At 37.7% G+C, this 68,106-nt stretch overlaps 1 protein-coding gene across 4 annotated transcripts; it reads left to right on the top strand.

Annotated features, from left to right (window-relative positions):
• Window positions 1-9,604: 9,604 nt before the first annotated feature.
• Window positions 9,605-59,127, top strand: SPATA6 (spermatogenesis associated 6). Of its 4 annotated transcripts, none has more exons than XM_070405079.1 (13): window positions 9,605-9,787; window positions 17,274-17,411; window positions 19,179-19,227; window positions 27,335-27,376; window positions 28,413-28,537; window positions 33,653-33,733; window positions 38,716-39,009; window positions 42,949-43,036; window positions 46,002-46,042; window positions 48,094-48,278; window positions 51,893-51,944; window positions 55,916-56,007; window positions 58,826-59,127. In XM_070405079.1, the coding sequence occupies exons 1-13, from the start codon at window positions 9,737-9,739 to the stop codon at window positions 59,004-59,006; spliced, it is 1,419 nt and encodes a 472-aa protein (XP_070261180.1). In that variant the 5' UTR covers window positions 9,605-9,736; the 3' UTR covers window positions 59,007-59,127. The 4 variants fall into 4 exon arrangements, with proteins under 4 accessions (XP_070261180.1, XP_070261178.1, XP_070261179.1 ...); XM_070405077.1 differs by having other exon boundaries at window positions 51,893-51,992; XM_070405078.1 differs by having other exon boundaries at window positions 48,091-48,278.
• The last annotated feature ends 8,979 nt before the right edge of the window (window positions 59,128-68,106 follow it).

Below are 68,106 nucleotides of genomic sequence, written 5' to 3'. Positions count from 1 at the left end.
AAAAAGATATAATGAAGTAGTACAGGCTTTCATCTCTTCAGAAAATTACCTGAAAAGAACTGCAAATGCAAGCTCACTCAGTCAGGCATGCTGAATTGGTGATTCAAATACTGCCACTAGCTGAGAGCTATGTGTTTTTCTAAACTCTTATAGAGTCCTGAACAAAATAAAACTGCTCTGTACTAAAATTAGGCAAAAGTGGCTTTGAGTTTCCATGCAAAATGAAGTTAGGCTGTAAATTCAGATATTTATAAATACGTTTTTCACCTTAAGAATATGTGGAAGGGTAGGGTTTGGGGATGCTGAATGCTTCATTATGTATTTCTGAATATTTCCCACTAAGTGCCAGGACAGTCATTTTTAAAAGATCCGCATTTTTTCTGAAACATAAGGTGATGGCATTCTCATGGAGAACCATTTATCTACAGCAATGCAGATTTATGCCTCAGTTTCCCTTCCTTTCAAATCCAATTTCTTTTGGAAATTAGATTTCTGTCTGAAACCCCAGCTCCTGGCCTTCCTCTTGTCAATGCCCAGCAGTCCAGGGATGTAGGCCTGGTCCAGTTCCTACATCCCAGCTGTTCCTTGCTGGTTAGATCACTCAGGGCTTCCATGCAGAGCATCACCACACTCTGAAGTTCACACAAGCTACTTTTGCTTGGTTGTGGCCCTCTTTATGGATCATGAGAGGGTCCTGCTTATCCACCTTGGGAACAACAGCCTCTCATGACAGTGTCCACCCCTGTTATCTCAGATGCACCGGTTGGTGCTCACTGACCACACTTCCCTCTGCCAGCGCCTGTGATTTTCTGCTTTCTGCAGCTGCTGGAGCCCACTCTGCCCACATGGCAGGTCAGAGAGGACTGGAATTAATACTCTCACACAATGGCTGATGGGAATGCATGGATAAAGACATCAGATTTCTCGCCCTTTGGATGGAATGACTCTCAGGTATATATTCTGCACGGGCTCTCAGTGGGATTAGGCTCCAGTTCCCCACAATGGTGATCTGCATGGCCTCCTCCCTTATCTGATTAGTTTCCTGGGATCACCATCTCAATAAACTACTTGTACTGGCACTCAGATAATTGTCTGAGGGTCCTGGGGAATCCAAACTGAGACAGGGAAAGCAAAGATTCCAGGAATCCTGTTTGCATAAGGCCTCCTGGGGAGAAATAGTGTCAGGACTTGAACCTGATGGTTGAGCCCAAATTTCAGGCATTTGAATCCTCAAGCGAATTGGATCTCACAGGATGCTTTCAGCAGGATGCACAGGTTTTCAAGGAGTTCGTCCTACAGGCGGGGCCTATAACTCCTGTCAGGATTTTGTTGGTTTGTGGGTTAACAGGAAAGAATCATGTGTTGCACTTGATACTGGATGCTACCATTCAACTGTCTTCCATCTTGGCCCTGGATAGCATGATCCACACTTGTCAAGAATGAATATGAAAACTGGAAAGGGCGTTGACCTTTGGTAAGCTTTGTAAATAACTGTTTTCAGTAGGTTACCTGTCCTCTGAAGTCTGACTGAGGGGCATGTCTGCACTGCCTGGAGAGACTCCCCCTTCAAGGCCCCCGATAGGGAAAGCAGAGAAGCCAGGGTGCAAGTGTAGAAACAACTAAAGAATGACAGTAACTCAGAGGAGGTTTGGGTCTCCATTCTTCTGTCATCGTAGTTGCACCCATCAACAAACAAAGCCACTAAGAGGTGAAGTGGAGAATGACTGTGGCACCATGGCTGGCCAGCTTCAGTGGTTCCTGAGGACACCCTCTCCCCCACCCCATGGGGAAGAGAGGGATCGGGGGTTTTGTTGAGTGGGGGCTGGGTCAGAGGCCTGCGCACTGCCAACTACACTGTGTTCATAGCAGGGCTGGGACACTCTAATCGGATGGAGCTAGGGGCACACTGTGCTTTGGTCAGCACATTCCAAAGCTGCTCTGTAACTTCAAACTAGACAGGGGCCTTCTTTTCCTCTTTACAGTTATTGGCAAAGTATCAAATGTTTTATAGGGCAAATGCTGCCATCCACCCAGCTGTGCTCAGCAGTTCCTGCCAGCGAGGATGTTTCAGTGGGGACTCACACTAGGCTAACTTCAGGCTTAAAAGGCTGCATCTCAGTGCAGCTCTTCATGCCCTTTAAATGTTGCAAATCAAAGAGGCACACAGGGAGGGTTGGTAATGGGCAAACTTCCTGCCACAGCGATGAGAATATAGCCCTTTGTGTGGTAGAACAGCTGGGGTGAAGAGGAAGGAGAACACAGGCAGCTCACCCAGGAGGTTGGAAGCCCCAGTGGACAAGCAAAGGTAGTTTCCCTGGTTCAGGTCAGGCTGGGGTGCTGATGATACCGCATCAACAACCAGCAGTACCTGGCATCTCTTTCTCAGGTATCAGCACCGTTCCTCCTGCTTCCTCCTCTTCTTCCTCCTTTACCTCCCTTCCACATCTATTCATTCTTTGAGTGTCTGCTATGTGACAGACCAACAAATTTATTGTCTATTCAAGAGGCGTCAGGGTCCCTGACTTGCATTAGCTCCTTCCTCAGTACTGTGTTTGTCTATCACATTTTTCTGTTCATTGCCCAAGGAATATTTTCATAGCAATCTTCCAATTTCTGTCACTGGAAGCATTCAACCAATGACTCGATGATCTCTTTGGGTTGTGTGGGGGAACACTTCTTATAATTCAGCTTACAGTGATCTAACCCTGATTATAAAGATGTGTTAGAGATAGGGAGAGGGAGATGAAGAGAAAACATGGAGTGCGAGGAGAGATGGAGTAAAGGAAAATAGAAGGGGAGAGAAATAAAAGGGAAGGGAGATGGAGGAGAAAGGGAGAGAACAAAGAGATTGATCAATCCTTTCAATCTTGTATGCAAATATGCCCAAATCCAGTTGCATTGTTCTTGTTTTATGAGCAAATAATTACTGTGTCTGCCACAAGATATTAATCCCTATCCTACTGTTTTTCTCCCCTGCTTGCTGAGTCCCAGGTATTGTTCCAGGTGGTGCCATGGATGTACCATAATTGGTCCACACACCAATGGCTTTCAACCTGGTTACACAATGGAATCACCTGTAGAGTTTACAATATATAATCTGCAACCGTAGGAATGAAGCCCAGGTAGCTATAGTTTGTAAATTTCTCCAGGTGATTCCAGTGAGGATTAAGAACACTAGTTCTCGGTCAGGAATACTCTTTTCTCATTTGTGAGATATTCCACTTCTGGCCTCCCCTACAGCTGCAGGAGGCCCTGTGACCTAGCAAATGAGGTCTGTTGGGATGCTTCTAAAACAGCTTTTATTTCCCTATGAAAAGGTACAGGCATGACTTTCTCGTTTGTTGGTACTTCCCTTTGTCCCTTTTCCTGGTGAGAATTTGGACAACCAGCCTGAAGACAACCACCATGAAGACAAACAAAAACATCTTTAAATCAACAACATGCTAAACACAGTGAAGTGGAAAGATGGAAAGACCTGGGCTTGCAAACCAGGTGAGCTCCAGCTGCATCCTCCTCCTGACCACCTCCAGACTTCTTGTTATGAGAGATAATTAAATGTCTTTATTTCTTAAGCCATTGGTAATTGAGTTTTCTGTATTTTGCAAGTAAAAGCAATTTGCCTAAGTATTTGGTATTTTCCTATGGTGAAAGCTATTATGATTGAAAAAAGAAAGCACAGCCCATGCTAATGGTCAGAGCTCAGAAAATGAGTGTTCCTAAGATGAAAATGGATTTGAAATCAAGGGTTGTTTTTGTTTTGTTTTGTTTTGTTTTGTTACTAGTTGTGTTAGGTTGTTAGTGCTGCCATAACTAATGACAACAGTTTCTGGCTTAAACAACAGAAATTTATTTTCCCACAGTTCTGGAGGCTCAAAGTTCAGGATCAAGAGGTTGGCAGGATTGGTTTCTCCTGTGGCCTCTCTCCTTAGCTTGCTGATGGCCATGTTCTCTCTATTTCTTTGCATGTGAGTCTGTGTCCTAATCTCCTCTTCTTATAAGAACACCATTGGATATAGGGCCCACCCCAATAACCACATTTAACCTTAATTACCTCTTTAAACACCCTATTTCCAAATAGTCACATTTTGAGATAAATAGGGGTCAAGACTTCAACTTAAGAATCTTAGGGGAACACATTTCAGCTCATAATCCTTGGGATTAAAATTTGGCCAGGAATAGGATGTTCATGATTGGCTGAGACCGGTTCATTCCCAATCCTGACTATAATTACCTAAAGAAATTTTAAAAATATAGTTGCCTGGGCCTCTCTCCCAAAGATACTGATTTCATTTATCTCAGTAGGACCAGATATGTAATTTTAGGTATTGTCAACCATCATTTATCTGAGAATCCTTTACACCCATCACAGAACATCTTTTTACTTTATTAAGAGAAAAAAATCCCAGAACTTTGAGGGAGAGATGAGAAGCCAATCTTGTTACGATGAATAGGCGCTGAGAGAGGAGCAATGTAAAGGGGGGTCTTCAGTGGAGGCATCTGGCTGCATATCTATCTTAAAGTCGGAAGAGACCCAGCTCATTACCGCTCTTCTTTCCTGTAAGAACAAGGGGAAATGAAGACTCTCAGTGGCATCAGTGACCATGTCCATTTGAGGGAGATTACTCAGAGGAACATGCAGGGGACACCCAGGGAAGGGCAGTCACTGGGTTCCAATGCGGCCTTATGTGGTTTTGGTCACACCCTCACTTAGTAGGCCTGAGTCAGTTTCAGGGACTGTTATTACAATTTAATTTTGTTGAAACTGGCAGGTGGCATAGGAAGGACTGCCTGGGGCTGTTTATCACCTACGGTGCTAAGAGACCAGCCCCTGCAGACAATGCAGAGGTCCAAGCGTTTCTGACAGTGGGACTTAAAAAGTCCTCTGAGGCCACTATTTGTGTCATGATTTTTAAACTTTCCATTTCTGTTGGAAAATTAATTCTGGACTGGTTTAAGAAATGTGCCGTCAGCCTGTTTAACTTCTAACCCACCTGCAGTATTGACCGAATCAAGTACGGTAAGTTTCCTGTGGCCGCTGTAACAAGCGACCACAAACTCAGTGGCTTAAAACAACACAAATGTATTCTCTTACATTTCTGGAGGTCCGGAGTCTGAAATGAGTGTTAGAGGCTAAACCCAAAGTGTTGACAGGGCTGGTTCCTCTGCAGTCTCTGGGGGAAGAATCCATTCCTCGCTTTGTCCAGTTTCTAAAGGCTGCCCTAGTCTCTCAGCTCACGGCCCGGATCACATCACCTCTGCTCCCTCTGCCTCCAGGATCACATCACCCTCTTTCTGACTCTGGCTCCCTCTGGCCCCCTTGTGATTACTAAGACCCACCTGGATAAAGCAGGATGCTCTCTCCATCTCAAGATCATTAGGTTGTTCACATCTGCAAAGTCCTTTTTGCCATAGAAAGTAACATTCACAGATTTTGGGGATTAGAATGTACTCATCTTTTCAAGGCTATTACTCAGTTTACCACAAATACTCAGTGGCCCAGGTGCTTACAGCTGGGTAGTTGTAGATCAAATAAGCGGTATTTACATCAGAAACCTCCTCCTTCCCCAACAGCTCCCTAGTTCCAACACTAGAGGACCCTTCTGCGCTCAGAAATTCTTCCCTGGGTGGGTGTGGCTTACAGTCAATGCAATGCTGTTGGCTGGTGCCCAGGCCCTTTCTTTTCTGAAAAGAGGCAGTAGTGTGGCCTCTCAGGAGGCCATCCACTGGGATGGCAGTGATGCCCAATTCCAGCAGATCCAGTTTGTAACTAGGGCTCAGAACTTTCATACTCTCTTCCCATGCTCACCTCTTGTTTTTCAGAAGCAAACTCATCTATTACAAGTTCATTTTCCATGAGGCAGATATATGAGAAATTGGAAGTGATTCCTCATTGGGTTATTACTTCCTAAAACTCAGTCAGCAGAAAGGCAATCTCATTAGTATTGATTGAGCTAGCAAAGCTTGTGTAGGGAGACAATATTAATAAAACAAAACATTCTCCTGCGTATTTATTATTATAGTTGCATAATACATTTTAAGCCAAACACTTTTTTCCTCCAAGGGGTACAATTCATATTGTACTATATAAGAAAACTCTTACAATACCTTTTCATGCCAAACTATATCAGAAATTTTACAAGTCTTGCTTTTCTTAAACCTTTCACACCTTTCTACAGTCTAGTGTTAGAGGTTTAGAAATAGTTCTACTTTAAAATATGCAGAATCATTCTGAGAATCAAGTTAAGTGACAAACATGCTTTCAGAAACAAATTTCTATTCAAATGCAAGATCATAATGACATATATATAATATCTATTACTATATAATTACTGTTGTCATCATGATTATTTGGTTGCATTGTATCTTAAATTCATTAGTATGTTTGTGAGCCATATTATTTAAAGAATAAATAATGAGTGACAGCATTTTATAGTGGAAAGAAGGCTGCCTTTGGAGTAGGGCAGACTTGGTTCACATTCCTGCTGTGCCAGGGCTCTGAGAGCTGGGCAAGTTCATTTACTCCAAGCTCACTTCCTCGCTTGTTAAATGGGGATATAAATATTTACCTTGTAGAGATGTGTGAGGTATATAATTATGTACATAAAGTACATTATACAACCCCTGATATATAATGTACCATCACTGAATGGAATGGTTATTATTATGTTAATCGCCTTATAACTAATGATGATACTGACTGTCAGAAATCAATTCTTTTATGGAGATTGAACATGCATGAGGAAGCATAGAGGTCTTTAGAAAGGCCTCTGACCAGCTGACTGTTTGCCTGGAGTCTGAGTTCCCATCCTTACTTCATAAATGCAAAGTAGACTGTATAAAAGAATAAAAAAATTCTCTAATTTATTCCTTTAAAATATTCATCAAATGAGGTAGGATTTCTGGGAAAGATTAAGAGCTTACATTTTTTATTAGACTTATGTCCCATAAAATTTTACAGAGGATAAAAGGAGAGGAAGTGCAGAAGCAGTACTATTTCTGTCTTATCTGCTACCTGTGATGATAAAGCTTCCTGAGCTATCATTAATTATAGTGGTGCCATTCACAATGCTGCAACTCATGCATGTTAGAATTTTTACCAAAATTCTATGTCTGGGCTTGGAAATCGGCAGCTGAATTTTTGTATGACACTGAAACTTGAAGGCTATGACAGAAGGAACACCTTCAAATTGTTTGCTATGGATCAAATGTGCTCCCTGAATTCATATGTTGAAACCCTGACCTCCAATGCAATGGTATTTCTAGGTGGGGCCTTTGAGAGGTAATTAGGTCATTAGGATGGAGCCTTCACAAATGGGATTGTGCTTTTATAAAATAGACCCCAAGCGCTCCGTGTCCACTTCTCCACATGAAGACACAAAGGGAAAATGGCCATTCAAAACCCAGAAGAGGGCGCTCACCAGAATCCAACATGCTGTCACCCTGATCTCGACTTCTAGCCTCCAGAAGTGTGAGAAATTAATTTCTGCTGTTAGTAAGCTACCTGGTTAATGCTATTCTGGCATAATAGCCACCCAAACTGACTAGGACAGGAGCTATGCAGAGAGAGTCCAGAAACCTATGAGGGGTTTCCCCAAAAGTTCAAGGCTGAGGGATGAGCTTCATGCACACAGGGTGAGACCACCTGAGGCTTTCCAGTTAGCAGCTGCTACAGGGTTGGGAACAGAACAGAATTTCTTGAGATCAAATGCTGATGGGGAACATCGAAGTTATGAACCTTCCATTGTGGAGATGTATTTTTTTTAGCACTTTGTTAATACTCCTGGATTCCAAGTGATATACCAGAAAGGCTGCACCTTACCAGAAAGAACCATGCCCTATACTAAAGTCTGCATTAGACGTGCCTTAACAAAGTCTATAACCAAGCATAACAAAACCTATAGGGGAAACAGAGTTTGGAAGTTGAGTCCTATCAAGTTAGAGGGGCTTTAAAAACATCTTAGGTTTCCCAGCCAGTGGTGGCTCAGTGATTGAGCATCAATCTATGAACTAGGACAGTGATGGCGAACCTATGACACGCGTGTCAGAGGTGTCACGTAAACTCATTTTTTTGGTTGATTTTTCTTTGTTAAATGGCATTTAAATATATAAAATAAATATCAAAAATATAAGTCTTTGTTTTAATATGGTTGCATATATAAAAAAATTTCCATATGTTACATGGCACCAGAGTTAAGTTAGGGTTTTTCAAAATGCTGACACACCGAGCTCAAAAGGTTCGCCATCACTGAACTAGGAGGTCATGGTTCCATTCTGAGTCAGAGCACATGCCCAGGTTGTGGGCTTGAACCCAGTAGAGGGCATGCAGGAGGCAGTCAATCAATGATTCTCTCTCTTCCTCTCTGAAATCAATCAAAATATATTTTAAAAAAACATCTTGGGTTTTATACATATCTGCACTAACAAATGTTATCACTGTCTGCACAAGTGTAAGGTAATCATCCAGTAATTAAACTGCCTGCCAAAACATTATTCAGTTGTAATAACAAACTAGTAAATATAATAAAAATAAGAAACTATTTTTCAATAGTATAAAGAAAAACTATAATTAAATACCTAGGAATTAAGTAGAATCTTTATGCAAGAAACTTGAAACCTCTAGTAAAGAGCTTAGAATATGAGCTAATAAATGGATAAACATTTTATGTTCTTGGATAGGATGATGTAATATTCCTAAGATGTCAATTTCCCAAATTAGTCCATAAATTTAATGCATCATAAAAATTCCAGTTGGACTGTTTGAGGAACCTGATGAAGGTACTCTAAAATAAAATGAAGCAATAAAGGATCACAAATAGCTAAATCAATCTCATTAAGAAGAGTCTTGCCGAACAGGATATTAAGAAGTCATAGTAATAAAGCAGTGTGATACTGTTGCAAGCATGACAGATAGAAGACTGGAACAGAATAGAAAACTTGAAGGCAGAACTTCAGGTAATTAATATATGACACAGGTGGTGCCACAAAGCACTAAGGGGAAGTTTAGAAAGTTTAGGAGATAGTGTTGGGAAATCTAGCTCACTCCGTAGAGGTAAAACAAGCCAGAATCCCATATTCCTATCAACATCATGTACAAAGACTGAGTTTTGACGGATTTAACATCAAATGTGAAAGGTAAAACTATGATTCCGCCAAGTCTCTTCTAATCCTGTTTCCTTAAGATGTCTTTGTAAAGTGGATAGTGAAATTCACATGAGAACAGTTATCCTTTGACACTTGGGGAAATTGATGCCGTAGGGGACGCCACTAGCCCACGGTGCTTCGCCACGTTAGAACTCAGGACTCAGGAGTCCCACTGTCTCCCTGCACCCGGTCCCATTACACTCGTACTCTCTCCTTTGTCTGCTTTTGGGCTCACAGTTTGATGTCACAGAAGCTGACCCGACCTCACTGTGCCCCTTGAAGCCCCGCCCCCTTGCGCGTCCCCGCCCCGCCCGCCGAGCCCCGCCCCCAGCCGCCCGCCCTGGCGTGGTGGCTCCGGCGCGTCCCCGCCCCGCTGTCCCCCGGCCACGCCCCTCCCGGATGCCATGACAACGAGTCTGCGCCCCGCGCACAGCTGCTTCTCGGGCGGGACCCAGGCTGGACCGCGGGCCCCGGCCTGGGGGCCACAGCTGCCACCGCCGCCTTCGTCTCCTCCCCGTCCCCGTCCCGCCCTGCGTCTCCTCGCCTCACTCGGGCCCACGGCCGGGGTCCCTCCCCGCCACCCCTCCCCGCGCGGATGCCGAAGGTGAAGGCGCTGCAATGCGCCCTGGCGCTGGAGATCCGCTCTGTGAGTACCGGTGACGTCCCAGCCCCCGCCGCCTGGGTGCCAGTGAGCCCCCGGAGTTTACACCGTCCACCTCCGAGAGCCCCGAGTCACCCCAAACCTCCTTCACTCTCCGAGCCATCCTTAGGTAGCCTCGACCCTGGTCACCTCCGTCTTCCCACCGCAAACTCCTGAGCGCCCTCCCACTCCTGTTTCGTAGAGGCCTGACCCCCCAGCACTCCTCGCTTCGCCCCAGTTTCCACTTGCAGTTTCTTCCAATCTTTTCTAAGCCGCCTCAGAGATCCTCCCTTCTTCCCCCCCGCCCCCCCCCCACCTCAACTTAACAGTGAGTTACCTGGGGACAGGCTTCTCTTTACGGTTCTCTTTTTCTGCTCCTGTTCTCTTAGTGTTATTGGCCCCGCTTCCCTCCTTTCTGGGGCGGGGGGGGGGGGGGGGGGTAGGATGGTGAGCATTTCTTCCCAAATCGCTTCAGGCGGACTTTTCCCAATTCCCAACCTTCTGATTAGGGGCCTTTTACTCTCAGTATTCCAAGTCGAGCCCCTACACCCAACAACTGAAGTATGCCGTCATCTCACAAAGCACCTTGCCAACCCCTCAGAAATCACTGCAGCCCCTCCAATCCCCAAACCTGCCCAACATTAAGAGGCAGCCCCTTATCCTTCGCGTTACTCTGAGAAAGACATCCATCCACCTTTAGAGAGAAACTACCTTTCTCCGAACTCCCTCTGGAGGACCTGCAAGTCCACGCAGTTGCTACAGCCTTGCTGAAGGGGCTCCACCCCCCAACCTGCTGTGCAAATCCAGCCCAGTCCTTTCTCTAGTGAGGGGCTTGGACCTCTCCATGCTCGGAGGAAATCCCTTCCCCCGTTCTCTTTAGAGAACCCCCTCCTTCTCCTCTCCAAAGAGCTTTTCCATACCCCAGTTTGAGATCTCCAAGCAGCTGGGAACCAAAAATTCCTCCTTGGGTCCCTTTTCTCTCCTCCCACCTCTCTGAGTCTTCTTGTCTCTCAAAACAGTCTTTGATCTCATCAACACTGGGAGTGGGTGGTGATGAGGGCATTTAAATGTGCAACATCACTCGCCGGGGTGCTGCACCACGCAGCCCTCTCCCTTCCTGCACACCCTGCACACCCTGCTTGCAAGGCTTCTCTTGCCCCTTACTCCCACCCTGGCAGCACCCCCCTTTCCCGGCGGTCCCGCCTGAGGCTGCTGCAGCACTGTCCCAGAAACCTCACGGGAAGTCACAAGACTGTTTTAGGTCTTTTGTTAGGTCTGAACGAAGGGAAGGCTGGGCGGGCCGCGTGTGAGGCCGGGGTGGAGGCGATCAGTTTCTGGCCACCTCTCCGTTTGCAGAGATTTTTCCCTCTGCTGCGTTGGAAACTCCATAGCCCTCGCGTCACATGTTTTCTTCCCAGAGCTGCCAACATTTGGCAAATGTTTTGTAAAGTGAGATTAGTTCAGCAAAAGAATACACAAAGTTTCCTAAACCACTTTTTTCAGGGCAGTTGGCAAAACTCAGCAGGCTTTGTGACTGGCTGCTGCTTCCTTTTTGCTAACCAATGGGGTTTTGCAGCCTGACGAGAGCGCGGCCTGGCTGGCTGGCTCTGCTTCTCTTCCTTTGCTGGTACAGACCTTCTAAGAGGAAGTGCTTGGTTGTGCTGTCACTGATTACTCCTGAAGGAGTCTGAGAAACAAAGGTTATTTCACTATTCTTTCTCCTCGGTATTAGTTGCACTACACAAAGTGAGTGACTGTAAAACGGAACTTTGTTGTTCATGGAAGCTTAAGAAATTATGCAGGTGGAAACATTCCTGTTTAAATTTTTTTTTTTCACCGAACTTTTGAGTCACAGGATTTTCCATTGCTAAGAAATCTTAGCTTTTATCGGATTTATTCCTTTTTACAGGTGAGAAAGTCATTGAGGCATAGCATGACTATTTTTCTAGGGTTGCACAACTTTTAAGGGGCACATCTGCAACAATATGCCAAGTGTTCTGATCTGTACAAGCCCTGTGAAACGGCGCTGATGCTCAGAAGGAGCAAAAAAGGCCGTTAATAACCATACAAATTTAACACTTTTGACTAATGTGACTTTGCTTGAATAGAGGAATTATGTGAGGAATTATTGCATCTTTTCTATTTAGATTTTTCTTTTCTATTTAATTTAATTTCAATTTAATTTTTTGCTTATGTATGGCATAAAAGTAAAAATTATATAAAATGATATACTCAGAGAAGTCTTGATGACAACCCTATTCAAACCTATTTCTATCTTTACTCATCTGCTATTGGTAACCATTTTTATTTGTTTTTTATTTATCCTTCTAGTATTTCCTTTTGTAATATAGTTAAATGGATATACATACCTATACAATAACCCAACTCACGTTCTTTTTAGTTTCATTTTTGAACAATAGGTAATATGTCCCATAAGCTATTCTGCACTTTGTTTTTTTCACTTATTAAACCCTGAGGATCATTCTACAACTATAAAAGATGGCATCTTCCTTTTTTCTCAACTCTTTATTGACATTTTTAATAAACATACAGAGTAGTTGGAAGAATAGTACAATGAATAACTATATCCCATGACATATGTACATTAATTTGATCTATTTGTACATATATGCGTATATATAATAAATGTATTTTGCTGAAATTTTTCAAGTAAATTATTGATATCATGACATTTCACTCCTAAATACTTCAGTATACATCTTCTAAATATAAGGACATTTTTCTACATAGCCACAAAACCATTACCACACACCTAAGAACTTAGTGATGATTTTTTAATATCTAGGCCATATTCAAATTTCCCAGTTGTCTCAAAAATGAATTGTGTAGTTAATTTTTTCAAACCAGGGACCAGTCAAAGTTTACATGTTGCATTTTCTTGTTAGGTCTTTTAGTCCATTTTAACATAGAGCAGTTCTACTTTTTCATCACCTTGACATTTCCTTCCCGCCCGCCCCCCTCCAGTCTCCCTCCCCAGTGAATTTAGATAAATTCATACGCTCATGTAACCATTACTCACATCAAGATTTAAAACACTTCCATCACCCCAGAAAGTTCCCTAATGCCCCTTTAAACCCTATGCAGAGGGAACTACTATTCTGATTTGTCACTATAGTTTACTAGTACTTGAACTTCCTATTTAATGGGGCCATGTAGTGAGTCATATTTTGTGTTGGCTTCTTTTGGTCAGCATATTCTTGAGATTCATCCATATTCGTTGCTATGTTTATCAGTGGTTTGTTCCTTTAGATTGTGGAGTAGTATTCTGTTGTATGCACATATCATAATATGCTTATCTATTCTCTGTATTGATGATTGTTTGGATTGTTTACAGGTTGTGGTTGCCAGGATAAAGGTTCTATAAACATTCATTCTTGTAAAAATCTTTTTGTGCACATTGCCTTTTGAAGAGATGGGGTTCAGATATAGAATATCCTATGTTGTGTTATTGTTTGAAGTTTTTGTAGTGACATTTAATTTGTCCAGTTCCTATAAACTAGATATTAGATGTTTTATCTCTCCTTGCTTATTGAGTGTATGGCACGCCATTCTTCTCTCCCCTCATCCCCTCCATGTTTATTTTTGCTGCAGTTTTATATTAGTGGTAACCTCAACATTTTGCATTGCTCGACAGAGCCATATGACTTGAGAGAAAATATATTGCTAGGAATCAAGTGTGACTTTTTTCAATGAGTCTGGAGAATGATATGATATGCCAAGTAACTTTTTTTTAAAGAGCAGCAAAATAATATTTCCCATCACTTACACTTTTAATATTTGAAACATCTGTGATATGAAAAAGTATTTTTTCTGTTTCTCTCTATCTTTTTATTATTCACTAGTTTGGTTTTCATGACATTATTTGGGAAAATGGAAGAAATTGGAGATATAAGAGTAAAGCCCAATGCCTGGGCAATGAAACAGGCTAATTCGCTTTGCCTGAATAGTGCCAGTTTGGGGTGAGTTTATCTGTATAATTCCAACATTTTCTTCTCTATACTCACTTCACCCCATTACCTCACTCAAATTATTGATCGCATTGGGACAAACAGATCTGGGTCCTTTTCAGTCATTACTCAGCTGAATGTGGTCCTTGTCCACGTTTCTGTGGCTTGGAATCTCAGTTTCCCTACAGCTGGTGGTAAATTTACCTGGAATATATAGACTTTAAAATATGCTTTATTGCCGAAACCGGTTTGGCTCAGTGGATAGAGCATCGGCCTGCGGACTGAAGGGTCCCAGGTTCGATTCCGGTCAAGGGCATGTACCTGGGTTGCGGGCACATCCCCAGTAGGAGGTGTGCAGGAGGCAGCTGATCGATGTTTCTCTCTCATCGATGTTTCTAGCTCTCTATCTCTCTCCCTTCCTCTCTGTAAAAAAATCAATAAAATATATTTTAAAAAAATAAAATATGCTTTATAAAATACTTCAAATTTACAGAATAAAACACACCCATAAATAATGTGATTTCCCTCCCCCCCCCCCACACCCCAATTTAACAAATAGTAGTATGGTTTACATGTTTGCTGCAGATCTTTGTTTTAAAGACATAAAATGTTACAGATCTAGTTAAGGCCCCTTTGCACCTCTTCCAGATTTTTTTTCCTAGATTTAAAGTAATCAGTATCCTGAATTAGGAGTATATTCTTTTCATTCAGGTTTTTGTATTTTTTACTACATATTTGTGTTTGTCTAAGTATTACCTACACTATTGTTTTGTTTAAAACTTTACACAAATGGAATCATACGGTATGTATCCTTCTACAAACCTGTTTTTGCACTTCACTGTTTTTGAAATTTGTCAGTGTTGTTTCTTGCAGATCCAGTCCATTTCCTTAATTGCTGTGTAATGCTGTATGTTTATATGAGTGATTTAATTTTTATCCCCCTGTTGATGAACTTGTAAATGCCAGTGTTTTGGGATTTTTTAATATTACAGTGTTACAGTGAATATATTTGTACGCATCTCCTGGAGTCCATGTGAAACAGTTCAATAGTATTATAGCTCAGTAATGAAACAGCACAACTGTGGAACTGCATGGCTGTGAGGTGGTCTAGGGCCAGGTGAACTCAGATATGGCCCCTCTCCTGCTAGACAGCTCACCCTGCTTGGCTCTTTCCACTCTGCTCTGGAGACATGGGAGAAATGAAGTCTTCCATCTTTGGAGGAAAGGGAAAGTGTGCTTTCTAAGCCAGAGGTAAGGTGACATATGTAGAGAAGTCCCCATCCCAGTCCCTGAGTGGTCAGTCCTCATGCATATAAGGACTCCAAATCCTCACGTTTTGATTGCTCCAAAAAGTGCCGTCCAGATTGTTCAGAATGGAGCTGCTGATTGATGGGTAAAGATGCTCTGATTGGATGGGGGAAATCTCAGTCCTATTGGTTGAAATACAACTCCAGGAACTCCTTTGTAAAGGCTGGCTCACACTGTAGGAACACATTGCAGGTGGCAGTTCAATGCAGGCTTCTCTACAAAGTGCCACTTGTGTGAGAGGCCTCTGTTTAGAGATGGCTAGTGGGTTCTGTTCTTTATTTGATTTGATTTTCAATTTGAACCAGTTAGCTCACAAAAGCCATTTATGGTAGGGCCTACAGCTGCAAATATTATATCTTTGAGCCTGAGCATTTACATGTAGAAATATATTTTTATTATATATTTTTTTCAGTTTGTACACTGCTGAGTACAAAGGGCACAAAGTCTTAGTCATTTATTAAATGGAATAGTCTATTAATATTGCAGGTAATTTTTGTCAGTCTAATAATGGTAGCTATTACTGAATAAATGCTGTCAGGTACTGTGCTAAGCACTTTGAATGTATTGTGTTGATTCATTTACGGTTTGATTTTAAGTAACTCACCTATTCTTTTTTAGGGCTTTGTTGTTTTCATATATGTAAGAAATAAGGCGAGCCCCCAAATTCAGGGGTCCTGGTAGAACACAAAACATACTTGGTAGCCAGGCAGCAAGGCAATATCTTTACTTCTGCACAGAAGGGTGCACACGCACATGGTCTGGGAGCACACACACACTGAGCAGGCTGCCTGCTGGGCTTTTTAATCTTGACGCATGTGACCTGTCCCTTACTCTGATTGGAGCTCAGGCACACAGTCTTTTGTGATTGGCTAATTCAAAGGGTGGGGTTGGCCTTTGCTGTTTCAAGATTAAGGCCCCCAGGGGAGCTGCAAGCCATGCAGCCAACATGGTGGCTGCCAAGTCACACAGTCCAAAATGGCAGCTGTCTAAACTGTTCTTTGACAGAAAAGATGACTTGTTCATTCTCACAGTATATAAAATATCAAAAGCCATATTAGTAATTTTTGAGCTTCTTATTAATAATGAAAGTTGATGTTTTTAGACACATTGATGAGCAAAATAAAATCTCTGTCCTCGGGATGTACAGTCAAATAAAAGAGGTGAGATGTACCCATTTAATTAAAATGCATGGTGACAATAATTAGAACCTTATGAGCACTACAAAATGCTAAATCTAAAACATATTTACTTGCATATAGTAAATTCATAATCAATATCTGAATTAGATTGAATGAATAATGTGAACTGGTGAATCAAGAGAAGTTCTTTTTGTAAGAAATAGTTGGCACAAGCCTTGGAAGTTAGTGGGAGTAAATTAGGAGATGGGATGGAATAGTGAGGAGGAGTAATCCAGATCATGGAAGGAGACGAGGCAAGAAAGCAATGTGTGTGTTTAGAGAATAATAAAAAATATACTTTGACCCTATTATGAGGGGGTGTTGGGTAAGAGTACTACGTGGGTAGGTTAGATTCCTATTTTAGAAAGCCTTTAAGATCCTCAGAGCACGTGTGACCACTGACAGTGCAATAGGGTAGGGACTGAAAGGATCGTACTGTGGATTTTTTAGAAACACCACATTTTGTGAATATACTTTCTGTCAACTACAAGGATAATTAAGTGCAGTTTTATATTTAAAACTATTTTACTGGGCTAGAAATGTACAATTCACTTGCTCTGATACTTTGTCATATTGCTTTTGATGAGGGTGTATATCAGCACCTATTTAGGGTAATACAAGTTGAATTTGTGCTTTTTATTGGTGTTTTGTGTGTGTGTTTTCTAGTATAGTGCTTTATTTCTGCTGATTCTTAATCCTTTGTGATGAAATGATGCTGAATAAGTTTATGTCAGCATTCAGCATAGAGTGGGCCCCTAAGGCTAACTGTTTAGAATTATTAGTGTCTGTCCCAAGAATTAATGCATAGAACTTCAAATATGGCACAGATAACCAAATGGAAAATCATAGATTTCTCAGAGGGAAGGAACTTATAGAGGCATTTCCTTTAACTCTCAATGCTTAGAATCTCTATCTTTTTATTTGTGCATTTTTATTAGCTTAGCAGACTAGTGTTTTATGTAATGTTTTATGTCATATAGACAGGATAGACCAGGAAATTTATAAAGCAGTTACATACATCTACCTAATTTCTTTCAGGTAACTTGTCCAGGAGTAGTGCTTAAAGACAAGGAGGACATCTATCTTAGCATCTGTGTGTTTGGCCAATATAAAAAGACACAATGTGTCCCAGCCACTTTTCCATTGGTCTTCAATGCCAGAATGGTGTTTGAAAAGGTGAGTTCAATCTCAGATCAAAATGAATGAACAAAAAGTGAAAGCAGTTCCACACTTTGAATAAAATCCCAGAACCCAAATTATTGTTGCTGACCATGTACTTTGATTTAATTCAAAGGAAGATTTGTAACATGAATTTGGAGGCTTGAAAATAAATATGTATTATATTATACCTTGAATCAATTACCTCTTTTTTATAATGGATCAGTTCATTTCTAAAATTGTCATAGTGAACTTTATGTCAAATATATTCAATTCTAAATAATAATTTTCATAAAAAAGAGAGAGGAGATGGTAAGAACAGGTCATATTTTATTATGGCTATCTTGTGATACTTCCTTCTATAAGTCTCATTTCTCCCTTCCCCCAAAACTGCTGCTTTTGGTTATTACCAATCATATTTCTCACTTTAAAATTTATTTATGCCTCTATTTCCCTCTCTCTGTTCTCCCTTCCCTTCTCTTGCTCCTTCCTTCTTTCCTTCTTTCCTTCTTCTCTCCCTCCCTCCCTCCCTCCCTCCCTCCCTCCCTCCCTCCCTCCTTTCTTTCTTTCTTTCTTTCTTTCTTTCTTTCTTTCTTTCTTTCTTTCCTTCCTTCCTTCTTTCTCTCTCTCTCTCTCTCTCTCTCTCTCTCTCTCTCTCTCTCTCTCTTTCTCTCTTTCTTTCTTTCTTTCTTTCTTTCTTTCTTTCTTTCTTTCTTCTCTTTCTTTCTCTCTCTCTTTCTTTCTTTCCTTCTTTCTTTCTTCCTTTTCTCCACAAATAATTACCCAGTACCTGCTCTATTGCATGTACTTTAAAGCACTGGGTAGACAAACATCTTCCCCTCTTGGAGTTTCAGTTTAATAGGAGAAACAGACAAAATTAAGTAAACATATGAATAATGTAATTTTAGATAGTGATAAGTGTTATGAAAAGAATAAAGGGAGGGTAAGCAACTGAGTGGGGCTGAGGGATTAAGGGGATTATCTACTTTAAACGGTGGTCAAAGAAGGCAATTACATTTAAGCTGAGCCTCAATTATGGGACAGTATCAGTTATTTGAAGGTCTAGGCAAAGAAAAACATTCTAGGCAGAGGAATCCTATATAATAAAAGCCAAATATGCAAATTGACCAAATAGTGGAATGACCAGTAGAACGACTGCACTATGATGCACACAGACCACCAGGGGGAAGTTGCTCAATGCAGGAGCTGCCCCCAGCCCATAGGCCCCAGGGCAGCCAAGGGGGGTGCGAGCGGGGCCCCCGATCGCCCTGCTGGTAGCCCGGCAGAGGGAGGCGACCAGTGGCAGTGGCAGGGGACGGGGCCAGTGAGCAGGCGGCACCAGGCCAGCCAAGGTGAGTGCCTGAAGGTCCTCTGATCACCCTGCCAATTGCCCCATGGATTGGTCCTGATTACCGGCAGGCCTAGGGAGCCTAAATGTGCACGAATTTCGTGTACCGGGCCTCTAGTAGCAAATATAAAGGCTTCCTGTTGGAAATAAGCTTGATAAGTTGGAGGAACACCAAGAAGGCCAATGTTATCATGGTAACAAAAGAAAGGGAAGAATCTAGCAGATGAAGTATGAGAGGAAGGCAGAGGCAGCTGTAATGCTTGTGAAATCTTCCACAGTGATCATGGAAGCAGAAAAGAAGTGATAGTTTTCTGTAATGTCAAAAGTTTTTTTTTGGTTGGAAAAGGAATATGTTTGGCACAGGAGGGAATAAGTTATAGATATGTGCCTTTCACGTCCTGTTCTCCATCCTGTTTCCTCTCCATTCTCTACTCTAGGTGTTCCCTGAAGCAGTAGACCCTGGAGATGTGGTTGCACAACTTGAATGTAAGTTTAATTTTTAAATCATGGATCTAAGACATTTTAGAATCATGCTCTTTAATCCTGAATTGGATAAAAGTTAAAAAGCTCATTAATCCTGAATTGGGTTTAATAAGAATTTTTATAATCTTGAGCATTTTTTAAAAATTTTAGAATATACCTGGAAATAATGATAAAAAATACATGTGCTACATAGAGGCTGGGAATTATTTCTTTTTCTGTGGTTGATCTGTGGAAAACAAAAACACTTAGTGGGTGGGAAGAGATCAACCAAGAACTTGTATGCATATACTAGTATACATAACCTTTGGACACAGAAGGGTGGTGAAGGCCTTGGTGGAGTGGTGGGGGCGGGCTAGAAGAGGTCAGTGGGGGAATAAAAGGGAAATATGTAATACTTTCAACAACAAAGATTTAAAAATACTTCCAGAGAACTATTTATTAAGATAATACAGATTGTTTATAATGTAAGAACAGAGATTCACTTTACGTAGAACTTGGCCCTGCAGACAAAAATATGTCTTTCCTCTCAATGTATTGCAAATTAAGAGAGTAAATAATAGAAGATTTCTGTAATGGTAGTTTAAAATACATATGTTTTGCATTTTGAATTACATTTAAAGTTAATAAATTATTTGAAAGAGACATTTTCAAGGTTGTGGATGACAGTAAATTCTTCAAAGTACTAGGAGTCAACTGTAAAAAGGTACAGCTATTTGTGAGAGCAGCAATGCAAAGGTATACACGTGGGAATAAGTTATTTGAGCTCTGGGTATGAAATGAAAAGCTCTGTTGTTTATCCCTGTAGTTAGGGATCAGGGATTACCAGATGGGTCTAATATGGAACTGTGGTCTAATATGGAACTGTGGTCTAACATGAAATTGTGGTCTAATATGGAACTGTGGATGAAAAAAGGTCAAAACTAGTATCATCAGTGTCAGTCATCTCCTCCACACCTTCCCCCATTCACACCCCACTGAGACTTAGCAATGTGGAAACATGGAACCTAGAACCATGCTAGGATCTGGGCGTATACAGAGGGACAGGTGGGCTCATTGTCCTACATTCAGGGAATTTGTAGTTTAGTGACTCTTCTCCAGAAAATTCACGACCTGGATCTTATTTTTTTAAAGCTGTTCTATTACTTGGTATTTTGTTTTTCAATGTGGCAGACTAGGTAGGTGGAAATTTGGTGCTAGTGGTTATATGACTTTTAATATATCCTGAACATTTTACTCAGTATCTGGGAAATTGTGTATCTTAGAAAGTATAGAAATAATTATTTTGTCATTCTGAAATTTTTCTGTTATAAAAATACTTATCTAGCAATAATTGAATCTAAAAACTAAAACAAGCAAGCAAAACAGAGACAGAATTTCCACTTATTCTCTACAGGAATTGTGAGTCACATATATTATTTCCTATATGTAACATACAAAACTAATGTGTGCTTGTCTGTTTGTCTGAAATCCCAAATCCATTAATGAAGAATATGTTATCTGAAAGCAAGTTAAGCATGGTCCAAATGCTCAAGGAGATTCTAGTGTCCTTTTAATTGTACAGTTTGGTAAACAGTCTTTATCTGAGGTATCAGATAAAGTACTTACAACAGTTCTTGGCACACAGTAAACACTTAAAAATGTACCTTATTATCGGAGGTATGTTATTATTATTGTTATTACTGGGGAACTTACCAGTTCCACTTAACACCTATAAGGAAATTCCAGAGGCCCAGAATCACCTAAGATGCTGGGGAAGTATATGTTTATGATATAGGAAATGATATTAAGTGCCAATGATATTAAATACATAATAGAGATATTTTACATTCATAAAGAGGCATTCTCTTTAAGGAGATTTTTAAAAAATATTTTTTATTGATTTTTACAGAGAGGAAGGGAGAGGGATAGAGAGTTAGAAACATCGATGAGAGAGAAACATCAATCAGCTGCCTCCAGCACACCCACTACTGGGGATGTGCCCGCAACCAAGGTACATGCCCTTGACTGGAATCGAACCTGGGACCCTTCAGTCCGCAGGCCGATGCTCTATCCACTGAGCCAAACTGGTTAGGGCAAGGAGATGGTTTTAATCCTGGAATTTATCAGAATAAAATTAGTTATAGCTAAAACTATACACTGGGAACCATTTTTAGGCAAGAAAGAGAATGAAAATTTTCTACATTTTTGTTGAAACTGGATTTTCATCCTTTCTCACTGAAGGGTTACATTCTGTTACACACACACACACACACACACACACACACACACAGTATACTTCTACAAATACACTCCCTAAAAAGCTGTTCATATGATAAACATAATGCTTGCTCCCTCACTTCTTTCCAGTCACTGCTCAAATTTATCATCATAAAAGAAGCCTTTTCTCACCAGTGTAGCTAAAATAGCATCACCTTTTGGTCAATATCTCAATCTCTATCTCATTCATTATCTTTAGGGTATTCATATTTTTTACACCAGGATATTTTGAGAGTAAAATAGCATGCTTTTAATATTTCCACCAAAACAATAGGTGTAAAAGGGTACTGCTCAGGGCAAATAGTGATGAGTGGTCTTCCTATGTTTCTTCCTACTGCTATGTTATTTCTTTTTTCTTTCTTTAGAATTGGCAATTTTATAAGACCAGAAACTTATCCTGTTTTGTTTGCTATATCTCTAGTGCATATGGCAGTGCTGGTACATGCTAAATATTTGACCAGGGAGTTAAATAAAATATCATAATTAACTGCCTCTCACTATTATTTTTATGAGTGTTGGAACTATCCTATTGAGAGATACCTATTTGTAGTGTCATAATTCTTTGGTTAGGAAATATATTTTGTATTTGAACATCTACACTAATAAAAGAGAAACATGGTAATTGGCGTACGACCGCTACCCTTCCCATTGGCTAATCAGCGTATCCTTATGCAAATTAACTGTCAGCCAAGATGGCGGCCGGCAGCCATGCACTGAAGCGAGCAGGGAGGTTTGCTTCCTCCAGGGACTGCAGACTCCAACGTTCCCCGCCTCACTTGCCGGCCTCTCAACTGCAACTCTAAGCAACTATTACTATGTTGCAAATAAGAAGCTAAACAAAACTGGCTTTCAGTCAGCCCCAGACCGCAACATTGTATCCATGTTTTCAGCAGCGAGGCCTCAGAGCTAAAGCTGGCCCAGAATAAAAAAAAAAAAAAAGAAAACAAGGAGCAGTTGGGAGCTTTTAGTCAACTGCCAGCGGGAAAACAGCCCTCAGCCCCTCAGCCAGCCTGGCCAGGCACCCCAGTGGGGACCCCCACCCTGATCCAGGACACCCTTCAGGGAAAACCAGCCAGCCCCTACCCCTGCACCAGGCCTCCATCCTATATAGTAAAAGGGTAATATGCCTCCCAGCACCGGGATCAGCGTGACAGCGGGCAGCGCCCAAACCCCCTGATCAGCCCTGCTCTGTGCCTGATAGGGGGGAGCTCCCCAATCCCCCGATTGCCCTGCGGCTCTGTGTTTGACAGGGTGCAGCGCACCAACCCCCTGATCGGCCCTGCTCTGTGTGTGACAGGGTGCGGCGCCCCAACACCGCACACCCCCCCCACGGGCCCTGCTCTGTGCCTGATAGGGGGGAGCTCCTCAATCCCCTGATTGCCCTGCGGCTCTGTGTGTGACAGGGTGTGGCGCACCAACCCCCTGATCGGCCCTGTTCTGTGGGTAATAGAGGGTGGCGCCCCAACCCCCCTCCACGGGCCTTGCTCTGTGTGTGACAGGGTAGAGCCATAACCTCCCCATTGGCCCTGCCCTGAGTGTGACAGGGTGCAGCCCGCCAACCCCCTGATCCGCCCTGCTCTGTGTGTGACAGGGGGCGGTGTCCCAGCTCCCCTATCAGCCCTACTCTGTGAGTGACAGGGGGGAGCTCCTCAACCCCCTGATGGGTCCTGCTCTGTGAGTGACAGGGGGCAGCGCCCCAACCCCTTGATTGGCCCTGCTCTGTTAGTGACAGGAGGCAGCGCCCCAACTCCCTGATCGGCCCTGCTCTGTGAGTGACAGGGGGTAGCACCCCAACCCCCTGATCGGCCCTGCTCTGTGCGTGACGGGGGTGGAGCCGCAACCTCCCCATCGACCCTGCCTTTAGTGTAACAGGGGGCGGTGCCCCAATCCCCCAATCAGTCTACCCTGAAAGTGACTGAGGGTGGCATTGCAACCTCCCGATCCGCCCTGCTCTGTGCATGACGGGGTGGCACCCCAACTCCCCAATCGGCCCTGCTCTGAGCCTGACCAGGGGCTGCACTTAGGGATTGGGCCTGCCCTCTGCCACCCGGGAGCAGGCCTAAGCCAGCAGGTTGTTACCTCCCGAGGGGTCCCAGACTGTGAGAGGGCACAGGCCGGGCTAGGGGACACCCCCCCCCCCCCCCCCGTGCACAAATTTTTGTGCACCGGGCCTCTAGTTTATAATATAATAGCTGCTCTGGCTTCATTCCCTTCAACATTTGGATAAAGAGAAGATATGATCTTTATTTATACTGCAGTAGATTACTAGGTGTCCCTGGGGCTTTTTCTTGCCTGTAGGGAAAAATGGCAGTTTCCTTAGAGCCCCTGCTTTTCAGCTTCTGGGAATGGGTACTTACCTGCTGTTTGGGGTATTTAAAATGCTCTCAGGTGGAGATTTGAAGGCTGAGAACAGATGCTTGCCTGGATCCTCAGAAGAACTTGTAGGACTCAGGATGCATGTTTTAAATTCACAATGGCAAGTGCATGCCAACCAACTCATCTTCACCTTTGTAGTTAGGGCAGGTAAATCGGTGTTTAGAAAAAATCATTATTGTTCTTGCTGACACCGAGGGTTAACAGCCTTCTGTCATTCTCTCAAGGTATTTCCTGTAGCTTTTGGTTCTCTCCATGTGACTAGGATTTTTGTATTATTGCAGTGCATTTACTTTTTTAAAAAAAATTTTATTTTATTTTATTTATTTTACTTTTTTTATTTTTATTTATTTATTTTTTTGCAGTGCATTTACTTTTAACTCACACTGAAAGTACATGAAAATGAAAGTTCTACAGAGGAAGGAGAAAAATTGTCATTACTTACTTATAAGATGAAGGGCAACTATAAGATGAGGTTAATTACATGTTCCAGTAGATGTAATTTACATTAACTTAGGGTTGGTTTCCAGCAGCATTATTTTTTCTATAAAGCGTTTCCTTCAATAATTTAAGGTCTTTCTTCCTGAAGTATTTTTGCCAAAATGTAGTTTTTAAATCAAAGGAATAGAATGTTTTTTATAGAAACTAGGAAATAGTTTTTCTCAGAAGTTAGTCTGTGTTCTTATGATAAAATGTAAACTAAACAAACTCAAACAATTACTTTTCAGGCCTTTTCTTTACAGCTGAGGCGTTTCAGTAACAATATAACCTACACTATTTATTTCATTACTTCACTTTGTTTGGCAGTTAATCATTGTGTCGCTGGTAGATTCAGAAGGTATAGAGTATTTTTGTTGCTAGTGGAAATGGGGTCCTTGTGATGTTGGGAGAAAAGCATTTCGGGGACCATGCATGGGAGGATGTGCGGTACTAGTAAGGTTTATTAAAGTTGGAGCAAACACAAAGGACTCGCCCAGGTTCAGCTCCGTCCTGCTGTGGACGAAGTCTAGCCCTGTCTTCATTGAGTCCAGAGGAAAGGTCAGGGTCCAGAAATTCTGTGCCATTGGTTCAGTTCAGTTCAGTCTCTGCCCTTATCCAGCTAGCTTAGCCTCTGCTCCTGGCTGCTCTCCCACAGTGCTGTGTTTCCACATTCAGTACTCCGCTTGCACTTGGAGCCTGGTTGTAGTCCACATGGCTGAGGCCCTCATGGCTGCTACATAGAGAGGGGAGAGAGAATGTGCAAACAGAAATAAATAGGTAGATAGATAGGTAGGTAGGTAGAGAGATAGATAGATAGATAGATAGATAGATACTGATTTGTTGTTCCACTTATTTATGCATTCATTGGTTGGTTCTTGAATGTGCCTGGGGATCAAACCTGCATCCTTGGAATCCCAGGACAATGCTCTAACTAGTAGACTACCCAGCTAGGGCTGAAGAATACTCTTTTATAATTACTCTCTAATTTGTCTTTTGGTGGTAGATCATCTTGATTTTTATTTATGTTAACAGTGTATTTATTTCGTCTCTTAAAAAAGGATATTTTTGCTAAATATTGGGATTATTGTCTTCCAGACTTTAGAAAATACTATTCCATTGTCTTTTTGTTTCCTTAGTTTCTATTGTGAAATCATCTGTCAATTTTATTATTACTTCCTTAGAGGTATTCTGTCATTTTCCACTGGTTCCTTTTAATATTTTATGTCTTTGTTTTCCTGTAGTTTTATTTTGATGTGCCCAACTGTGTGTGTGTGTGTGTGTGTGTGTGTGCGTTTAAAAATATATTCTGCTTGATGTTTGTATCTTGATACCTTTCTTCAGATACATTTTAGACATTAACTTTTTAAATATTCCCTTGCCCCTTTCTCTGCTCTCCTTTGCAAACCCAATTACAGTGTTAGACAGTCTATCTCTTTTTTCTCCTTTCTCTGTTCTCTAACTTTTGGCTTTCTGTGGGTCATTTGTAATTTCTTGATAAAACCCATCCATGGTGTTTTAATTTTAGGTTATTTTATTTCTATGTTTAAAATTTTCCATTTGGTTGTTTATAATGGTCTCCAGTTTGCTGTTAAACATTCTCAACCTTTTATTTTATTTTTATTGAGCATATTAAGCATATTTTAAGCCTCAGTCTGATAAACTTTTTTTCTAAATCTCCTATTTATATGCTTTTATTTTCTGTGATCTCTTAATTTTTTATTCAAATGCTCATTTTTTTCTACTGACTTGGTCAGTTTTCATTGAATGTCAGGCTTTGAATATAAAAATTATAGAAGTAATTTGAAACCTTAGATGAGATATTTTCCTTCCGACCAGAATTATGATTGTTTTAGCCGATTGCTAGGGAACACGGGCATTTCTGGATTACCTTAATTCAGATAGGATTTTGTATGATTCAGATTTATGCTTCAGTTGCTAGTTGACTGTCTTAGTATGTTTGGCCAGCTACAACAAATATAGACTTGGAGGCTTATTAAACAATATAAATGTATTTCTCCCAGTTCTGCAGTTTTCAAAGTCCCAGATCAAGGCATCAGTAGTTTCCATGTCTGGTGAGGGTCCATTTTCTATTCATTGATGGCCATCTTCTCTCTGTGTTCTCACATGGTGGAAAGAGCAGGAAAGCTCTCTAGGGTCTCTGTTATAAAGACACTAATTCCATTTATGACTTTTCCCTAATTACCTCCCAACGGTCCGAACTCCAAATATTACATTGGGGGTTAGGGTTTCAGCATATGAATTTTAGGGGCTACAAACATTCAGTACATAACTATTTTTAGTTTATTCTTTACTCTTGCGGTTTATCTTTTCAAGATCCAGTTCTATAGTCTAGCTAGTTAATCAGGCCATTGTCTCTCCTCTCTCTTCCCAAGGCCATGGTACTCCAATTTGTGTTCCTCTACTTCATGAGATTATTAAAAGCTATGAGAGAACAGAGGATTTTTCAAGGCGATGAAAATACTATGAATTATATTATTTATAATGATGGAAATATGTCATTATACATTTGTCCAAACCCACAGAATATATGCCACAGGAGTAAACAATATGGCAAACTGTGGACTTTGAGTGTTTATGATATGGCAATGTAGGTTCATCCTTGGTAAAAAACAAAACATACTATTCCTGTGAGTGATATTGATAATGGGGGAGGCTATGCATGTGTGGGGGCTGGGAATATACGGGAAATCTCTGTACCTCCCTGTCAATTGTGTTCTAAAAGTAAGACTACACTAAAAAAAAAATAAGGTCTTAAAAAATCAGAAAGAAACCCCACAGAGGGTGGAGGGTTAATCTCTACTATAGATTAGTAAAGCCACAAGAAACATATCAACAATATATATGTGTGTACACACACACACACACACACACACACACACACACACACACAACACGTAGTCCACCCAACAATCTTTGATTTTAGATACTTCTAAAGTAAAGTAACTAACGTTTCTTTGTTATTCATTTGTTAAACTTTCAGATGATACAGCATTGTTTGAGTTGATTCAACTAGTTCCACCAGGTACTGTATTATATTTGATAAGGTAATCGACATGTGAACCCATTTCAATGAAATGCTTTTTAAATATCTCATATTTTTCCCTTCTTCCCAAATTAAGAACAATGTTGAGTTTCTAGTATTGGTCCACTATGTATAAAATGTCAATAGACCAAAATAATATATTTAGAAAAATAAACATAAGTGGCATTTGAACAAACTGTTCTAAAATTGAATAAGTAGCAATAATTGAAAGCAAAGAAAAAAATCCTGATATTATTCTAACATATTTTGTAACTTTCATAAAAATTGACTGTTAGGTTTTTGTGATTTTTCTAAAACTATATGCTTTTTTGATAGTCAGTTATCTGTTTTTGTTTATTGACTGCTATTGGGAATTGAGGGAAATAAAACCTTACCTATTTAGCAAACATTACAAATCCCTAGAATAGGTAGAGTTACAATATGGAGGATAGTTTTATTTCTATTATTGATATCTATGATTATAGAAGAAATCTGTCTTAAGTACTTATTTATGTGAAAAATAGAAAACTATATTTTATTGAAAACTAGATACTTGAAATAATTTGAATATTAAATATATACCTAATTCAGATAATCACAAATTCTAGAAAATGTCTATATATTTTTTTTTCAATATGTAATCTAATAACTTACAGTGGCAGGTGGAAAAGAATGGAAGATAGGAAAAAATTGTAGAGATTGTAATTAAATTTCAGATCTGTGAATGTCATGGCAACTTGATACAATTACAAAGCTTCTTTTTCTAAGGAACCCACAGGTACTCATTACATTTAGATGAATATTCTCCCTTCTACAAAAGGGGATAGGGATAATTAGTAATATGTGCTACATGTCTGAATAAGGAAATGTGTTAATCTATTGAGTATAACTTTAATTTTCTTTTCAAAGAAAAAAACTATGACCCTGAAGCAGGTATATCAGTAAGGCATCAGGCATTTATATATTGTACCTGATAATTTGGTTTCTAAATAGAATATTTTGTTATAATTTGAATCACAGGATATCTTTCTTGTAGTGGGTGAAACACTGTCTACATATGATGAAAATACACGAGATTTCATGTTCCCGGGTCCAAACCAACTTTCTGGACACCATGATTCAAACCGCCAAGTTACCATGAGGAGGATTTCTGGCCTTCGAGTAAGTGCTTACTATTTTCTGAGTTAGTTTGTGATGCAGGATCATTGTTAAAAACCACCACAGAGCCCTCAATACCTGAAATGTGAGGAACTAATTCAAAGTTTAATTTGGTTTAAACATAATGGTTTTCTGAAATTTTGGTGTTATTTTAAACATACTGAAATTAAATGAAAATAAGTTAACAAAACTCATACATCTATCATCCAAAATTAACAAGTGCTATTTTGCCTTATATTCTTCACATTTCTCTTTTTTCTTTACCCCTCCTCCCACCATTCCTGTCTGTCTCTCTGTCTCTCTTCTCTCTTTTGTCCCCTCAAAAGAATGACCAATAGACATTTGGAAAGATGCTCAATCTCATTAACATTTAAGGAAATCCTAATTAAAACAACCATGTGACTTCACTTGTATAGCCATAAAATGGTAAAATTTAATAAATCTCACAATATCAAAAGGGTGAAAAAAGAAAAATCTAATGCTGGTATGCCATGTAAATGGGAACAATCACAATTCAGAATTATTTAGTAAAGGCAAGGATTCTCATGTTCTAAATATATATCTAAGAGATATATTTTCACTGGTATACTGAGAGTCTTCTTAGGAATGTTCATTTATTGCACTGTTTATAATAGTGAAAAACTGAAATGCTCTTTAGAAGGAATTTAGATAGATTATTATTATATGTTCATGTAATGGAAATATATATTTGTAAGCTGCATTATGACAACAGACTCCCCATCCTTCTTCCAACTTCCTTCAGCTTTCATTGGACGATTTCAAAATATTTTCATCCCTGAAAATGTTCTTCTTTTAGAGAAGCTGAGAAGAGCCTCTGCTGTTTCAAAGAAGAAAAAAGCAAAAGTTATCCAGCTTGAAATAATTTGGACATTTTTTACTAACTTTATAATATACTAGAGTAATCTGAGTAAGGGGAGTGGGTAATATATGAGCCAATATGGTGAATTAAGTAATTTCTCCTATGGGGTGAGTTTATGATATGCTTCATCCTAGGAAATAGCAACTTCAGCTTGCTGAAAGTATAGAAGTTGACTAATTAGCAAATCTATGGACATATACCTCCTTTGGGATATTGTCAGTGCCCATTAGACCTTCTGTACTGGGAAAGTCTTCAAAGATGTTTCAGCAACTGTCAAGAAACTTGCAATGAAAAATGTACCCGATTTTAAATTATGATCTTTTAAAAATAATTTAAAGTGCTGTATTATACCAAACTGGCAATATAGACATAAGAGCATGGACCATTAACAGTTATCTTTCTTAATTTAATTTGAGTTATTTTTTTATATATTCAGAAGATATTGCATTGCTAAGGCAATATATAATGTGGGCCTTCTGGTTAATGGTGGTATGAAGAGAGAGGTTGGCCAATTCCTCTCTCCACACAAAATACATATAAAACTGGACAAAATTGTCACATACAGCAGTTTAAGGACACTGGAAGCTGACTGGCAAGGCAATTAAGACAAAACAGATCAAGAGTGTTTATGCTTGGTATGGTGATGATGGTGGGGAGGCTCGGGGGGCACAGAGAGAGAAGAAGGCATAGAGGGGATAAAGGATGATGGAAAAAATAAATTAAGAGGGTTTATGCTTGAAAACTGCTAAAGCTTTGGGTAAAAATGGCAGGAATATGTGGCCTTCTTGCCTGGGACTGCTCCCACACCCTCTGTGGCCAGTGAGGAGTGTGGCTTTACCAAACCTGGGGCTGGGCAGGAAAATCAGCTTTTTTACTGCAGGGGTCAGAATTAATTTGGGGCGGTGAGACTGTGATATTGTGATTTATAATAAATAAATATTTAGTCTTCATCCCCTTTCTGGTACAGAGCTCCCCAAACCCTTAGAATTTCTAAGTCATTAGATCATTGTTAATTAGGTGATTTATTTATTTATTTAAAATATATTTTATTGATTTTTTTTATAGAGAGGAAGGGAGAGGGATAGAGAGTAAGAAACATTGATCAGCTGCCTCCTGCATACCCCCCACTGGGGATGTGCCCGCAACCAAGGTACATACCCTTGACTGGAATCGAACCCGGGACCCTTGAGTCCACAGGCCGATGCTCTATCCACTGAGCCAAACTGGTCAGGGCTAGGTGATTTATTTTTATTGGTTTCAGAGAGAGGAAGGGAGAGGGATAGAGATAGAAACATCAATGATGATGAGAGAATCATTGATCTGCTGTCTCGTGCACACCCCCTACTGGGGATCGAGCCTGCAACCCTGAGCACATGCCCTGATAGGGAATTGAACCCATGACCTTCTGCTTCATTGATCAACACTCAACCACTGAGCCACACAGGCTAGGCTTAGATGATTTCTAGAAAGCCCCTAGGTAACCTAAGGAAGAGGGTTGGAACTTTCAGCCCCACCCTAGACTTCTCGGGCGGTTAGAGGGGCTAGAGATTAAGTTCAGTTACCAATGGCCAATGATTTAGTCAATCATGTTTATGTAATGAGGCTCCATAAATACCTAAAAGGACTGGGTTCAGAGATCTTCCAGGTTGGTGAACATGTGGAGAGAGGAGCAGGAAGAGTGATGTGCCCAGAGATGGCATGGGAGATATATATCCCCACATACTTTGCCCTGCAAATATCTTCCATCCAGGTGTTCATCTATATCCTTTATATGGTAACAGCAAACTGTTACTCTGAGTTCTGTGAGCACTCCTAGCACAATACTTTGCCTGGAGTAGGTACTTAAATGCCTCTTGATTGAATTGAATGAATGAATCGCATCTTATTTAGACTTCATAGAGTGACATTTGAGATGACGTGATAATTTTATATATCAACTTGGTTAGGTTATGGCACCCTGTTGTTGGCCAAACAGTAGTCTAGGTATTACTGTGAAGATATTTGTAGATGTTATTAATCTTTCCAATCAGTTTATTTTAAAACATTGTGGACGGATCACGAGAATTTGCCAGCTTTGTTTAGTTCCACTTCATATTACACAGTGTTTTACAAAGTATCATATTTTAAAAAAAGACATTCGCTTGTAAGAACATGTAGTAAATAACTTCAAAATGCAATGGGTATTTAATTTTAAAGCATGCATTTAACATTTATGTAAAACGTTTTCTGTACTCGTTCAATAGAAACTTATCTGGCCACTGGGTAAAGCTAGCAATAAAACTACTGGTCCGCAATGTGTTAAGTATAGGAGACTGCTCTTGACAATGTACCAGTAGGTGAACCTCATCCAATTAACTGAATGCCTGGAGAGCAAAAACTGAGGTTTCCTGAAAAATATGGAGTCCTTCCTCAAGACAGTAGTATAGAAACACTGCCTGAGCTCCCAGCCTGCTGGTTGGCTTATGGTATCAACTTTAGCCTGAGTTTCAGCCTGCCCTATGGATTTAGGACTTGTTTCTCTCTCCCTCCCTCCCTTCCTCCCTCCCTCTGGATTTAGTTTACACATGAGAGGAATGCAAGTACTTTGTGGTATGAGGGTAGACTATAGTGGTTTTAAAACATGTCCACATATTTTTGGTACTCCTCTATTGAAAAGTTAGCCTAGCTCCTTTATTTTGCGCTGTACTTAGTGAATCTAACAAGAAGCATGAGTGTTATACTTCTGAGACCACATCACAGAAGGATTGTGACTTCCTCCTTGCTTTGCTCTTGGATCACTGTCTTGGGAGAACTGGCTGCCATGTCAGGAGGACACTCAAGCAGCCCTATGGAGAGGTTAATTTGATGTGGAGCTGAGTCCTTGCTAAAAGTTAGAGAAGAACCGAGGCCTTCAGCCAAAGCTGTGAATGAGCTGCTCCAGATGCAAACCCTCCAGTCCCAGTAAAGCCTCCAGGTGACTGCAGCCCAAGTGACATCTTGATGGCAATCTCATGAGAGATTTTGAGCCAGAACCACTCAGTTCAGCATCTTACACAATCCTGCCCCATAGAAACTATGTGAGGTGATAAGTGCTTACTGATGTTTTAAAGTGCTAAGCAATATGTTATCATTAATAGATAACAAAGAAACATAATGGATATTATTAATAATAGATATGTTTGCAGAAAAACAGTCGTTCACTTAATTTTTAGGCAAGTCAGAATTGTTTTTTTCTGTAGCGTGTGTGATGTTTGAAACTTCAAACTTAGTAGGTCCATGGCTGGGTTTGTAGAGGACAAATGTAGGCACCTTTGGTCAATTTCTGACTTCTATCTATATTAGAGAGAAGCTGCACAGAGAACAGAAAATATCTTTGAATGTTTGGGTGAAGGCATAACTTGTGTGCTTCCAAATATTTTCTCAGGTGCTTTGTGACTGTTCCTTTGAATTTCACCATTTGTCTTATCTCAAAAAAGTGAATAGATCTGAATGTAAGATACATTATGGGAAAAAATGGAGGAATCGGTACAGCTTCCTCTTCTTATTTTCGACAACTGCATATCCAGGAGCTCTGATTTTTTTTTTTTAACATGAAGAGACTATCCAAAGTATTTCTTGATTATGTAGTTAGATATGATTTTAGTTGTAAAAATAAAAACAGCTAAAATCCATTAAGTATTTTTATGTATCTATGACTTTAATATTGCATCATAGTTTAAAAGTCTTTACAGAAATTTGACAGGGAAATACTTAAAAATAAGAAAGTGTATCATTTATTTCATAAAAGTAATATAATCAACTTGTAAGCGAATCACAGACAGTGAAACTGTTTCCAGCTAACATTTAGCATCACTATGTTGTCTTTATCCTCATTAGGAAGTGCAAATGAATCCTCTGAAACTTGACAAGTGTCTGTTACTTTAGGTCATATTTTCATCACTAATATCTTTTTATAAAAAATTGAAATGTCTAGCCCCTAGCAGGTTTGGCTGTGGATAGAGTGTCAGTCTAGACTGAAGGGTCTCAGGTTCAATTCCAGTCAAGGGCACTTACCTAGGTTGCAGGCTCGATCCCTGGCCCTGGTCAGGGGATGTCCCGGAGGCAACCAATCGATGTATCTCTCTGATATTGATGTTTCTTTCTCTCTTTCTCCCTCCCTTCCAGTCTCTCTAAAAATCAATGGAAAAATATCCTCAGGTCAGGATTAACAGCAACAACAAAACATTGAAATGTCTAAAAATACTTCTTTCCCCCCTCAGGGAATTGCTCCAAAGCTGGAATTTTCTACAACCTCAGTGATTACTGAATGTCTGATAAGTTCAAGGAAGTGCCGCACTCAGGTTAGTCACTTAAGGTATTTAATGGTTTAATTTATTTGTTCATATTTATGGGCATTTGGCAAACAGTATTATTATTATTTTACTGCAGCTGTTTTCACTTTTTTTGGTCAATCTTTAGTTTAGGTAAAACAATTATCATAGGTTTTAGCAGTTTGGTTACATTTTTTAAAAACATTTTTTAACTTTATTTTTATTTTTGACATTATTATGGATGTCCCCATTTCTCCTCCCCAACTTTGCCCTACTCCACCCGCCCCCTGCCACCCCTTCCCTCTTGCCATCACCACATTGTCGTCTGTGTTCATGAGTTATGCATATATGTTACATATGTTCTTTGGCTACATCTTAATAAATGTGAGAGTGAAAGGTCTGCTACACATGATAGGTGGTGTCAGTATGTTATTTAAAAAACACACACAAACCTTTATGGGCCTTTCTTTAATGCCAAGAAATGAGGCTGTCAGAAAGATGTTGAGATCAAGACATCCCCCGAGAACTAGATTGGAGGCTTCTATAAATCTTAGAGGATACAGGTGACTGCAGAACGTTCCAAGGATACCTTTTTAGAAAATATGACTGAGTTCTCAGGCTGGGATATTGGTGTTTAGTGAGTTATGTTTTCTTGAGTGTCTCTAATTCCTTAAGGGACTATTGCTCAGTTTGGCGAGGTTACTGTTACTATCAGATCAAGTGAACCTTGGACACTCCAGCCTAAGTATCTTCTATATTTCTGAAAACTGCCTTTAGTAAACTGAGATATCCAGCTCTAATATTCCATTCTGGTCTAACTTCTTGAATCACCAGGGCCATCTTGCTACCTTGTCCAGTGCTTATCTCTTACTGCCTAGGCATCACTCATATGTGGTTGCATTATGACCAGGTAACAATGACCAGCCTGTGCTGAAGAGCCAGTGATATATAAAGGCCTGAGGGCTCAAGCAGGGCAGGACGGGGCCTACGATGGAAAGAGTGGAGTCTTAATTTACTGCATTATCAGTTTTAGAGATTTGCTGAAGATGATAACTCTGACTTAAGCTAAGAAAGGTAAAATATAGTTATAAAATTATCAAAGGGATCATATTTTATTTAGCAAGATATTTAATACATCAGAGTTTGGCTATAGTTATTTGTCTTTTTTAAATGCAAGCTGAATCACAGCTGTTAGAGTTCTAACAATTTATACTTACTGAATGTAGAGATATGCTTTTGACTTGTTAAAAGTTGTAAATTAGAAATGTCTAACATGGACTCAGACAACATCTTTCTCTCCACATTAAGATGATATGCCATTTTAGAGAGTGGTTAAAGAAGTCTTTTTCTGTCTGGAGTATAGCATATACACAGAAAAGTACTAAGTGTTCTAAGTGTACAGCTTGGTGGAAGAGACCTTTCGAAATGTAAAACTGTCCCCAGAGTCTCCCCATTAGTACTTCATTGGACTTCTGAACTAACATTTTCCTCGTAAACATTTGGGAAGACTTGTCGTAACATGCTATTTCAATATTTGTCATTTGTTCTTCAAACAGAGATGGAAGAGAATAGACTTTGGTGTCAGACAGATCTGGGTTCAGGTTTTTCATAAGGCTATTTTAAAGATTAAATTAGAGGATTAGAGAATTTGCCTGGCACATAATATTTAATTAATGAATTTTGTGGCTGTTACTAGGTTATTTTAATTAGGATAATTGGGAGAGATGAGAAGATAATAGTTGAAATATAAAATAGAAAACATTGTGTGGTAGGCCCAAAGAGTATATACATTTACATTAAAATTATGAATGTTAACAGCCGGAATTGTAATCTTATTTGAACTTATTTGAAAATGTAATAAATCTACTTTTTTAAAAAAGTGAATATTAGTAACAATTAAAATTTTAACAGCTTTAAAGCATCATTTTCGGATTCAAATATAAGAATAAGACAAACCACTTTTATTGTTGAGAGGAATCCATAAAATCATAAAAATTATTGAGATTATTGAGGTTTACAATGCTTATAAGGATCTTTATTTCTTTTGGCACATTTTCAAATTGGATGTTTTGTCACCAATTAGATTTACTGGAAAAAAAGAGCATATTATTGTGATTTTCTGGAATAAAACTAGTTTTCTACTTATTCTTTTTACCTACTGCAAAGTAGAATTATAAGTTAAATATCAGTAGAAGCTTTATTAATATGTTTGTTAATCTGCTATGTCAGCTAGCTTTTGTTGTGTAAAAAGCTACACTGACTTAGTGGCTTAAAACAATGTTTCTCTTGGCTGGTGATTCTTTTGGTCTGGACTGTCTAGGCTAGGGCTGAATGATCTGGAATGGCTTCATTTACATCTTTCTCAGTTGGCTGCCTTTTTGGTCCAGGAAGGGACTTTACATTTCTGGCAATTGGCTTTATTTCAGCTGGGGCAACGGCCACAGACTCTCATCATCTTGTAGACTAACTCAGCTCAGTTTGGCTCTACCACATAGTGGCAGGAAGGTACTTAGGAGTAAAAGACAGCAAGTGTGTTTCAGGTCTCTGTGTCTTATGTGCTATTATGCTGTTGGCCAAAGGAACAAGCCATTATGTCAGCAGTATAAGCAGCACTTACGTTGAGTTTTATTGGCATTAATAGGATGCATTAAGGAGTGAGGAGAGTTAGACAGCAGGTATCTATAGTAGATATACCACTATTTACAACTTCCTCTAGTAGTACTTAACATTCAAAAAAAATGAAAAAAGAAGGTGGGGTTAATTACTTTAGCTTTGGTATAATTAGAGGTGGATAAGTAGGAACTTTACAGCTTTGCTAAAGTGGATGATCATGGGCTCATCTGGGTCTGGAGGTAAGAGATGCTAAAAATGTAAGAAGGTCTGGGGGAACGAGGTCTAGGGACTGAAGGGTTGAGAGGGCAAGTAACAGATTCAGCGAGAATAAAAGAAGTAGATTGAGGAAAAAGTTTTGGTGAGCAAGGAATTTCAGAGTTTGGGACGCAATGGATCTGCATAATGATGAAATCTGAAACAAAGAACTAGAAGATAATTAAAGCTGAGAAATAGAAAGTCCCAGTCCAAGGTCTTAGAAAAGTTCATTGCTTGAACATTTTATTAAACCTTAAAGGTCCTTTCATGTGTTGCCATTCCTGCCTTTGTGAGACAGTGTGATGTCATAGAGGTAGATGAACTGGGATAAGGTAGAAAAATTCTGAATTACTTGTCGAAGTCACTGAACAGGGTGGGAGAAGGGCCAAGAGCCAATGATGATGAAGAAATAATCTGTTGCTGTTGGTTTGTATGAAACTCATGGACTTATTTTTTCAATTAGGAAAATATTTTTTTTCCTGTTTATCTACTTTTTAAAAATATTTTATTTTTCTCCCTTTTATTTCACATTTTTATTTTATTTTCTTAGAATAGATACCTTTAGCAAATAGGGAAGGGGATTAAGAAAGTAGAAAGTGGGGCAGGATTGATGGTTTTCTAAAGTGATTAAAGTTAGGAAGACATTAAAGATTCTCAACTGTCCATTTTTTCTAATATTGGAAAGCTCATACTTCTAGAAAATGAATGAAGAGGTCTTATTTACTTGTAACCCAACTTTTAATGCATTTATAAGGCAGAGACTAAATAAAATGTTATCTTAATAATGCAAAAAATTTAGAGTCACATTAAAAAAATTTAGACTGATAACTAATTTTTTAAAAGATAGAATGCTAATCATTAAAGTTTCTTATATGTCTTTTATACATTTTACTTTTATAACAAATGTGGAACCAGAATTAAGTTGGTACGGTTATCTGTCATCCTCCTATATACTAAAATGGTAATATGCAAATTGATCGAGCCGCGGAATGACCTGTCGCTATGATGCACACTGACAGCCAGGGCGCAGATGCTTAACGCAGGAGCTGTCCCCTGGTGGTCAGTGTGCTCCCACAGTGGGAGCACTGCTCAGCCAGAAGTCAGGCTGACAGCTGGCGAGTGCAGTGGTGGTGGCGGGAGCCTCTCCTGCCTCTGTAGCAGCGGTAAGGATGTCCGACTGCTAAAGGGCACAGGCCAGGCTGAGGGATACCCCTCCACCACCCAAGTGCATGAATGTTGTGCACCGGGCCTCCAGTTGAATTATAAATTTACTAGTGGCCCAATGCATGAAATTTGTGCACATTAAAAGGGAATTAATTAGAGGAAATATTTTAATATTGCTATTTCCTCTTTCTCTATAAAGGCGGGGGGGGGAGGGGCGCAGCCTCAGGTCCCTGCTGATCACTTGTTATGGCTTGTTACGGGAACCCTGCCTCCACTGTGGGCGCAGCCATCTTGTGTTATGGGAACCCTACCTCTGCTGTGGGCACAGCCATCTTTTGACAGCTTGACAGAGTGAGGGTCAATTTGCACATTACCTCTTTATTATATAGGATAGTTTGGTGGAGATCTTAAAATCCTAATCACCTTGTATAATTTAAGTAATACATTTCATGAAAACCTGTTCTTCAGATTTTTACATTGTATACTTCTATATATTTATAATCATAGCACTCTGAATGAAACTTATTTTAATAGTTTTCTCAATAAAGATCTCATAATCAATTAGACATGTGTATTTTTAACATTACTGTAAACCCTCTTAAATTATATATCTTGTTACTTAAATACTTAATTATAAACAATAAATCAATGTTAGCATTAATTTTTTTTTTAGTGTACTGAAAAATAATTTTTCTGACTTTGTTTCCTAGATTTTTCAAATGATTAAATATTGGGTTTTCATTTTCATAAAGTACTTGTTAAACTTAGAAGGAAGTTTCATATAGTAAACTTTATTGACTTTTCGACAAAGAGTTTTCTAGGAGAATTTGGGTTTGACTTCCCTCAGGATATGCACAAATAGGAAAGACTGATCTAATTGGCTTTGATAGAGTATACTGCTATAAACTTATTTTTAAAATATATGTCTATTTACATTTATCTATCTTCTACCCAAGTTCATTTTTATTTTTTATGTTTAGGATAAATATATTTACCATACGGCTCCAGTTGAAAAATCATACGGCAGACTGCAAACCAGAACACTAAGATCTCAAAAGAAAAAATCCAAGTCACCTGAGAGAAGTAAATATTGTGTAAATGCAAAAAACTACGAACAGCCTACGATTTCTTCAAAATCACACTCTCCATCTCCCTACACAAAAAGACGCATGTGTGAGCTATCTGAAGACACCCGGCGGCGGCTGGCCCATTTAAATCTGGGACCCTATGAGTTCAAAAAAGAAACAGATAAGCCTCCATTTGTGATTAGACATGTATGTGTTCTCTTAAACATTTCCATTTGAAACTGAACTAATCTGTTCTTTCACAAAAATATTATTTTAAAACTTCTTTCAACTTCTAGCCTATGTTAATAACTTTCTTTCCTGAACTGTTAGCCTAGCAATCTAAAATGGAACATTAACTGGGAATAAAAGAACATTCTTTTGTCAGTTTTTAAATCTGACGAAGATCAAGCTCCACTATGAATGCCGTATTAAATCCTCTAAGTACCCATTTCCTTTCTTCTTATACTGTGTACAGCATAATAACTGTACTGATTGAACTTAGATGTAATTGATGTTAGTACTAAAATGGCAGAGTAGAATTTTAAAAGAGGACTTAGCTGTCTTTATGAGAAGGAAGACCCCCCCCCCCATTCTCCCCCAGCCTTTTTAAAAATTATAATGGAAAGTAAGTTTTCTTTAAAATCCTGTCTCCTGGGTAAACCTTATATAATGAATGGATCTTTGAAGCAAATCGTTATTTGATGGCGATGGAAAGACCTTGGAAAGTGAAAAGCATTAACTTAAGGGTAGCATAGTTCTAATCTTTCTATACAGAAACCTGCTTTTCATATGGTTTAAGTTTAAACTATTACTATTACATTAGTCTTATTTCTTTAGAATTTATAAGTTCTGATAAGATTTTTTTGTGGTGGTGTGTATCAACAATATCCAGATAATGTTTACCTGCTTGTTTGATGGCAGTTTCAGCATGCTTTTAATTTTGTATCTGCCCTCAATTGTAAATTAAATTGAAAAGAAGGACATGCTAGGTGGCTGTGCACAAAGAAAACCAGGAATATTTTGGGGGTTAGCCACATAAATATTAGAGAAATAACTGTTCTTAAAATTTTTATTCTATTGTTGCTTTTCACATCAGTGTTCAAAATAGAGTAATTCTAAGATGGCTTGTATAAACTTTGACATTTTTATGAAAGTGATTTTCCTCAGCTTTCTAATGAAGAGAAAGAAATGCATACAGTTAGAAAATTGCTTGCCTTATTGTATAGGAAATCGGATTTTTCCAGTTGTATTTATAAATATAGACATGTCTCCCCACCCCACTCCCATAGCCATTCATGGTTTTAAAAGCACTTAATAAATTGATAACCAAACCAAATTTTAATTTGTTACATGCATATGCAAAATGTTAACACTTCTAGGAAAGACATTAGAGTTTCACAGCTATATTGTATGAAATATAGCCTAAAGAATATGGAGCAGTTTCAAGAAATCATTAGCATGCCCCCAAATAGACTGGCACACCATTCTAAAAGAGTTAAAGCGCATTTTTTTCTTTTTCATTTATCCGGATAGGATTTTATTTATGCAGAATAATTGTGTTTTTCTATTGTGGTAAAACACATGCAGATTTACCATTTCAGTCATTTTAAAGCATATAATTTAGTGGCATTAAGTGCATTCATATTGTTCTGCAGCTGTCACAACTGTCTAGTTCCAGAACTTCATTATCCTAAACCAAAACCCTGTACTCATTAAGCATCCACTTCCCACTCCTCCCTTCCTCCAGTCCCTTGCCACCACTAATCGGCCTTTTATCTGTCTGGCTTTTCCTATCCTGCCATTTCATATAGGTAGATTCATACAGTATTGGCATTTTGTGCCTGGCTTTTTCATTTAGAACAGTGTTACTGAGTTTTCATCCATGTTGTAGCATGTATCAGTACTTGATTCTTTTTATGACTGAATAATAACCCATTGTATGAATACATAACAAATTTTGGTTATCATCTGTTGATTGGAATTTGGGTGTTGTTTTTTTGCCTTTTGGTTGTGCGAACAGTGATTTTTATGAACATTTGTACAGATGCTTTTGTTTGAATGCCTGTTTTAATTCCTAATTGCTTTAATACCCAGTAGTGAAATTGCTGAGCCATTAGGGAATTCTATGTTTAACTTGTTGAGGAATTGTCAAACTGTTTTCTACATGGTTTTACATTCTCACCAGCAATATGTGAGAGTTCCAATTTATCCACATTCTTAACAACACTTGTTATTTTCCATTTTGTTTTCTTTTTATTATAACTATCCTAGGGGTTTGGTATCTCATTATGGTTGAGATGTGCATTTTCCTAAAGACTAATGATGTTAAGCATCTTTTCCTGTGCTTGTTAGCAATTATGTATTTTCTTTGGAGAACTTTCTATTCAGGTTTTTTGCCCATTTTCAAGTAGGTTGTTTGTCTTTTTGTTGTTCAGTTGTAAGTTTTCTTTATATATTTAGGATTCTAGAATCTTATCAGGTATGATTTGTACATCTTTTTTCTCATTCTCTGGCTTATCTTTTGATCCTCATTTAAATTTTTAAAAATTGTGCTAAAATATAAATAATAACTAATGTACTATTTTAACCACTTTTAAAAAAATGTACTTTTATTGATTTCAGGGAGGAAAGGAGAGGAAGAGAGAGATAGAAACATCAATAATGAGAGAGAGACTCATTGATCGGCTGCCTCCTGCACGCCCCACACCAGGGATCAATCCCGCAACCCAGGCATATTCCCTGACTGGGAATTGAACCGTGACCTCCCGGTTCATAGGTCAACTTTCAACCACTGAGCCATGCTGGCAGGGATATTTTAAACATTTTTAAGTGTACAGTGTATTGGCATTAACTACATTTACATTATTAGATAACCATCACCACCATCTGTCCCCAGAATTTTTTTCATCTTGCTAAATTGAAACTCTGTACCCATTAACAATGACTCCCCACTCCCCTTTCCACATAGCCTCTGGCAATTACCATTTCTACTTTCAGTCTTTATGAATTTTACTACTTTGGGTGTCTCATATAAGTGGCTATTGTGAATAATATTGCTGTGAACACAGTGTCAAGATAATCTGTTCAATTCCATGCTTTCATATCTTTTGGGTAGATACTCAGAAGTGGAATTGCTGGATCATATTACAGTTTGATTTTGAAATTTTTGAAGTACCTCCATACTATTTTCTATACTAGCTGCACCAATTTACATTCTCACCAAAAATGCAAATAGGTTTTAATTTCCCCTCATTATCATAAACCCTTATTATTTTCTGTTTTTTTATATGTGTGTTTGTTTTTTTTATAATAGTAATCCTAATGGGTATGAAATATTATCTCATTGTGGTTTGAATTTGCATTCCCCTAACCATTAGTGCTATTGAACATTTTTTTTCATATGCTTATTGTTCATTTTTATATTTTTTGGAGAAATGTCTAAGTCCTTTGCCTACTTTTAATTGAGTTTTTAAATTAAGTTTTAAAAGTTTATATATTCTGCATATTAATGCCTACATATTACTATATCAGATAATTTGCAAGTATTTTCTCCTATGGGTTGTCTTCTCACAGTCTTGGTATTGTTCTTTAGAGCTTTAATTCATAGTTTTTAATTTTCCTGAGTAGCGCTGTCTTTTTTTACACAGATTTATATCACTGACTTTTTTTTAATTTTTGGTTAGAAAATGTGATTGTTACTATCTGTAAACTAGAAAGCACTCAGCATGCTGGGCTCTGAACACAGCCAAGTAAAGACACTGAATTCAAAAACTATGTACTAAAGAGACAAGTAGCAAATGACCAAACTTGTTTTTGAAATGTGGCAAAGTAGATTCCTGTTTTTTAAACTTGGCAAACTAGGCAATGGAGTAATGAATATTTCCACTGTATATCTGTTCATTTCTAAACAAGCTCAAATAAATAATTAAAAATTTCTGGAATTTTATATCAGTTTTGTTTAAAAATGAACAGCGAAATACTCAATTATGCTCTGACTGCTGAATCATACGTTCACTGCCACATTAACCTGAAGATACGTGGTCTATGTACTTTAGTTGATTTTTTGGTGTCATAGGACTGAAACAAGGTTTAGGCTCTTGTGGGTTGGTTTTTGTTTTGTTTTTTACATTGAATTCCTTCTTCTAGGTCGATCCCCCAAGTCCCAGGACTGATCCTTTATTTGGGTCTTCTAGCAGAGACTGTGAAAGGGATGGATGGTCCAGGATGCACAATGGTAAGCTACAGGTTCTCTCTCTTCATTGCTTTATTGCCTTGGCTACAGTCAAGCCTTCACTTGGCAACAGTTAACAAAAAACAATCTCTGCTGTGTTGTTGGATGATACGGCATAGTGCTATTTTTTATAACCGATGGGACACCCATATAAGTACTCTCTAAAACTAATAGAATTTCTGTCTTGCTATAAACCATCTCCCTCTTTGAGTTACAAAATATGTATTAACATATTAAAGACTGATCCTTCTAGCAAAAAACAATAACTTGATTTTGTTTTGCTCAACAAGTTCTAAATTTATTTGACTATGGAACTCTTTTCTCACTTTAACATATATTACTAACCTTGGGGAATACCATAGTAAAAAGAGTTCATTATAGGTTTTAGACAGACATTTACACATATATTTGAATATTTGTTCTACCATTTACTTACAAAGTGGAAGTTCTTTAATAAATCCTTAACTACTTTGATAATCAGTTTAGTTGTTAAAGAATGAAGATAACATGGTAAATGTTGCCATGTAAACTGCCCTAGCACACTGGACTTATAAATATCAGCTCTCGTTATAATATATAAATAATATTTATTATTTATGTTTCTGAAAAGATAACATTCTTTAGGTTTAGTTTATAAGAATATATCTTTAAACTTTAGTTTTAGTCCGAATGGTTAGGTAAGTATTTTCTTACATTCAGTATGAAGATGATTTTTATGAAGGTTAAATAGCATTGTATAATTAGGGATATTTAAGTGTTAATATCTATAGGCATTGTCTAGTCAGATCAACAAGCATTCACCAGCAGCCCTTAAATTACTACATACCGACAAAGGCATAGAGAAAGAAAAATGAGAGAGTGAACAAAAGATAATCATGACATGTAGTGAGCTCTCTTTCTCTTTCTAAACTGTAGCGTATAATCTCTTTATATTAAGTGGGAAAATGAAACATTCTTCTCTGAGAACATTCAGAGTTTGTGCTCATTTATTTTGCTTTATTTTTTTAGCACTAACAGGGAGATATATGTGGTAATAAGTTTTTTATACCTATAATGTCAGATTATATGAAATTGGAAACAGATGTTATAAACTGTTTCTCCTCTTAGAAGAAATTTATGGACATGGAAAAATAAGCTTTAAGAACAAGAAAATAAAAAATAATTTCAATATAGATGTTTATTTGGAAGATATCTTCGGATAGCACTTAAGTGTCTGATTTTTTTTGACAGTTATGTATTTGCCGAATTTCAGACTTAAAGAAAAGTTGAAGGAGTACAAAGACTTCTAATATACCTTTCAGAATCCACACACACTGATATTTGCTTCTCTCTCTCCCTCTATATTTTTTTCTTCCTGCCTTCCTGTGTGTGTGTGTGTGTGTGTGTGTGTGTGTGTGTGCGCGCACACACGCACATATGCCTGTATATAAAGTTTTGACAAGGACATCACTATGGAATGAATTGTGTCCCTTCAGAACTTATATGTTGAATCTCTAACCCCATTGTCATGGTATTTGGACACGGAGCCTTTGGGAGGTAATGAGGTTTAGATGAGGTTATGAGGGTGGGGCCCTTTCTTAGCATTAGTGCCCTATAACAAGAGACACCAGAGATCTTGCTCTCCGTCGTTGCCATGTGAAGACACAACTATAAGGCAGCCATCTTCGAGTCAGAACAAGAACACTTTCCAGAACCTGACTGTGCTGATACCTGGATCTCAGACCAGCAGCCTCCAGAACTATGAGAAAGAAATGTCTGTTGTTTAAGCCACCTAATCTATAGTGTTTTGGTTATGGCAGCCTGAGGAGACCAAAACAGATATTACGGTCTGTAATGCAATTCTCAGAGAAGGAAATTAACAAGATATAAGAACAACAACTAACCTATGAACCTAAATCAGATTTTGCTACTTATCTCAATATCTTTATAGCAATAGAAATGCCACATCCTACATATCCCTCAGTTGCCATGTCTCTTTAGTTTTCTTTTACACAGATCAGTTCCTGAGACTGACTTCATATTTGACATTGATAATTTTGATAGGAACAATGAATTGTTAGAGTTTCTGAGTTTTAGATTAAAGCTCTAAGTCCTTCCCGCTTAAAGCCAGGATTGGTCCTTCAGGACTGAGTCACATCTACACATTTTGGGTGAAGGTCAACTATGGAGAGAGGATGGATGCAGAGGCTCTCACTTATCAGTGTGAACAATGACTTTATACAACATAGATTTTTATTTCTACTTTAGATAGTTGCTAAGAAAATGTTTTGATGACTGACTGCCATATTTTTATTTTAACCTGCACTGTTAGTCACTACTTGATATTTGATTAAATTGATTATATATTACATCCATTTGGTTAACGAATCCACAACCCAATGTCATTTTTGAGACAAAGTTACTTTTATTCTGTCTGCTTTTGTTTTATAATAAAGAAATCTATTATTCTTTTATTTGTGGAAGTAGCAACTGGACTAATCCAAGACCTCAGTTCCATTGCTTTTAGCTACACAGGCAGTCAGCCTCCTGAAATGTAGAGTAGAAATAATAGTCTTCTGTACTGTATTAGTCTGCTTAGACTGCCCTAACAAAATACCATCGACAGGGGCTTAAGCAACAGACATTTATTTTATCACAATTCTGGAGGCTGAAAAGTCTTAAGTTCAAAGTGCTGGCAAGATAGGTTTCCTTCCGAGATCTCTTTGGGCTTGTGCTCACTGTATGCTCACATGACCGCTCTTCATGTGTGCGTGGAGGAAGAAATTGAGAGAGAGAAAGATCACATATGAACATGGGCGAGAGCCAGCTCTCTGATGTCTCATTTATAAGGCCATTCTTTCTATCATACAATGCCTTTATGCCTCATAATCATAGACACAGAGGGATAGATAGTAGCAGAAAGCAAAGATGACACCAACTTTTCTTATATTTGATATGAAATATTTATATTTGTACATCTTTTTTTCAGATCATTCTCATCATGGCAGCTACCGGACCAAGGATTATAAGGTATGTGGTATAAATTACAGAATGATGATAATTACCCTTGCTTTCAGGTAAAGCATAAGTTGGAGATTATCATAGTCAAAAAAATGCACTAACAATGATTGTCATATCATGAATGGCATACTGCAAGATACTTTACTAAACAAACTATGGAAAAATCAATTTAGCTATTATTAACCCTATTTTACATAGGAGGGAAATGCATCTGTGAACGATTAGGTAGCTTTTTTAAAGGTCAAACTGGCCTTAAGGTCCAATATTTAGTAAATAATACTGCTAGAGTATAAGCTGTTGTTGTAGGCCCAATACTTAGTACAGTGACTAGAAGTTAACTGTGTTAATAAATGTAATTCCTCCTCTCATTCACTTTTGGACTCAACTCCAGATTATCACTTTAATCACTTCTTCAAAGCTATGCTTGTTAATATCACTGATGACCTTCCGGTTGATAAAAATCTGAAGGTTCATTCTCAGTCTTTTCTAACTTGACATATCAGCAATATCTGACCCAGTTACTTCCTTCCTTGAAATACATTCTTTAACTGACTTCCAGAACAACACATTCTCCTATTTCTCCCCCTTCTTTCCTGGTCACTCTTCTGTCTGTTTCCTTTTCATCTTCCCAGCCTCTCAGTAATGGAGTATTCCCAAAACTCGGTCTTCAGATGTTTTCTTCTATTTACTCTCGCTTCCTTGGTGACATCACCTAGTGACATATCTTTAAATACTATTTATATCTTTATCCTGGACTCTTCTGCAAGAGCACCACTCCAGTGTGTTAGCTGGTTAATAGATTAATAGATATGTGAAAGTAAACATGTCCAAAACTAGTCTCCTAATATCTCACTCTTCTACCCTTCCAGTTGGAATGTTATAACTAATTCATACAAACTCAACACTTCCAGTTGATTAGGCCAAAACCTTTGGTGCTATCTTTGACATCCAGTCCATTAGCAAATCCTGTTGGCTCTCTCTTCAAAATGCCCTCTGCATCTGATCACTTTTCACCTCCATTGCTATCACTCTGGTCCAAGCCGGCATCCTTTCCTTTATTTTGTTGTGATAGTTTTCCAGCTGAATTCCCTGTCATTGCCTTTGGCCCCTCTATAAACTGTTAACATAGTGGCCAAGGAGATCTTATTAAATTTAAAAAAGAAAATAAAAAGAAACAAAGGGCATTTTTCTTGCTCAGAATAGAAGCCTAAAATCCTTAAAATCTACTTTTTGAACTCATCTCATACAGTTTTGTCCAGTCCTGCTGTCTTTCTTGCTATTTCTACTATATCAGGCATGCCCCCACCCACCAACTCTCAGGATCTTTGCATTTATTTTTCTCTCTTTCTTGAATGTCTTCACTAATGTCTTCAGGCCTTTACTCCTTAGGTCTTTACTAAGACATTCTCTTCCGTATCCAGTCCCCATTTTCGCTCCTACTTGAAACTAACTTACCTTCCCTATCTACCCCTCCCACAGCAACCATCAGGAGTTCTTATCTCCTTTCCTGCTTTATTTTCTTCCCATGGTATTTGTCATCCTTTGAAATACTGTATATTTTTATCTATTTGTTTTGATGAGTATGTGTTTTTAAATCTGTTTCTCTTTATTCGAATGTAAATTTTACTACAAGGTCAAGAATCTATGAATTTGTCTATCCTGGTTCATTCATTTGTCTCTCCCCAGAACAAATGAAGCAATGAATGAGTATTAGGGTTAGAATTCTGTTCTGTTTGGCCTCATATCTTAAACTAGGCTACTATTTATGTGTATTTGTCTTTTGTTATACATATATACATGTATCCCTACCTGTACCTCACCCTTCCTCAAAAGCCCTTAGAGTGATAACATTTTATGAATTTTAGACATGTGGAATGAACAATCCAGATGTATTTAATGTTGGTTCTTACAATAAGAATGATTGCTACATTCTGAAATTTACCTTCAAATATAGCAGTGGCATTTTAATTTTTACAAAGGGTGTGTATGTGTGTGTGTGTGTGTGTGTGTGTAATGTTGCTATATATATCCTGTGTATACATATATACTTTTTAAAGCAGGTTATCAGGACACCCCATGCCATAGACTACGATGACTCTTTGGAAAGGTGCGATGAGTATTTGAGCCCAAGGTCATGTAGCAAGCCCCGGCATTCAGCAAGGACCTTACTTGTCCATTCAGCACCCTCAACAATGCTGAAGCATCCTCCAAGCCCTGTGTTAAACCGAGCTTCTCTCAGGGAAAGGTAACGCTTAGTCTCTATTTCTGGACTACTTTTTTGAATAATCATCACTAGAAAAGAGAAGGTAGCAATTGTATGTGAAGTGATTATTTGTAAAAGTATAATTTGATTTTCAGAGCCTTGAATTGTTTTTGCTTAGAACATATTGTATATTATGATAGTGTTAGATACTCCTCCCCAACCCAGTGCTCTTGAAGTGAGTTTATTATTGGTGAGTTTAGTAATTTGAATGACTTTAATCCTAATTAAGTACTATAGTTCATAAAAGTGAAAAATAGAGTATGTGACAGTTTGCTTTTAGTAGATTTATAGGTATTTAATGTTATAGGCACGTATTATTTTTAAAAATAGCATAGATTATATTTTTCTTTTGGTGATAATAACGATGTATATATTGCTGGTATATGGTAACTAGTTTCCTCAAATAACCTCCCTCCAACTCCCCAAGAGAATCTTAATCATTTAAAAATTCTAGCTTTTCCTCTAAAAAACACCTTTGCAACCAAAGTTAGCCACTAGTATAATTTGAATGTGAAAGAAATAATTTCTCTTCATCTGTTTTTTATTATTGTTGTTGTTGAATCCAAGTTGGGAATTGCTTGCCTCTCTCACAAATAGTAACATAGAAAACAATAACTGTCACAAATTAAAAAAACAACACACCCAACCCTTAGTATAGTGGAACTTCAGTTCTCAAACTTACTTAGTTCCAGAAGGCTGTTCGAGAGAAGCTATTTGCTCAAAAATCAAATCATTTTTCCCATTAGAAATAATGTAAATTGAATTAATCTGTTCCAGACCCACAAATGATTCCCTCTTTTAACTTTTCTTATATACAATACATTCCTAATGCACTGTTTAATCTATAAATAAACACCTCTTTTCTTAAATTTATCAACACACCCCCTACTAGCCTTAAATAGGCACTTTCAGCACTTGTTCCAGGGGTGTCTTTCAGGTCAGCATGCAGCCTCTTTGCTTGTTCACATATCACTGCTTCTGAAATGCTGTCACTGGAGGCTGGATAGATGTGGATAAGTTCTAGAAGGAAATGAGTGATTCCAATAGTAAACGTTAGTTAACATTGACTTGAGGAAGGTTGAGGTTAGTTTTGAATTCATCTAAAACAATAAAATTTGGGGGGGGTGGACTTTCACTGAGGTGACACACCTGTGCTTTGAGTATATTTTCTAAAAAAGATATTTATTTAGTCTATAAAGAAAAATAAAGTAACTTTATGGCATATTACTAGGAACAAAATCATTTTATTCTTTAGTGCACTCAGTACCACATCTTTAAATATGAGACATTTCTGATCTGGCTTTTCAGGTCACTCAGCAGTATATTTATGGATGTTTATACAATCCAATGGAATAATAAGGAATTTAAACTGCTGTAAATGTAGGTTATATATCCCAGGAAAAAATGGGGAGTATGACAAAACATTCAGCTATAGGAATTTGTCTGGGTAAATATTCATTAAAATTAATTAAGTTTTCTCTAAAATTGCTGCAAAATGCTGACTCCTTAATCATATATATGAATAAACAGACATTTAAAACCTTTATCAGTGACTCTAAGCAAATTAATTTTTTATTTATAGTTAAAGTTCTTTTTGCTTTAAGTGCATTTTAAAAACACCTCCAATAGAGTTTCACACCATAATGGTTGTAATTTGATGTGTTACAGTTCAGAAGTAGTTTTCCCTCAAAGTATAAATGTTAATATTATGGCAGCATTTGTATTAGGATGTAAAATTATTACTAAAATCAGACTGAGAAATACTAGCAAATCTCATTTAAAAGGAACTGATTTTCTTTTAAATCATGCTTAAGGTTTTGATTTTTGTAAGTGGAGTAAAATATTGTTATACAATCATTTCTCTTTTTTTAAATATATTTTATTGATTTTTTAACAGAGAGGAAGGAAGAAGGATAGAGAGTTAGAAACATCAATGAGAGAGAAACATCGATCAGCTGCCTCCTGCACACTCCCTACTGGGTATGTGCCTTTGACCAGAATCGAACCTGGGACCCTTGAGTCCATAGGCCAACGCTCTATCCACTGAGCCAAACCAGTCAGGGCTACAATCATTTCTTATACCACAGCACCGACTAGCAGTGATGGTGAACCTTTTGAGCTCAGAATGTCAGCATTTTGAAAAACTCTAACTTAACTCTGGTGCCGTGTCACATATAGAAATTTTTTGATATTTGCAACCATAGTAAAACAAAGATTTGTGTTTTTGATATTTATTTTACATATTTAAATGCCATTTAACAAAGAAAAATCAACCAAAAAAATGAGTTCGCGTGTCACCTCTGACACACGTGTCATAGGTTCACCATCACTGGAGTGAATCCTCTCCTGGTATCTTTGAAGGTACCAGGGGGTCCTGTAGGAGCTACATATGGATCTCAGATTTTCAAGATGCACACATATGTCGCAAGTCAGGTCTGCCAGGATATTTGCAGAGATGCAGTGATACTTCCTTTTTAAAATGCAGGAGGTTAAAATTTAGACATTGTTGATTACATTCTTTACAACAGGTTTTATAAATCATTTATCCTGCTTATTAATAGGCTATACTCTGAGTAAACATATAAAATTGTAACTTTAAGAACAAACTGGGAGATAAAAAGGCAGTTTCAAGCAACCAATTAACATTTTAGTACTCATCCCTTTATAAAGGAATTATCAATGGCATTTTATGCACATGCATTATAATCATATCTAGACATTTTCATTGTTACTTATACAGCTTCATTATACTAATGTCAGTTTTGAGTTTGGTCAGGGATATAAGAAAGAGGAATGGTTGCTTTATTTCTTTGACATTTTTAATTCCAACATTCAGACTCTAATAAAAGACATATTTTTCTTCCTTATTTTTCAATATTTACTTTTCAAAAATATACTTACATCATAGTAGAAACTAGACAAGTGATACCATCTGTACTGGGATGGGATCATTCAATTTTTATGTTCCCCTGAATTTTTTATTTATTTGTTTATTGAGGTACAACTGACACACAACATTATTTTGGTTTCAGATGTATAACATGATTATTCGATATTTGTATTGTTCCCCTGTGTTCTGAAGAGTAAGAACATGATTGGATTATAAACAATATTTCAACCTATTGTAAATATTTTGTTTCATTTCATAAAATGTTTTATTCTGTATGCAGAAAGGAATTTCTTCCACATAGTTTGAGAATGATTCAATTACTAGAAAATAACCAATTTTAAATGCACTCTACATTGAATTATTGTTCAAATATGAAAATTTATATTCTTTATGTAGAGACAAAGCTCTAAAGAATTATGTATGGAAATTCTTAGAATGGTCAGATATATGGGTATGTTACTACAAAAGCATGTCAAAGTTTATTATTAAGTCTATTGAACATATTGTGAGTGTTTAATCCTATAGCTGAGAATTAACCTGAGTTTATATCTGCCTCTCATCCTTGGTTGAAAGAAGAAAAATGTTACTTAATCTTATATATTGTCACATAGGGATAAGAAAAAACTGACTTCCACTGTCTGGCATTTGGAAAGATTTCTTTTCTCACCCTCTGTATACAAGTCACCTTTGTTTTTTATGCCTACAGATTCCATTCTGATTGGTGTTCATCTTCAAACTGCGATGAGATCCATGACCGGGTAAAAAATGTCTTGAAATCACATCAGGCTCATCAAAGACATTTTTATGTTAGTTTCTAAAATTTTCCCTTGAAGCCTTTTTATAACTGAGCATATAAACCACAACAGAATGCTAACGTTTGCAACATTTAATCATTGGGAAGGAAAAGATACCACCTCCATATCTAACTTTCTGCCTGACCTGAGTCATGCAAAATGTTTGACACAGATCATCTGCACTATAAACAAAAACTAGGGGTGGTTATCTCATAAAGAGTCAGTAAATAGTGACTTTATGATACTTTTTTCACATCCTTCAAAATACAGGAACTCTTGTTTTTTGGGCCAGTACAAAACAATTCCATGTCCTACCAATAGATTTGATTCTAAATGGTAGAATGAAGGAGAGGGTAAGAAAATATATAATTTGAAGAAGCCACCCATCTAATTTTTATGCTTAAAAGCATAAAAAGAGCAGAGCAGATCTACCATGTTTAATATTAGGGAACATCAATATGAGAATATTTTTTGAGATAAGGCAAAAATGTATACATGAATGACAGTATGAAAATAATTACTACTATATATTCTTTTTGTGTTTGATTCCTTTTTCATTTATTAGTTTTAAAAACAATTATCATGCACTAAACTCAGTCCTGGAGACATAACTGGATTATGTGACATTTTACATATTTTGAAACTATGTCATTGGTTGGATATAGATTTTAGATTGTGATAAGAACCTTTTATTGTGCAATGTCCCTCTTTATCTCTAGAATTATTCTTTGTTTCATAGTGTGTTTTATCTGAAGTTAGTATAGTTATAACTACATTAATTTTTGGCTAATATATGCAAGGTCTGTATTTTTCCATCCTTTGCTTTTTATCATTAGACTTAAAGTAAATATCTTATAAAAGCACATGAAATCTTTTTCAAGAATGAAAATCCAGTATTTTTATGTCAACTGATGGGGCTTTCATTTGGATTAATGTGCTTTTTGCCATTTATTTTCTTTTTTACTAATTTGTTATTTATTTTTTTACTATTCTGTCATTGGTTTTCCTAAAGATTTCAACATGCATACTGACAATCATAGTAGGACCTAAAAACATTAACTCTTTTTAATCCACCTCTTTTTTGTGTTTCTATTATCATGCCTTTTAAATTCTGCATATATGAAACAGACAAATTTTGTTTATTCATTTAAGCTCATATTTACCCTTTCTATTATTATTCATTCTTGCCAGTAATTTCATGTTCCCATCTAGATTCTAGAATCATTTCCCTTTTGCTTGAAGAATTCCCTATGACACTTAGTAAGTTGAGAATTTCACCTTTTCACTTAAAAGAAGCACTTCATGGCTTCTCTATGGTGTATCCAAATTGTCAGCATCATAGAATTACTTGAACACAAGCTCTGTGATACTGCCCTGCCATCTGATAACCTAGACGGCTACTAGACTAGACATAGCGGGCTAGTAGCCTAGACAGTTTAGATGCACTGGACAAAGGGGTGATTGATGTTCTGAATGGAATGGAGTGGGTGGCACAAGATTTCAACATGCTACTCAGAATGGTATGCAATTTAAAACTCAGGAATTGTTTTTTTCTGGAACTTTCCATTTTGCATTTTTGTACTGCTGTTACCCAAGGATAAGTGAAACTGGAAATTTTGGACTATCATCTTTCAAAATACCTACATAAAAAACTTACTAGATACCAACTTGAATGAATTTGGGCCTAATTTTCATATAGGAGAATGATCTAATGGCCTGGGATGGAGGTTTTGATTTCATAATCCAGTTTATTTGCATTCTAGGAGGCAGTATAATGTAGATCAAGTTAGGTCTGGATTTAAATTCCAGCTCTGCCTCTTAGTTTGTATCTTTGGGCAATTTTTTAAAAGTTTTTCTAAGTTTCAATATATTTGATGTGGTTATTGAAGGCTTAAATGATATCCATATAAAAAGTACCTCAGTCCTAGATACCTTGTAGGTATGCAATAAATATTGGTGCTGTCCATCTTTTTCTGTACTTTCATGTGAGCAAATGGGAATGTGAACGAGGAATAAGGGGTGAATCACCTCTTTATGTCCTGGGAATGTATTTTCTGACACTGACAAGAATGATACATCTCTTCAAATGTTTGCTTGATCCATAGTCAATAAGTTACAATAAGATGTGATGTTTTTGCCTCTTTGTTTATATATAACCTGACCTTTAAAAAAAGACTATACAAGGACTCTTATAATAGATGTGTGTGTGAAATATATATATATAATGTCACAAAATAGAGTCTTAAATTTTGATGGGAATAACTATGAAGGTCATCTAGTCCTTTTTGTTTCTCAGGGCATAATTCGCCTCCATGAAATCATTGATCTAAATGGGTATCAATGCTCTGCAGTGATCTTACTCACTCTTAAGACAGTAACTCTGTTCTTAGAATGCTTTATTAATTAGAAAGTTTTTCCTTATTTTCTCTATTTTGTCCTTAATTATGTCTCCTAATAATTCTACCCTTTTGTCCTTTCTACCCATAGAGTTTCATGGAATAAGCAAGCCTTGTTCCATGTGTGTGCAGGAACTCTGTCTTAGTCATCTTTCTGTCCTCAGAGTCTAGAATAGTAACTTCCCAGCTCAAAATACGGGTTTTGTTTAATAATTAATTTAGGCTCAGATTTTTTAAAAGGTACTTTTTGTATATTTTTTCATATGTAAACTTTTGAAATTTAGTCAATATTTTTATTACAATGTTGTCAAAATTAATTTTTCAACTGTATTGACAAAATTAAAGAGTATTATCATTCATTAGGATTTTTAAATTTAATATTTACATTCTGTTTTATTTAGTTCTTACAACATATTTCTTAAAATGGAAAACATTACCTTTTACTAATTTCTTTCACTTTTTTGTAGTGTCTTTTGTATTCCTGATAGCCAATTACACTTTCTGTGATGATAGAGTGAATGCTTCACTTTGTTGATTTATCAGACTGGGCAAAAATAAGTAACATCTAGTAGCTACATGCTATCTAAGAAAAAAGATCTAAAAACTAATAATAAGGAAAGGTTGAAAATAAAAGGACAAATATATACCATACCAGCACTAAGTAAAAGAAAGCCATTGTAGCTATATGAATAGTAAACCAAAAATGGCGGTGGCGGGTCGGGGGGAGCATTAATGGAATTAAATAGAGTTACTTCGTAAGGATAAAAGGTTTTAATTTACCTAGAAGCTTTAATAACTCTAAATATATATTCACATTTTCTGTTATTTTTTTACTTACATTTTTAACAGAATGCTTTCTTCACAATTTCATGCTATCAGAAAATTTTAAAAATTATTTTCTTCATAATCTATTTTCAGCTGATTTCTTATGTAAAGTGAATTCTTTATTATAATCTTTATAGTGGTCTATTTGTGCTTACTAGTTCCTTTTGTTATCAGTTTTCTCTATTTTTATTCTAGTTTGAATAGGTAATAAGGGTATTGGCCAGTCGGTGAGAAAGATATTTGATATTAAATTACATAAATGTCATACATTAAGATAATAATTACTAAAAGGATATAGTTTACAAAGCTATCTCTTTAGGATCCTATTTCTTGTGCTCTTGAATGTGTCTGAACAAGCTACTTATACAAGGAGGAGTAGCCATGTATCTTGATTCCACCTAACAATGTGTAAGATATTACGGCACATCTTATTGCATATCTTAATACACAGTATCCATTCCCTTTCATTTGTTGATTCAAGAAACATTTACTGGGTATCCAGTCTTTGATAAACAGTATTAGTAAAAATATAATAAAACTATTTAGTCTTACTGAACAGAATAATAAATTCTGACTTACCCTTTTGTTTCTTTCCTAAGATGTCCAAATATTTAATTCAATTTCTTATAATGGGGGAGAAGGAGAGCATTTCCCAAAGAGACATGTGCCATTTTAATTATAAAATGAATTAATGAAAATCTTCATACTTTTCAGGATGAGAGAGACCCAGAGAAGGAAGACGAACTGGAAATGAAAAGAGGTCTTTTCTACAAAGACTATGCCTATGACAGTGATCCCGAGTACAGGTATGAACCTGGTTAATTCTCTATAGAGAGGTCTTTCTCATAATTGGTACAAAAATAGCCTGATTCTTAATCTGCTAGATTTGTGGGAAATTTAGACTCAAATTAGCAATTATTAATTAATTATTTTTATATATTTAAAATATTTAACTGTGAAAAATCCTATTAAAACATTTTAATGTTTGCATTAAAGAAACTTTTCAATAAAAACAAATACAGTCAATGAATGGTGATGCTCTCCTCCTACTTAAGGTTTTTAGTTTATTTGACTTAACTGCAAATCTATATATCCAAGGCTTATTTTAGGCTTTATTATATATCCATGCTAGCTGTCTTATATCTTCCATAACCTTCCATAAAATTAACTAGGAAGAAATCTTTTACTTCCAATACTTTGGGATTTGGGGGCTAGTATGGGGAAAGAATCTACTACCCATGTAGACTTCCTTCTCAATTTCATATTGCGTCTCTTACAAAGTTTTGGACAACTGTGGTAGCCTTGCCAATTCCCAGGGCCCTGGGATACTCTTTCCTCCTTTTAGCACCTCCTATGTCTGTCTCAGTTCTCTTCAGAGCTTCTGGCAGCACCATCCTGTTTGAGCATAGTCCTAATTAAAGACCAGGCATAAGGTGATGCTTCGTATAGATGGGAGTTGGCCATAAAAAGAGAGAAGGATAAACGTAATTTGAACTTCATGTTTAGAATATGACTTGGCCTTTTATACCTCTTAATTAAAATTTTAGCTAGTTGTTTTTAAGGAATTCGCTATTAATTTAAACTGTTTTTCTGTTTGTCCATATTTTTGAGTTTACTAACAGTAGGAATACGCTCAATATAAATGCTATAAGTATGAAATTATTTATAACAGACTATCAATCTGAATAATTTAAATTTTACAAATATATTTTTTTAAGTAACACAGGGTTGAGTATAGTTTTCATTTCTTCTCCATTGGTCACTATCTGATTAATAAGATGTAACAAACAGCCAAAAGCTACCTTTAGTATTAACAAATGGAAGAAAAATTCTAAATAATACATAGACTTAAAAATGTCCTGAATAACTAAGAATAAAGATAAAGAGTGCTATTATGAACATTTTGTACATTGCCCACTTGTATAAGAATTTGGCTGGGGTATCTAGCAGTTGAATTACTAAATTGACCTTGCATATTTAAGCTTACTGGATCATGTCAAACTGTTTTCCAAAATGAGTGTATAAATGTTTTCACTACATCATTACTGACATGGTAATACAGCCACTTCATGCACTTTTTCATGGTCATTTATACAGTGTTCAGGTGGTAAGACTGACTTCAGGCAAAATAGAAAATATATCTCTAGACAACTCCAAGTGTTCCTATTTCACAGTTGACAGTGGAGGTAACATCATGGAACTGACAAGTTAGGAAATAAATTGTTTGCGTGAGATGTGATTCTAGATACATATATGAAGAAAATATTTGTGGAATTTAATAGTCGGGACATATAGTTTTATATGGTACAAACTTAATAATCTCTAGAATGCCTAAGAGGTCTTACCTATAACAAGTACTTAATTTATTGAAGTAGGTCAAGGATTTATTTAAAAAAAAATAAACTTAGTCTTTGAAAAAGCCAGCATTTTATTTCTAGCAGATAATGTAGTGAGCTCAGAACTTAATTTTTTGTGACATTAAAATTATAACTTAGGTATGTTTTTAAAAAGTACTATCGAGCCTTCAGAAAAACTTCCCTTTTCTTCCCTATTGCCACTACAACTATTTCATAGCTCCCTATCTGTTCTTTTTTCCCCTTAAAACTGTTAAATGACAGTAGGTCCCTATCACTTCAAATACACCCTCTTCTGCCTTTTTTCCTGTTTCCAAAGGTGGTTCATGTTCAGTCTAATTTTCTGCTCCCCACCGAGGACAGCAGCAGCCTGGCACAGTGGAAAGGGCTCAGAGCCACAGACATGCCCCCCCCCCCCCCCTCCATTCCACCCCCTGCTAGCTGGGTGGTCGTAGGAAGTCACTTGACTTCAGTTTCTAGTTACTAACTTCAGAGGGTGTAAGTTAATATGTTAATATATGTAAATACATGTAAAATACTTACTAGTTCCATGCCTCGTAATTAATAACTTCTGTGTGCCAGTTAAGAACTATACTATGAACATTACATACACTCTCTTTAATTTTAAAAAACAATAACCGCAAAAATACAGTCAAGGAAGCTGAGACACTGGATGATTAAAGAAGTGGTCCAAGGTCCCCAGCCTCTAATGCAGCCGTGGGCAAACTACGGCCCGCGGGCCGGATCCGGCCCGTTTGAAATGAATAAAACTAAAAAAAAAAAAAAAAAAAAAGACCGTACCCTTTTATGTAATGATGTTTACTTTGAATTTATATTAGTTCACACAAACACTCCATCCATGCTTTTGTTCCGGCCCTCCGGTCCAATTTAAGAACCCATTGTGGCCCTCGAGTCAAAAAGTTTGCCCACCCCTGCTCTAATGGATTAAATGAGAGTCAGTGCCAGGTCTGTCTGACTCTTGTAACTGGCCCTTGAGCACCCTCTGCACTTTGCTTCACCACCTCACTTACCTCTCTTCTCCGAATTCCTTCCAAACCCTATCTCTCACACACAATTTTCATTTTAGTGTTCTGTGATTGTTTTCATGCAAATAATGCCACTCTTTAAAGGCACAGGCCTTATTGTCTTTTATTTCTCATAGTCCAAGCAGAGCATACATACCTGTGAAGCACTTCATCGATGTTTGATTTAGACAGTTGTGCCTCTGCTCTAGTCTCACCATGGTAATCCCGTGCATTCTTCCTTACAGCTCACTTCAGCGGCCACGTGGCACTCTCCAAATGGATGACGGTGAATACTGGTCCAACAGGGCAGCCCCTTACAAAGGAAAGTCCCACCGACCCGTCTTTGAGAACAGCATGGACAAGATATACAGGAACTTATACAAAAAGGCCTGTAGTTCTGTTTCTCATACACAGGAAAGCTTCTGAGATCATCCACGATGAACTGAATGAGTGTCCATGTCAACTTCAATGAAAGCATTTGATGTGATCAATATCTGTATTCCTTTCTTTTTTAAACAGGTGGCTCTCATTGAGTGCAGTAGGTTGACTTGAATATGTCCATTTCTTCAAACGGCACATTATCATAGGCAAGCCTTTTTTAATCACAGAATAGAGTGCTATGTTCCAAAAGTCAAAGTTCTGCCACACAATCACAAAGTCCAGTGTGGCTGTGAGAGGATATTGTCACATGTTATCTCATGTCAGCATTGAAAATCCAAGACTGGGTTTGCTCTAAGCATGTTTTGCCTTAATCAACTTGTAATTTTCTCTTCATGTACTTAACTGGTTATCTTGTCTGAGCAAGGTTTAATTAATATTAACTCCCTTTTCTTACTAATGAGCAAAAAGATATCCTGTGTAGAAATGAATTTCCCAAGAGTTTTAACCAGCATTTTCTACTTTTTTCCCTTAGAAAAGTCTAATTATATTTTTTAACTCATAAGAAACCACTTTCTTTTTAAAGTTTTATAATCATTCACTCTCTCTCCTCTAAAAGAACTTTCTAAGTTGCCTAAAATGCACAACAGTTATCTAGGATTGCAGAGCCCATGTGTGACCCAAAATCTGAATAACTTATTTTTAAAGATATAATTCTTTGTCTGATTTTCTAGGGCCATGTCTTTTGGTACAAACAGAATCATAAAATAGCCTCTGTTAGTAAACGTGTAGAGATTCATGGATTATATTATAAACTAATTTATTTAAAGTTTTCATAGGTATCAAATGGCCCAAGAAAGTCGTATCCTTACTTTAAACAACACTTGGAACCAAAATGGGAGTAAGGTATTATAGCAGAACTCTTTGTGGTAGGCACTGCAAAGTCTGTTGGTTGATAAAATTAGCTCCTTCCCCAACCCCCAAACACACACTTGTGAGGCCAGCGACACTATGAGGATAGGAAGAAGTCAGTTACCTCACATTCACAAGAGTGGACAGAGGGAAAGCAGAGAAAGATAGATATGGCTTCCAACCTTGAAGTTGACTCCAAGATAATGTTTTCTCATTGACTCTGTCTCTTATTAATTCTACAGCTATGATTTTAAAAGAAAAAAATTGACTTGAACTTCATTTAAATTGAAATTAACTTGTAAAAGTGGGTGAGTTATTTTTGTATTAGGAGAAAATATAATACTTGCAATCTAATAATAGGACTTTTTAATTTCATGTTAAGAATGTTTTAGTATGACTTGAACTTCATGTTAAGAATGTTAATTGCATGTTAGAAATGTTTTAGTACAACAGTCTGTGATATGTCAGAAAATGCATCAGAGATAGGAGCCAGGAGTCCTCGGCTCTCGTCCTTGCTGCCATTTTCTAGCCGAGTCTCTTTAATTCCCTGGTCCTTAGTTTCCATCAGCTATCAAGTGATGAGAATGGAATAGATCAGCATTTTCTGAACCAGGTCCTGTGGACCACTGTTTTAGGAAATGGTTGTAGAAATGTAAATGCCAGTATTGCATTGGTCATATTAGTTTAGGAAAATCTGTGCACTATATTTACCCTCCCCGCAACATACAGAGTCACAGGTAGGATGACAGGAGTGAAAGGGAAGGCTGTTAATGCTGAATCAGCAGTTGCAGGCTGGGGCTGTCCTGCTGAAACTCGGACATGTGGTCATCATAGTCATAAGAAACACTAGTGTATCAGAGGCACTAAGAAATGCTGGCATAAACCTGTTTTGCTCTAGCATCAAGTAGAGAGTCTGGCACTTATTGGTGCTCACTAACTACATATCGCAGTAAGCCAGAATTTTCTCAACAAAATTAAGCATGTAATAGTATCTGTTGTCATGGCCATCTTTCCCCTGGTATTCTGTCTTCCTCAACCTCTCACTCCCTCTCAATGTCACCCTCAGGTGCATGTGGACACCAGCGGGGGAAATGCTGGACTAGGTACCCCTGGTATAAGGTTAAATAATGACGTTTTGTACAATAACCTTTTGACGGTCAAAATTGAATAATGCTTTTACAAAATTATATCCTCAATGAAATTTAGGTGTTTTTTTCTTCTTTTTTTGTGTGTGGAAATAAATGAAAAACTTCCCCATTTAAAAGTTGCTGCTTGTTAAAAAGAACAAATATGAACTTCAAAGAAAATGTCTTGCTATCATAGAATATCTCTCAAGTGAATTAGTACCACAGAAATTACTTACTGTACCTATATCTGCCATTGGCTTTGACAAAGGCCACAAAAGGTGGGTCTCGGGGGATCTTCGGGAAGTGATGTTCTGAAAGCCACATCCTCTGATTAAACCTGACATCTCTCTGAGTCGGGTGCAAATCTTTAGATACGTGGCATCTGTGCTAAGTATCTGATTACTTCTGTTCAGTGGTCTTTATTGCTATCCTATGACTGTGAATTCTTATGTTTATTATCTTTAAAGGGTAAAAGCTTTAGTAATAATTATCTTTTCTCATTGATAAAAGCAGAAAGGTGCTTATTATCCTAGCCTTTTTTATATTTTTCACAATCTTATAGTAGTTATTAGACTTAATATGTAAGATAAATGGGCCTTACTTCTTTCAATGTGTTTTTGCCCTTAAGTAAAAAAAAAAAAAAAAAAAAAAAATGACAATTCAACTAAAAAAAAACCAAACGAATCATTAAACTGAGTCCTCCCTGGTTCCACTACTTTTTATATAACCTTGTTAAGTCATTTATCCTTCTTGGAGCTCAGTTTCCTTAATTATAAGTTGCTGAAGGAATTATTTAGAATGATCTTTAAATGTTCCAACATTTCTATAATGGTATGGTTGGTTAATGTGGAAGATAAGGAAGCGTTAGGAAGCAGAGGAGTGTTAAATATTTGTGTGCAAGTTTTGGGGAGGAGACATATTCAAGAAAGTGCATTTTGCTGTATTTCTATGGATCACTCCACAAAAGTACTGACCATGAGTTAGTGAGACACGTCAGGGTTCTTGGACTCTAGGAGCTTACCTTGACTATTCCCAGAGGGTCAGGCAAATACACAGCTGTGGTATAATATCTTGGATTTCCTCATTTTTACTCTATCATATTCTTTGTAGGTTCTTGTAGACAATATATTTTTCCATTTTTGTATTATCTTTGTATCCCTAGCACCACAATCTGGATGTATCTTTATTATAGCAACTGATAAACAGAAGCTGAATTATCAATGACTTTCTCATGTGTCCTTTTCTATTGTTTTAGGTTTGCCTCTGCATTTGTGTCACACAGTAGATATACAGTGTTTGTTGAATAACTGCATGAAAAAATACAGGAAGGGCCACTAAAAACAATACAAAGCCTAACTCTATCTGGATATGAAAAATAAGATGTCCCACCCTGGCCAGGTGGCTCAGTTGGTTGCAGCATCATCCCATACACCAAAAGGTTGTAGGTTCCATTCTTGGTCAGGGCACATAACTAGGTTACAGGTTCAATTCCCAGTCAGGGTGCATATGGGAGGCAACCCACTGATGTTTCTGTCTCACATTGATGTTAACCTATGTCTGTCTGTCTGTCTCTCTGTTTCTCTCTCTCTCTCTCTCTGTAATAAAAACATATCCTCAGGTGAGAAAGAAAGAAAGAAAGAGAGAGGGGGGGGGGAGAGAGAGAGAGAGAGAGAGAGAGAGAGAGAGAGAGAGAGAGAGAATGGAGGGAGAGAGGGAGGGGGGAGGGAGGGAGGAAGGAAGGGAGATAGGGAGGGAAATAGGAAGGAAGGAAGGAAGGAAGGAAGGAAGGAAGGAAGGAAGGAAGGAAGGAAGGAAGGAAGGAAGGAAGGAAGGAAGGAAGCCATGACAAGACTGTTGCTAGCAGCTTGTTTATACTTGTAGCCAAAGAGATAAAAATGCAAAAGATAAGACAAAGTCTTACTTGTGCCTTGGTCCTCAAGTTCCTCAGATAAGAGAGTTAGTGTTTCTGTGTGAAATCTATTTTTTAAAAGAGTACTCTTAAGAAAATAAGAAGTCGATATGACAACCTGCCTTTTTGTTTGCCTGTTACTTGGCTAACCCACTAAGGTATAAGGCATCCAGGTGACCAGGGCCAACTCCTACACTGCTGCTCAGAGGGTGATAAGTACAGGGTTAGGCAATGGACCAAGAAAGCAACTGCCTGCAATTGTTCCTTGCACCTTATGTTCCAATTGAGTCTAAATCCCTTCTATGAAATGAAAATGTCTTGGTTCCCAAATGAGCCTTAAACATTTTTTTCCCCAGTGTCTTATCTTCTGTCACTCACAAAGCCACACATCTTTGACTGAGGGACTGAATCCTCTATCTTCCAGCATTCAGATGTAAACAACCTACTTAATCTAGAAACTGTTGCTCTCGATTAATTAAGAATTAGTATGATAAGGTATTTATGTGAATATGTAAGCAAAACTATCTCAATGAAATGCAGTTTTTTTCACTTTTACTAATAACTTAATCTTAATCTCAGTAGGTTGCATTCAAGCTGTGAAAAATGACATAAATGAGCCTGGTGTAAGAGGATATATCCTGCTCTAATTTGTATAGCATATGAATGTATGCGGGTATTTAGAGGGGATATTTTTTTCACTTCCCATCCCCACCTTAGTGTCATCTTTAGTTTTTAAAACAAGAGAAAGTAATATTTATTAAAAATCACCATTTGTGCTTGGTGATTTACATACATTATCTTATTTGATCTTCACAACCACTCTGCAGTAATCTCAGTGTTATAGACTCGGTAACTAAGGATCAAACTGCTGTGGTTGGCCAGTCAATGGTAAACTTGGATTTGAATCTCACCCCAACTCTGCCTCTCAACCAGATAAGTGGTTAAAAACCTCAGCTTGTTATAGTTCATAGGTTTTTAAATGATGGAGCTGGTATCTCTTCAGAGAGAACCTCAGATTACAATGCAAACTGAACTCACATTAATGCTGTCAAACCTGGGGCAGATTGCCAACATTCTAACACTAAAAATGAATAAAGAGATCATTTGGTGAACTAGGTTGGACATTGGTGGAAGTGTATGAAAGGAATATCACTGAAAATTTATCTGACTCGTGATTTCATGGCAGCCAGAGTGGATGTATGGGATAGTGGCAGGTGAAGGACTCACAGTGCTCTTTCTGTGGAGCTCTAGTTACTCTCTCTGACTGAGTAACTGCACATTCCTGTAGAATGAAATATTTTCAAATATATATATTTTTAATTCTCACCCGAGGATAAGCCTTCACTGATGAGAGAGAGGAAGAGAGAGAGAGAGAGAGAGAGAGAGAGAGAGATGCAAGAGAGAAGCATCAATAGGTTGCCTTCCAAACTCACCCCCACAGAGGATAAAGCCTGAAACCTAGGTGTGCCCTGACCAGGAATCAAACCCCAAACCTTTTGGTGTATGGAATGATGCTCCACCCAACTGAGCCACCTGGCTGGGGCAGCACTACATTTTTTAACAGGTTTATTGGGAGTATAATTGAGATACAAAGAATTGTACAAATTTAATATGTACATTTTGATGAATTTGGACACTTGCAAACTCCTGTGATACCGTCACCGCAATCAAGGTAATTCAGTGCCTCCCAGAGTTTCCTTGTGTCCCATTTTTGTTTGCGAATTATAAGCACCATGCTGTAAAGTATTCTATAGGACTTACTCATCTCATGTAACTGAAACTGTGTTGTTATTAACAAACTAGAGGCCCGGTGCATGAAATTTGTGCACTGGGGGGGGGGGGGCGTTCCTTTAGCCTGGCCTGACCCCTCTTGCAGTCCGGGAGCCCTCAGGGGATATCTGACTGATGGCTTAGGCTGGTGGAGAGCAGGCCTAAGCCTTCAGTTGGACATCCTTAGCACTGCCATGGAGGCAGGAGAGGCTCCCACCACTGCCGCTGCGCTCCCTAGCCATGAGCCTGGGGGCAGCTCCTGTGTTGAGTGTCTGCCCCCTGGTGGTCAGTGCACATCATAGTGACTGGTGGTTCTGCCGTTTGGTCGATTTGCATATTAGCCTTTTATTATATAGGATAAAAGGGATTTTAAACCCTTATCAGATATATGGTTTGCAAATATTTTCTACCATGCCATAGTTGTCTTTGAATTCTATTGATTGTTTCCTTTGTTGTGCACAAGCTTTTTAATTTAATACGATTCCCCTTGTCTATTTTTGCTTTTGTTGCTTGTGCTTTTAGTGTCATACCCAATAAATCATTGCCTAGACCAGTGTCAAGAAACCTTTCCATAAGCTTTCTTTCAGGAGTTTTATAGTTTTAGGTCTTACATTAATCTTCAATTTCTTTGAGTTGATTTTTGTGTATGATGTAAGTACAGTAGGGGTCCAATTTCTTTTTCTTTTTCTTTTTTTTCATGTGGCTATCCAGTTTTCCTTATACCATTTTTTGAAGAGACTATCCTTTCTTGGCATCCTTGTCAAAGATCATTTGATTGTATATGTGCTGCTATTTTTCTGGGTTCTCTATTCTGTTTCATTGCTATATGTCAATCTTTTTGTTTTATTACTCTGGCTTTGTAATTTAGTTTGAAGTCAGGAAGTGTAATACCTTCAACTGTGTTGTTCTTTCTTAAGATCACTTTGGTTATTCTGGATCTTTTGTAGTTATACATGAACTTTATGATTTTTTTCTATTTCTATAGAAATTGTCATTGGGATTGTGATAGGCATATCAATGAAGTGATGGGGATAATGATCTATAGATCACTTTGAGTAGTATATACATTTTAACAAGCCACATAGTAGCTACAAAAGAAAACATACAGGAGATATACAAAAGAAAATGAATCAATGAATATCACTACAAAAAAAAAATCAACCAAACACAAAGGAAAGAGAGAAATAGAAGATTAGAAGAACAAAGAACTACAAAACAGAAAAACAAAATGGCTAAAGTAAGCCGTCTTCTATCAATAATTACCTTAAATGTAAATGGATTAAACTCAATCAAAAGACATAGAATGGCTGAAGGGATAATAAAGCAAGACCCAACTATATATTACCTACAAGACTAACTTTATATATAAAGACACACAGGCTCAAAGTGAATAAATGGCAAAACGGTATTCCATGCAAATAGTAAACAGAAGAGGGCATAGGTGGCTGTAGTAATCTCAAAAAAAATAGACTTGAAGTCAAAAACTGCCTCCTCATCACCACATTTCTGTTGCAGTAAAAGTTTAAAGAAGTTTAGCTTTTTGAGTTTATGATATAGTTCAGAAATAAGATGAGATAAAACCTTTAATGTCTGAACATACGTAATAGAATTGAGAATAATCATATTCTATTAGAGGCTCTCTTTTATCAATGAAACTCATTCTTCACCTGAGCATTTATTTGTGTATTTGATTTTTACTAAAATTAGTGATATATACAAACAAAATAGTGAAGAACTTATAAATATATATATATACATATATATGTGTGTGTGTATATATATATATTCAGAAAGTTCTACTTCTCTCAACATTGTGCAGTAGAAAAAGCACCTCTTCACTACTTTTCCAAACCTCATTTTTTACTACCTGTGAAATAGGATGTTAATAAACATTGCCCTCCATTCTTCAGAGAAATATTAGAATTGAGTAGGAAAGTAAATGTGGACACTCTTTGACATACATTAGTTACTATCATAATTGCTTTTTGGAACTGATCTGGGAAAATGAATTTGCAATTTGAAAGATATTCCATCTGGTTCTAAAGTTGAACAGACCTCAGATTTATTTCCTTAAATTTGTCATCTCTGTGTTACTTAACCTTCCTGAACTTATTTTTTCACTTGAAAAATGAAAGATATTTTCATAGCATTGTGATCATTTAGAGTTAATGTATGTGGAGCACCTCGTACAATGCATGGCATTCAATAGAGTAAAACTAAAATTCTAAGTCAATATACAGGGAGTATTCTGAAAGATCTGAGGATCTGATTGGGGGAAAATGGAAGATGAGCTGAGAATGAATGTAAAAAAATTCAAAATTATTTTAAGCCATGAGACCAAGTTACTTAGATTTTTGGTATGGCTTTTAAATTTAATAGTTATTTAATGTATGTAGGCTGTGTAGAATTATGGAAAGAGCCAGATATACCTGTGTTTGAATTCTGTACTGTGGTGGTATCTGGAGGTATGGAACCTTAATTTTATCATTCATGAAATGGGAATGATCTTACCTAAGATTGTTACTATGAAAAATATATTAGGTAAGTGAACCAAGTGACTAGCATTGTACCTGACAAGAAGTATATGCTTAAAAATGATTTAGTACCCTTCCCCTGTCATTGATTGATTTGTGCCTAAACCCACCCAGGCAGAGACACTACTCAGCCCTTACCCTGGGATCCCTGTGCCTCTGGAAGAGGTTTCTGTAGAGTTTACAACTGACACTAAGTCATGTCTTCAGTCTCTGAGGATGTTATCCATTTAAACCTTACATGTGATGTCTCTCACTTGTTAAGGTATTATTTTAAAAGTAAAACTAAATTTAGTTTTGACATAGGAAGTTTATTTTGTCTTTATTTTGAACTCTGTACCTTTATATTTTACAAATGAGCTATATTCTTTTGATTTGGGGAATGTGAGAGACGGAAGTTAGCAGATCATTCTAATTCAATGGAGGTAATCCTAGAATATGTTGGCCAGAGGAACAGCCCTGTAGCTCTTAAGAATTTGGCATGACTGTGACTGAGCAATCACAACCTTTTTCAGAAGAGTATACTGTTTTGACACCAGTCACAGAGGTCTGTGTACAGCTGTGCTGTTAACAATGGGGATATGCTCTGAGGAATTCATCTTTAGGCATTTTCATTCTTGTGTGACCATAGAGTGTATTTACACAAACCTAGATGGTACAGCCCAAGGCACACCTAGGTTATATTGTACAAGCCTGTACAGCATGTGCAAAACAACACGAGGTTAAATCAAGCACAAGTGAAAATGATGCCATTGAGAGGTGCGGTAAACATGAGATGTGTGAGGCTGCTGCTGGCCTAACGTGGCATATTGTTTTATAGCAAACTTTTTATTGTGAGTAGAAAGAGTCTAGTCTAAAATAATGATAAACAGTATAATATAGTAAATACATTTACCAGT

Source organism: Myotis yumanensis, unplaced genomic scaffold (genome assembly GCF_028538775.1).
Source record: "Myotis yumanensis isolate MYYU_CA2020_CCGP unplaced genomic scaffold, mMyoYum1.0.hap1 SCAF_2, whole genome shotgun sequence".
NCBI classification, from domain to species: domain Eukaryota; kingdom Metazoa; phylum Chordata; class Mammalia; order Chiroptera; family Vespertilionidae; genus Myotis; species Myotis yumanensis.
The sequence above is the reverse complement of the archived record's forward strand: the minus strand, read 5'-3'. Positions and strand labels throughout refer to the sequence as shown.

What these genes read in the sequence shown, in the direction of transcription:
- SPATA6 (XM_070405076.1), top strand. Translation starts at nt 9,737, where the DNA reads ATGCCGAAGGTGAAGGCGCTGCAATGCGCCCTGGCGCTGGAGATCCGC. An exon ending in TGGCGCTGGAGATCCGCTCT is followed by an intron (nt 9,788 to 17,273) that starts GTGAGTACCGGT and finishes AATTTCTTTCAG; the next exon opens with GTAACTTGTCCAGGAGTAGT. An exon ending in CCAGAATGGTGTTTGAAAAG is followed by an intron (nt 17,412 to 19,178) that starts GTGAGTTCAATC and finishes TCTCTACTCTAG; the next exon opens with GTGTTCCCTGAAGCAGTAGA.